This window comes from Salmo salar, chromosome ssa10, assembly GCF_905237065.1.
Source record: "Salmo salar chromosome ssa10, Ssal_v3.1, whole genome shotgun sequence".
Classification (NCBI taxonomy): Eukaryota; Metazoa; Chordata; class Actinopteri; order Salmoniformes; family Salmonidae; genus Salmo; species Salmo salar.
The window spans coordinates 62,608,262-62,680,350 of NC_059451.1; positions in this window are offsets into that span (position 1 = coordinate 62,608,262).

Here is a 72,089-nt window from a genome sequence, read left to right on the forward strand (position 1 = left end):
CTTCCCCGGGAGGAAGAGCAGCTCCGTCTTGCCGAGGTTCAGCTTGAGCTGGTGATCCGTCATCCACACTGATATGTCTGACAGACATGCAGAGATGCGATTCGCCGCCTGGTTATCAGAAGGGGGAAAGGAGAAGATTAATTGTGTGTCGTCTGCATAGCAATGATAGGAGAGACCTATCAATGTATCAATGTTAACCTCTTGGGGCTAGGTGGGACGCTAGCGTGCCACCCGTGGTGCACTCCATCAACAGCAGGTGCATTTCAAGAGCGGCAAATTTGAATCCAAATAAATGTCAAAATTCAAATTTTTCAAAAATACAACTATGTTACACCATTTGAAAGATAAACATCTCCTTAATCTAACCACGTTTTACGATTTCAAAAAGGTTTTACGGCGAAAGCATAAATTTAGAGTATGTTAGGACAGTACATTTACAAGAGTTGTGTGTAATGTTTTGTCAAGTCAAAGACAGGGTCACCAAAACCATAAAACCAGCTAAAATGATGCACTAACCTTTTACAATCTCCATCAGATGACACTCCTAGGACATTATGTTAGACAATGCATGCATTTTTAGTTCTATCAAGTTCATATTTATATCCAAAAACAGCGTTTTACTATGGCATTGATGTTGAGGAAATCGTTTCCCTCCAATAACCGGCAGTCAAGTCAGCGTCACAAATTAAATAATTAAAATTAGAAAACATTGGTAAAATATTATATTGTCATTTAAAGAATTATAGATTTACATCTTTTGAACGCAATCAACTTGCCAGATTTAAAAATAACCTTACTGGGAAATCACACTTTGCAATAATCTGAGCACTGCGCCCAGAAAAATACGGCGTTGCGATACAGACTAGACGTCATGTTGGGGAGATCTAAAATCGAAAATACTATGTAAATAATCCATTACCTTTGATTCTCTTCATCAGATGTCACTTCCAGGTATCACAGGTCCATAACGAATGTAGTTTTGTTCAAAAAAAGCTCATCATTTATGTCCAAAAATCTCTGTCTCGTTAGCACATGATGTAAGCCAGCCGGACTTCTCGTCATGAACGAGGGGAAAAAAATATTTCCGTTCGTTCAAACATGTCAAACGTTGTATAGCATAAATCATTAGGGCCTTTTTTAACCAGAACATGAATAATATTCAAGGTGGACGAATGCATACTCTTTTATAACGTATTGGAACGAGGGTACCCAACATCAACTCGCGCGCAAGGTGTCTAATGGGCCATCATCGTTCCATGGCTCTTGTTCGGTCAGATCTCCCTCCAGAAGACTCAAAACACTTTGTAAAGGCTGGTGACATCTAGTGGAAGCAATAGGAAGTGCCAAAATATTCCTAAACCCCTGTGTTTTTCAATGGGATAGGTTTAAAGTCAATACAACACATCAGGTATCCACTTCCTGTCAGAAAATGTCTCAGGGTTTTGCCTGCCAAATGAGTTCTGTTATACTCACAGACACCATTCAAACAGTTTTGGAAACTTTAGAGTGTTTTCTATCCATATATAATAAGTATATGCATATTGTAGTTACTGGGTAGGATTAGTAACCAGATTAAATCGGGTACATTTTTTTTATCCAGACGTGCAAATGCTGCCCCCTAGACCCAACAGGTTAAGTGTCTCTGTCCCTCTCTCTCCATCTCTTCTTTAACAAGCATCAATGTTGTTGTCATTCCGCTTGAGACCTGATTTCAGTGTATTAAGTCTCCAGTCAATAACCAGTGCATAGTGTGTGTGTTTATCCTGTGTAAGTATGGCTCGGGTTTTTGAAGATGCAAGGAGGTCAAGACTGTTCAGAATGATGATACGAGGTTATGATTAATAAGTTGACTTTTTATAGATGTGATAGGATTTAGGGTTTAATTCGGGAGATGGTAACTCTTTAAAGAACCACTCTTGTGGTGCCCCAGATCCTAATGAGTTAATTGTTACATTATTATTTTAAATCGGGTAACAATTAAACATAGTTAATTAGATAAATAACAGTCTTCAGATTAATGTTAAAGTCAAGTAACGACGGTATGTTACAATCCCTGATGTCTCTTTGGAAGGGTATCCTCGCCCTGAGATCGTCTACTTTTTATTGACCAGGGACAGAAAATTAGCGAGTAACATACTCAGAAGCGGTGAATGGTGTGCACGCCTCCTGAGTCAGACTAGAAGTCCACTCCGAATACCTCTTCTCCACCGGTGGCATCTTGGAGCGGCCTCTGGGATAATTTCAATTGCCTTGGCGGGTACGAACTATCACATTTCAGGAGAAGACCCAGAAGCAGACAGTGTTGAAGTAACAAAAGTGTATTACAAGAACAGGGGGCAGGCAAAACAACAGGTCAACGGCAGGCAGAGGTTAGTAATCCAGATCAGAGTTCAAAAGGTACAGAACGACAGGCAGTCTCAGGGTTGGGTCAGGCAGAAATGGTCAAAACCGGGAACACTAAAAAACAGGAACAAGACAGGAGCAAGGGGAAAATGCTGGTAGACTTGACGAACAAAACGAACTGGCAACAGACAAACAGAGAACACAGGTAAAAATACACTGGGGATAATGGTGAAGATGGGCGACACCAGGAGGGGGTTGAGACAAGCACAAAGAGAGGTGAAACAGATCAGTTGGATTTCTGGTCGGATTGCTGGTGTGTTACTGTGATGTTTAATTTAGTTATTTTATGGGGCCATCCATTGTATCATTTTCTAGGCCTCCTAGGTATTTGCAATTCAATTAATGTGTACTGCCACAAGGGGGAGCTGTGACGTCAAATGGGAGGGTTACTGAGACCATGAGGTCTTGCAAGTTTCTTCTTCAATCTTGTAGAATGCCTACTACTGTACACCACTGTTTCTCCGCCTCACCATTCTATCCTGTTAATTCAGGTGTGTAATGTGCAAAAGTACAAGACGACTCTCAAAATATTGAGGTGTCATGGTTAATTGCATAGGCCATGAGTTTGATGACATTTGAAGGCAGCTGGAGGGAGTTTTAATCAAGTGAAAAACACATTGGTTTGTTCCCCATGGTAAGTCATGGAGGTTGGCTAGGTTGCAAATGGTTTACATCTAAGACAAGAGATTAAGATGGCACTCAAACTTTTTAAAACCTTTTTTTATGTAAAGTAGCCTCTTATGGTACAATTTCATGGTTTTACATGCCAAATAGATTTTGTTGCTAGATGCTAAATACTACTGATTGAATAGCCTCAGATTACATGCACTGTTGATTTGACCATTAGTGAAATGTAATATGTGAATGTGTAGATGTATGCCAATAGTTTTTTACTTGAGATCTTTATTTTTAAAACTGAAATATGGAATGCAATACTACAATGCAATTGTAATGTATAATTGATTTTGACGACAAAAATATAGAAAAAGATTATCAAAAGAAAACAATACCTTAATAAATCTTGTAGATGCCTACTACTGAACACCACTAACGTCTGTCTCATCATTGTATCCTGTTAATTCCGGTTTATTATCTGCTGACCACGTCTCTGTCACACCCTGATCTGTTTCACCTGTCTTGATGATTGTCTCCACCCACCTCCAGGTGTCTCCTTTTTTCCCCTTTAGTCCCCGGTGTATTTATCCCTGTGTTTCCTGTCTCTCTGTGCCAGTTCATCTTGTTTTGCCAAGTCAACCAGCGTTTCTTCTAGCTCCTATTTTTCCCAGTCTCTGTTTTTCCTAGCCCTCCTGGTTTTTACCCTTGCCTGTCCTGATGCTGAATCCACCTGCCTGACCACTCTGCCTGTCCTGACCTCGAGCCTGCCTATCCCCTTGTACTGTTTGGACTCAGACCTGTTCACTGAACCCCTGCCTGTCCTGATCTCAAGCCTGCCTATCCCCTGGTACTGTTTGGACTCTGACCTGGTTTATGAACTCTCGCCTGTCCCCGACCTGCCTTTTGCCTTTTTGGTGTAAAAATATCGGAGCTCAACCATCTGCCTCCTGTGTCTGAATTTGGGTCTCATCTTGTGCCCTCAGTTTCATTCCGAGTGTAACTTTACCGCCGCTATGATATCCCAAAAATTTTCCGGCTGTATGTAATAAAACAAAAAATATTCTGGGCTAATAATGTAAGTACTGCAAAGTTTCTGAGGAGCTAGATGCGGAGATGCCATGTTTGTCAGCACCATGAATACTTATTCACAGGATACAGTTCTACTACAGTGACACGCACAGGCAATGGAATTATGTTTCTGTATCTAGAATCCACTCCAGGAAGAAGCTCAGGCAACACGATATCATCTGTAAGACATTTTGTTTTAAAAATTATACTCTATTGTAGCTTGAACGACAGTTGACCCACTTTTTCACCCTTCTCTTTTGACTGGTCACTGTTCAACTAGTCTTCCCTAATGTTGATGTTACGCTTGCACAGTTCAATGCATATAGCTATTTGGTTAACTGTAATAGTCTTATGGCTTGGGGCTAGAAGCTGTTCCTGTTGGTTCCGGACTTGGAGCATTGGTACCGCTTGCCATGCAGTAGCAGAGAGAACAGTCTATGACTTGGGTGGCTGGAGTCTTTGACCAATTTTTGGCCTTCCTGTGACACCACCTGGTACAGAGGTCCTGGATGGCAGGGAGCTCGGCCCCAATCATGTACTGGGCCGTACTCACTAGCCTTTGTAGCACCTAGCAATCAGATGCCAAGCAGTTGCCATACCAAGCAGTGATGCAGCCAGTCAAGATGCTCTCCATGGTATAACTGTATATCTTTTTGAGGACCTGAACCCCGAGTGAGGTTAAACAACCGCTCTCGTGGTGCCCCAAATTCGGGTAACAATTAAACATAGTCAGTTGATTCGATAAATAACAGTCATCAGATTAATGAAAGTAAAGTAATGACATATTGGAGACCCCGTGTGAGGAATCTAAGACAAAATTAGGCCTTTCTGTTGAATTCAGTCTATATGATTTGTGTGGCAAATTACTTTATACACCAATAGAGTGGTAGGCAGGATTATCATTGAGAGTGAGTGTGTGTGTGTGTGTTTCATTTCGACCCAGATAGAAAGGAAAGATTGCCTCCAGTGTTGTATACATGACCAAAGGTCAGTGTGTATGGTAAATTATTCATTTCTGGAGCTAGGACATACGGGCCATCCAATTTATGGAAATTTGTTTGACCAAAGAGAAGTATTATATCAAATTCAAATTCAAATTCAGGCTGCTTTATTGGCATGAAAAACATTGTGTCAATATTGCCAAAGCAACAATGTATACAATATACATTGTAATACAATTATAAACAATAACAGATAATATAATAATATATCTCTATCACTGCAAATATTTATTTACATTTGAAGTCGGAAGTTTACATACACCTTAGCCAAATACATGAAAACTCAGTTTTTCACAATTCCTGACATTTAATCCTTGTAAAAATTCCCTGTCTTAGGTCAGTTAGGATCACCACTTTATTTTAAGAATGTGAAATGTCAGAATAATAGTAGAGAGAATGATTTATTTCAGCTTTCATTTCTTTCATCACATTCCCAGTGGGTCAGAAGTTTACATACACCCAATTAGTATTTGGGAGCATTGCCTTTAAATTGTTGAACGTGTGTCAAACGTTTCGGGTAGCCTTCCACAAGCTTCCCACAATAAGTTGGGTGAAATTTGGCCCATTACTCCTAGCAGAGCTGGTGTAACTGAAACAGGTTTGTAGGATACTCACACACGCTTTTTCAGTTCTGCCCACAAATGTTCTATAGGATTGAGGTCAGGGCTTTGTGATGGCCACTCCAATACCTTGACTTTGTTGTCCTTAAGCCATTTTTCACAACTTTGGAAGTATGCTTGGGGTCATTGTCCATTTGGAAGACCCATTTGCGACCAAGCTTTAACTTCCTGGCTGATGTTTTAAGATGTTGCTTCAATATATCCACATAATTTTCCTACTTTATGATGTCATCTATTTTGTGAAGTGCACCAGTCCCTCCTGCAGCAAAGCACCCCCACAACATGATGCTGCCACCCCCGTGCTTCACGGTTGGGATGGTGTTCTTCAGCTTGCAAGCGTCCCCTTTTTCCTCCAAACATAATAATGGTCATTATTGCCAAACAGTTCTATTTTTGTTTCATCAGACCAGAGGACATTTCTCCAAAAAGCACGATCTTTGTCCCCATGTGCAGTTGCAAACCATTGTCTGGCTTTTTTATGGCGGATTTGGAGCAGTGGCTTCTTCCTTGCTGAGTGGCCTTTCAGGTTATGTCGATATAGAACTCATTTTACTGTGGATATAGATACTTTTGTAGCTGTTTCCTCCATCTTCACAAGGTCCTTTGCTGTTGTTATGGAATTGATTTGCACTTTTTTGCACCAAAGTACGTTCATGTCTAGGAGACAGAACGCATCTCCTTCCTGAGGAGTATGATGGCTGCGTTGTCCCATGGTGTTTATCCTGTTGCGGAAAGATGTTCCGCTAGCGGAACCCCTCGCCAACAGCCAATAGCAGGGCGCCAAATTCAAAACAACAATCTCATAATTCAAAGTTCTCAAACATACAAGTATTATATCATTTTAAAGATAAACTTCACGTTAATCCAACCACAGTGTCCGATTTCAAAAAGGCGTTATGGCAAAAACATACCATTAGATTATGTTAGGACAGCGCCTAGACAAGAGAAATCACACAGCCATTTTCCAAGCAAGGAGAGGTGTCACAAAAACCAGAAATACAGCTAAAATGAATCACTAACCTTTGACGATCTTCTTCAGATGACACTCCCAGGACTCAATGTTACACAATACATGTATGTTTTGTTCGATAATGTTCATATTTATATCCAAAAACCCCATTTTACAGTGGCGCGTAATGTTCAGAAATGTTTTGGTGAATGAGCACATCAATTTACAGAAATACACATCATAAACTTTGATTAAAGATACAAGTGTTTTACATAGGATTAAAGATAAACTTCTCCTTAATGCAACCGCTTTGTCAGATTTCAAAACAGCTTTACGGCGAAAGTACATTGTTCAATATTCTGAGTACAGCGCTCAGCCATCAAAGCAAGCTATACAGTTACCCGCCAAGTTGTGGAGTCAATAAAAGTCAGAAACAGCATTATAAATCTTCACTTACCTTTGCTGATCTTCGGCAGAATGCACTCTTAAGACTCCCAGTTCCACAAGAAATGTTTGTTTTGTTCGATAAAGTCCATATTTATGCCCGAATACCTCCATTTTCTTCGCATGTTTACTTCAGTTTAGCTCACTAATCGAAATACACAATGCGCGGGCACAAAGGATAGACGGAAAGTCTAAAAGTTCCAATAAAGTTCGTAGAAACATGTCAAACGATGTCCATAATCAATATTTTGGATATTTTTGTCATAAATCTTCAATAATATTCCAACCGGACAATAGCGTATTGACTACAGAAGAAAAAGAAGGAACGGTGCGCTTCACGTGACCGCGCGAGAGTGCACTAATGTCTTTCAGGAAGCCTGTTGTTTTGAGAGCTCTTATTCGATTCCCTGTCAAATTACAAGCCTGAAACAATTTCTAAAGACTGTTGACATCTGCTGGAAGCATTAGGAAGTGCAATTTGACCCCACAGACACAGCATATTAGAAAGGCAATCACTTAAACTACAACCCTCAATCTCCCACTTCCTGGTTGGATTTTCCTCAGGTTTTTGCCTGCCATATGAGTTCTGTTATACTCACAGACATTATTTTAACAGTCTGGGAAACTTTAGAGTTTTCTATCCAAATCTACACATTATATGCATATCATAGCTTCTGGGCTTGAGTAACAGGCAGTTTACTTTGGGCACCTCATTCATCCAAATTTCCAAATACTGCCCCCTAGCCCGAAGAAGTTATACTTGTGTACTACTGTTTGTACAGATGAACGTGGTACCTTCAGACATTTGGAAATTGCTCCCAAGGATGAACCAGACTTGTGGAGGTCTATAATTGTTTATTTCTGAGGTCTTGGTTGATTTCTTTTGATTTTCCCATGATGTCAAGCAAAGAAACACTGAGTGTGAAGGTCGGTCTTGAAATACGTCCACAGGTACACCTCCAATTGACTCAAATTATGTACATTTGCCTATTAGAAGCTTCTAAAGCCATGACATCAATTTCTGGAATTTTCCAAGCTGCTTAAAACCTCTTGGGGCTAGGTGGGACGCTAGCGTGCCACCCGTGGTGCACTCCATCAACAGCAGGTGCATTTCAAGAGCGGCAAATTTGAATCCAAATAAATGTCAAAATTCAAATTTTTCAAAAATACAACTATTTTACACCATTTGAAAGATAAACATCTCCTTAATCTAACCACGTTTTACGATTTCAAAAAGGTTTTACGGCGAAAGCATAAATTTAGAGTATGTTAGGACAGTACATTTACAAGAGTTGTGTGTAATGTTTTGTCAAGTCAAAGACAGGGTCACCAAAACCATAAAACCAGCTAAAATGATGCACTAACCTTTTACAATCTCCATCAGATGACACTCCTAGGACATTATGTTAGACAATGCATGCATTTTTAGTTCTATCAAGTTCATATTTATATCCAAAAACAGCGTTTTACTATGGCATTGATGTTGAGGAAATCGTTTCCCTCCAATAACCGGCAGTCAAGTCAGCGTAGCAAATTAAATAATTAAAATTAGAAAACATTGGTAAAATATTATATTGTCATTTAAAGAATTATAGATTTACATCTCTTGAACGCAATCAACTTGCCAGATTTAAAAATAACCTTACTGGGAAATCACACTTTGCAATAATCTGAGCACTGCGCCCAGAAAAATACGCGTTGCGATACAGACTAGACGTCATGTTGGGGAGATCTAAAATCGAAAATACTATGTAAATAATCCATTACCTTTGATTCTCTTCATCAGATGTCACTTCCAGGTATCACAGGTCCATAACGAATGTAGTTTTGTTCAAAAAAGCTCATCATTTATGTCCAAAAATCTCTGTCTCGTTAGCACATGATGTAAGCCAGCCGGACTTCTCGTCATGAACGAGGGGAAAAAAATATTTCCGTTCGTTCAAACATGTCAAACGTTGTATAGCATAAATCATTAGGGCCTTTTTTAACCAGAACATGAATAATATTCAAGGTGGACGAATGCATACTCTTTTATAACGTATTGGAACGAGGGTACCCAACATGAACTCGCGCGCCAGGTGTCTAATGGGACATCATCGTTCCATGGCTCTTGTTCGGTCAGATCTCCCTCCAGAAGACTCAAAACACTTTGTAAAGGCTGGTGACATCTAGTGGAAGCAATAGGAAGTGCCAAAATATTCCTAAACCCCTGTGTTTTTCAATGGGATAGGTTTAAAGTCAATACAACACATCAGGTATCCACTTCCTGTCAGAAAATGTCTCAGTGTTTTGCCTGCCAAATGAGTTCTGTTATACTCACAGACACCATTCAAACAGTTTTGGAAACTTTAGAGTGTTTTCTATCCATATATAATAAGTATATGCATATTCTAGTTACTGGGTAGGATTAGTAACCAGATTAAATCGGGTACATTTTTTTTATCCAGACGTGCAAATGCTGCCCCCTAGACCCAACAGGTTAAAGGCACAGTCAACTTAGTGTATGTAAACTTCTGACTCACTGGAATTGTGATACCGTGACTTATAACTGAAATAATCTGTCGTAAATAATTGTTGGAAAAATTACTTGTGTCATGCACAAAGTAGATGTCCTAACCGACTTGCCAAAACTATAGTTCGTTAACAACAAATATGTGGAGTGGTTGAAAAACGAGTTTTAATGACACCAACCTAAGTGTATTTAAACTTCCGAAAGAAACGCTGAGTGGGTTGAATGTGAGACGTCGTTAGTAAACCTCGTCCCAAATGATAGGGGACCCTGTTTGTGCTTGACGTTAACATTCTTGTACAAGAATAGCTAACCTTGCATTAGAGGCTAAGCTAACAAAGAGAGAGCAGCCATTTTCCTTTGTTCACAGTGAAATCCTGTGCCTTGTGCAACGGAAGACCCACCTTTGCTGGAATCCCTTGTGAGTTCAGCTTTCTGGGGGTAAGTGATCCCTTGTGGTGAAGAATCGGCGGTCATTTATTTTGTGAAAAAAAACTCCAATTTGAGGGTCAACGTCTTCTCACATTTGTAACAACTGATTAACCTTTATGATATCCAACCAATCTCAACTGATTGGATATAGTTGTCTCATTCAATTTATCAAGGAAGTTAATTTGCAAAACAAACCTTTTTACCAGGTCTATTACTCAGATAAGGACCAAATTAATTTGTCCCAACCAATCGGGTAACAATTAAACATAGTTAGTTGATTCGATAAATAACAGTCATCAGACTAATGAAAGTAAAGTCATGACAACGTTTAGTTTGGCTGCAGGTGTGTAATCAAGAGAATCTGTTTTTAGGACCGTTGCCAAAATGTGTAGTTATCGGTCTGGTTGGTCAATGATAGGTTAACAGGGGCTTACAATTAGAATCCCTTTAACCCCTTAGAACCCATAGCGGGTGTCAACAACATTAAATTACTATAACAGCAGCCAACAAACTCGTTTTTCTAACAATAATATTGTTGTCAATTTTGTAAAATGTACTTGCTAACAACCGGTTGTCATATTCGTGTGGCTGGTGTCATCAACCAGAAACCAGAAACAGGGTAAGCTGTCATTTGACTTTAAAAATAAAACATCTCTTAATTACTCAGAATGACGGCACCGAAGCGGCCACAACTTTTCACTATGGAAGAGGCTATATCTATTTTGTTTGGTGATACGGATTCAGACACGTTGAAAGCAATTATTTGGAGGTGAATTAAATAAGTAAACAGCAGATATGTTTGGTGTTGATGTTTGATGCTGTCAAACTCAGGGAAAAGCTCTCAGATTAGCAAATTCTGTCATGATCACTTGGTTGGTACAGTATAAGGCGTGAAAACGAGCATATCAGCAGTGACTCAGGAGCTCGAATGATTGCCCTCTATCACATGGAAAAAGTTGCAGTATTTAGCTGCTTATAGTCAGCTAGTTAGTTGGTTGTTTTGTCTTGTTTCTTCCAATGTAATTCATATGGAAACAGCCCATGCTGCTTGATATAGCTAGCTAGCAAGCAAGCTAGTCTGTCAGGCAAGAAAAGCTGTGTGTGGTGGTAAATTTGGGCTGCGCTTGTAAAGTGTCAACCTCAGCTGTCACTTACACTAGCTAGACATACAGACAACTAGCCACCGAATTGGAGATTAGAGTCATTTGTGTTTATCTGTTGGGCTTAGGTCAGGGTTTGTCATGTTTGCTAGGTACAGCTATTCATAGGCTATACATTGCCTCGTTTTCCTATTATTTGACAGCTTAGCTGTCGTGTTAGGGTATATGCCCGCACAGTGGAGTTCATATGATATTGAGTTGCAGTGATATGTTTAAATACCCAGCTAACAAATAGCTTGTTTTGTCCTGTTTCTATTCATTTGGAAAATGTCCCAGCTTTGTGACTAATCAGCTAATATTTGCAAACTCTGTAGTTGGTCTGTCAGGCAAGAAAATGAGAGTGGAGGCATCATTGTGCTTCGCTCGCAAGGCTTTCACTTGATTGTCTCACTCCCTCCCTGCAAAGACAACCCATTTACCATGCTCATCAAAATAGATTAAGAATTATTCTAAACCTGTTGTTCTAAATTGCACAGTCACCTATGTAATATTTTACTGAATATTAGGAACATATTCATTAATGTCTTTTTGTGTAATCTATCCTTTCTGATTATCCATCATTCTGACATACATATGCACATCATGAACTGAGAAACAATCTGGCAACTAAGGGCTTCTTTGATTGATTGAAAGTGCCATATAGCATGATGATACTGTTTATTGTGTGTGTGGGGGGGTGGGGATGCGTGTAACTGTATCACACAATTTATTATGGGAATCCTTCAGAGGTGATTATTAGGAAGAGTGTATGTGTATTGTTGAGAAACAGAGAGGAAGGAAGAGAGAGACAGTGTGAGAGGGAGGGGGAGAGAGATGATGTTCCTGACCACAATTGTTAATGAGTAATTATTTTAACCTAAAGCATTTGTGACCGACTGGCTTGATTAGGTCTTATGTAGCAACATTTGAAATTGTGTTTTTTACATTGGATAAAAGTAGAGACTCGAAAATGGTATATCACACACTAAAGTTGAGGAACAATGGGAAAGTCCTTCTGCTTTGAAAGTTGATAAACTTGTAACCTCACTTTTTTTAGAAAATGTCCTTTGAATGTTTTGGTACACCCACTGGAGAGCTCTTCTTTGTTCATACTTTGTTCATACTTCTTTGTTCATACCCTGTTCGGGTCTGTGGGACCCATTTTCAATGTTTAGCCTCTTGACGGTCGCCTAGGATAAGGGGCGCCACAGCGCATTTGGAAAAGAATTCGTGCCCATTTTAAACGGCCTACTACTCAAACACAGAAGCTAGGATATGCATATAATTAATACTTGTGGATAGAAAACACCCTAAAGTTTCTAAAACTGTTTGAATGGTGTCTGTGAGTATAACAGAACTCATATGGCAGTCAAAACCCCGAGACAGATCGAAACAGGAAGTGGAATTCTGAATTGCGGACTCAACTTCATCACGTTGCCTATTAATCACACCATGAGCTATGGTTCATTGAGCACTTCCTATTGCTTCCATTAGATGTCCCCAGTCTTTACAAAGTGTCTCCTACTGTGAAAACTGACAGAATGACACGCTGTGGAACGTGGTCACACGGAGAGGGCCATCACCATTATGACGCCGGCGCCCCTGGCTACCCTCCCCTTTCGAAACGTTTATAAAGACAATGCAATCGTCCCCCTTGAATCTTATTGGAGCTCTGGTTGAAAAAGGCCCTAAAGATTTATGTTATACAACGTTTGACATGTTTGAACGAACCTAAATAAGAAAAAAATGCATTTTGTTGAAAGAGTAGCCCCTGTATTGCTAGCCTATTGTTCTGAGCATTGCATCCCCTTTTATCGCAAAGTGTGATTACCCAGTAAAGTTATTTTTAAATCTGGCATTACAGGTGCTTTCAAGAGATATTCATCTATACATCTTAGAATGACAATATTACATTTTAAAAATGTTTTCGAATAGTAATTTAGTAAATTGTAGCGCTGTTTCATCGGATGCATTTGAGGGAAAATAGTTAGTCAACGTTACGCACCGATGTAAAATGCTGTTTTTCTATATAAATGTGAACTTTATCGAACAAAATAATGCGTGTATTGTGTAACATGATGTCCTAGGTGTGTCATCTGATGAAGATTGTCAAAGGTTAGTGCTGCATTTAGCTGTTTTTTGGTTATTTGTGATGCATGTGGTTGGTCGGAAAATGGCTATGTGGCTACTTTTACGATATACTCCTCTAACATAATCTAATGTTTTGCTTTTGCTGTAAAGCCTTTTTGAAATCGGACAACGTGGTTCGATTCAGGAGAGGTGTATCTATAAAATGATATAATTTAAAAAAAAAATGGAAAAAAAAAAATTATTAAATTTTGTTATGCTAATGGCGATAGGATTTTTCGCTGGATGTCCGTCCCGCATACGGGACGGAGGCCGCACAGGGGTTAGTAAAAGAAAAATTATACAATTCATTATTTTTTCAACATGAGACTCATTGACCTTGGCAAATTTTCTGTGAATAATAAAACATTTTCATTGAGTGCACACTGTGCACCCTCCTTCACATTTATATTACATATGTGGTGCTCGGGGCCACTGGACCAGAGGTTAATGAAAATCTGGAAAGGTGTGTAGATGAAAAAAAGTACAAATGAAGCAAAAAGGTTTGCTGTGTGCCTTCACTCTGTCTTCCTCCTCCCTGGGCCTGCTGTTTCAACATAGCACCAAGAACCTGTCTGTCTCCCACATTTCTCGCACTCTTTACCCTTTGCAGTGTGTGAAACTACACAATGTCTTGCAGGAACCTGCACAATGTTATTACAATACATTATTTTGATACACAGTATTTTCCCACACTACCTCAGCCAGGTGAAAATTGGGGGAGGGACACAACAAATAAATAGCTTTGCATGTGTGGCTCCTTACCACAATCAATCAGTATGGCAAAAATAATCTCTGCTGATAGGGCTTTAGAAATAATTTGTTCAGAGAGAGAAGCTAGTTTGGAAGGAACGTCTTCCACTTTCGAAGATGAAGAATTGTCCAAATATGGTGATCACGTCTCTGTCAATTCTGAGTCTGACAGTGAGTTGGAAGAAGAGGATGAGATTGACCCTCAGCCAGCCCCAGGACCAGCCCGTCAGCAACCAGCCCCAGAACCAGCCCGTCAGCAACCAGCTCATCAGCAGCCTGCAGGAGGAGAAATATGGATGTCAAAAAAATTGAAATTGAATGGTCTTCTTGCCCAAGTAATGAGCCATCCGGCATGGCTACCAATGTGAAAAGGATGCAACCAGGACCGTTGCGGATGGCGGTTACTCATGTGCAGTATTTTGTTATTTGTTGATCCCAGACACCATCCAGAAAATAATTCTGTACTATTCTAATTTGGAGGGAAGGCATGTTTTTGGAGAGAGATGGAAGGAGATGGACCAAAATAATTTACATGCATACTTTGGGGTTCTTATCCTTGCTGGTGTTTTCAGATCCAATGAGGAATCCACGGAATCTTTGTGGGATGCAGAAACTGGCAGAGAACTTTTTTGTGCAACAATGTCTCTGGAAAACTTTATTCCCAGGATTATCCGCTTTGATAACCAAGACACCAGACCAGCTCGGTGGCAGAAAGACAAGCTAGCTGCAATCATGTCAGTGTGGGACAAGTGGATGGACCACCTTCCCCTGTTTTACAACCCTGGGCCCAACGTTACTGTTGATGAGCAGCTTATGCCATTTGGGTGCTGCTACTCCTTCAGGCAGTATATACCGTCTAAACCCGCAAAATATGGAATCAAGATCTGGGCTGCCTGTGATGCTGCTTCATCATATGTGTGGAACTTGCAAGTGTATACGGGGAAGCCAGATGGAGGAGCCCCTGAGAAGAATCCAAGGGATGCGGGTTGTCCTGGACGTGACACAGGGACTCCGTGGCCACAACGTCACATTTTACTTTCCACAAGCTGGGACAGGAGTTCCTCAAGAGGAAGCTGACGATGGTAGGTACTGTACGAAAAAACAAGCCACAGCTCACACCTCAGCTTTTTTATTTAACCTCTATTTATCTAGCTGATGAATACACGGAACAGGCCTATCAATTCCTCTAAGTTTGTGTTCACGGCCGACATGTTCCTAGTGTCCTACATCCCAAAGAAAGGCAAAAATGTGGTACTCATGAGCACGCTTTAAAGGGATGGGATAATCTGTGGCCAGGAACAGCAAAAACCAGAAATCATAATGGATTACAAGGCCACAAAAGGAGGGACAATTTAGAGAAGCCGGTGACTGGCTACAGCTGCAAAAGGAGAACCCTATGTTGGACACTTGAGATATTCTTCAACATCTTGGACATCTGGATGGTTTTAAGACCAGATTGGAACAGAGGGAAGCTCCAGAGAAGACGCTCTTTCTCAAGGAGCTGGGCAAGGCATTGGTAAGACCTTAAATCCAGAGGAGGCAACATATCCCAAGGACCCCAGCTTCTGCAGCCATCGTGAGGAGGATTCAGGAGGAGGATGCTGGTGCCACATCCACCAAACCCACAAAACCAACAACTCCAATACCGTAAGTAAGTGTGAATGATGTTTTTGCATGTGTGTGTGTAATACCCTTGTTTGAACCAAGTATTGAGTTTATTTGTTATAATTAATTGGTATTATATTTAAAAGATGATTGAATTGCTCCTAAACTGTACTGTTGTTAATGCATTATGCTTTTTGAAAAAATATTATTTAACCTGTTGGGGGTAGGGGGCAGTATTGACACGGCCAGATAAAAAACGTACCCGATTTAATCTGGTTACTACTCCTGCCCAGTTTCTAAAACTGTTTGAATGGTGTCTGTGAGTTTAACCTCTCTGGGATAGGTGGCACCAAATCGTCCCACCTACGTAACAGCCAGTTGAATCCTGTGGCGCGATTTTCAAATACCTTAGAAATGCTATTACTTCAATTTCTCAAACATATGACTATTTTAAAGCTATTTAAAGACAAGACTCTCGTTAATCTAACCACACTGTCCGATTTCAAAAAGGCTTTACAACGAAAGCAAAACATTAGATTATGTCAGCAGAGTACCCAGCCAGAAATAATCAGACACCCATTTTTCAAGCTAGCATATAATGTCACATAAACCCAAACCACAGCTAAATGCAGCACTAACCTTTGATGATCTTCATCAGATGACAACCCTAGGACATTATGTTATACAATACATGCATGTTTTGTTCAATCAAGTTCATATTTATATCAAAAAACAGCTTTTTACATTAGCATGTGACGTTCAGAACTAGCATACCCCCCGCAAACTTCCGGGGAATTTACTAACAATTTACTAAATTACTCACGATAAACGTTCACAAAAAGCATAACAATTATTTTAAGAATTATAGATACAGAACTCTATGCACTCGATATGTCCGATTTTAAAATAGCTTTTTGGTGAAAGCACATTTTGCAATATTCTAAGTACATAGCCCAGCCATCACGGGCTAGCTATTTAGACACCCAGCAAGTTTAGCCTTCACCAAAATCAGATTTACTATAACAAAAATGTTATTACCTTTGGTGTTCTTCGTCAGAATGCACTCCCAGGACTTCTACTTCAATAACAAATGTTGGTTTGGTCCCAAATAATCCATCGTTATATCCAAATAGCGGCATTTTGTTCGTGCGTTCTAGACACTATCCGAAATGGTAAATCAGGGTTACGAGCATGGCGCAATTCGTGACAAAAAAAAATCTAAATATTCCATTACCGTACTTCGAAGCATGTCAACCGCTGTTTAAAATCAATTTTTATGCAATGTATCTCGTAAAAAAGCCATAATATTCCGACCGGCAAACTGCGTTTCGGTAAATAGAGGGAAAAAAAGAAAGACGGGGGCGACCAGTGCACGCGCCTAAGCCCACTGTCCCCTGATCGGCACTTGAAAAAGGCGATAATGTGTTTCAGCCTGGGGCTGGAATGACGACATGACACTAAATGAAATGAGAGTTTGACTGTGTGATAATAGGTTGCTTCTTGTGTAAATATTTTCTGTCTGGATTTTAATGATTTTAATGATTCTGAGAGCCTATGGGAGCCGTTTACTCACCCAAGCAGAGCTGGTTAGGCTGTTTTTATGTTATCCAGAGCGTTGGTGACTGCAAATGTGCTGCTGGCACCAATTTAATAATTTTGTTTGCCAACGTTTACTGACACCGGCCATATTCAATACATGTTGAACGTTTGTAAATTTGTCAGTTATATACTACACGTGTAATATTACTACATAGATCATGCACTTAACGTTAGCTAGCCAGCTAACATTAGCTAGCTAGCTAAGAGTACACTTTAACTTTAAATGAAAATGACTTTCTGACAAAATTAGAAACGTGTAATATCTGAATAATGTGCTTGCTAGACTATCTTACCCATATACATGGAAGGATGCTTCTCCCTCTGTCACAGATGCCCTTAGTGTGAAGATGTAATCCGGAGACAGGTGTTTTCCCCATCTTTTTAGCTATCACACTCTAATTCCACTGATTTCATAACTCGATCTCTCGGCATGTCCAGCCCACTCATTATCTCAGCCAATCATGGCTAGCGGGAAGGTTGTTGGCTTTTTCTGTGGCTAAACCAACTAGGCTCGTCATTTAACCATTTTATTCGTAGTTACAGATGGCATACAAGTTTGTTATTAAGGCACATGAAAGTTCCATTGTTCCAGAAGGCGTTTCTGCCCCCAAAAAAACACATTTTGAGTAAAAAGAAAGGTTTATGTTCAATTGGCTCCCGTGACGCGCGACATACGCCTTGTTTCCTGAAACGAATCACATCTAACAAAGACATTTATATTACAATATTATGGGGAATGGGATTGAGAGGGCTACTTACACCATTTGGGAAAGGATCATAGCAGTGAATGAATGAGGGTATGAGGCATGAGTTGAGGTGTTCAGAGGCTTGACTTCAATGCAGGACATGATTTGACTAGGAAGACAAAAAACAATAACCCTATACAGTTAGACAAAAGACCTAAGAATGAGTTAGTCCAAACAAGGAGTAAAATCATTGATGTGCAATAATGTGATTGTGTTTGAGTATGTGATTGACTCTACATACAGTAATGAGAGAAAATTAATAGGGGTACTCACAGTGCTTGGAGGGGAAACATTCTCTTCTCTGCCTCTGACCTCTGCCTGCCCTTGACCTATCGTTTTGCCTGCCCCCTGTTCTAGTAATAAACTTCTGTTATTTCGACACTGTCTGCATCTGGGTCTTCCCTAAAACGTGATACAGGGCTGAGCTTGCTTTATGTATGTTTGCATCATGCAGGCCTACAACTGTAGGCCTTATAAAACAATGACTCACACGTGTCATCCCTATTATGTTGATTGATTCATTCCAGGTAATATTTTGAACTGAATATGTATAGGCAGCCTAGCCAGTCCAAGTTTGAATACAAACCACATTTTATCACATTCACATTTTCTCCCTACACACAAATGGACTATAAATACATAACTTTACCAATTACTTACCCTGACCAAGTTGCCCTTGTTGGTGGAACTTTCCCTCTCGTCGTGTCCTCTAAAAGCCTATTCTTTCAGGCCCCAAAAATGCAGTGGTGTTGATAAGCCGCTTGAAAACATCCCTGTTTCTTCTAACTTTCTCGTTGTGTTGTGCAGTTTGAATATGCAGACCTTTGTCATGAACGATGCAGCTTTGTCCCAGAAGCTTGAATATGATGTGGGCTTCTATATGCTCCCTGCCTTTGTTTAGCTGAACGATCGATGTTCTTCAGGTCACTGTACCCCTCTTTCGCCCAAGGCTCAGACTTTCCAAAAAGCAGGCAAGGCCAGCAATACAGACAGTTTGATAAAAGGCTCCCTGTTAACCAGCTATACTTTTCATACCAATTGGTATTGAACGCCCTCACCTTTTCATCCTTCTTCATGAAACTGATCTCAGGTAGTGGTCGACCCTCGGTTTTAATATGCACCTTTTCTGTTTACCCCAGAGAATGAAAGGGGTTGTTCAACAAAAAGTCCACAACATTTGCGGTAGAGTTGGCGGCCAAAAAACTGCTACTTGCTACTGAAGATAGCATGGCAAATTTAAAAAGATTGCACTAACTGGACACAAAAATAAAGTTTTAAAACGAAGAAAACTGTTTATAATCTACCTCCTCCGTCTCATGTAATATGAAGAAACTGATTTGAATTGAATAATATACCAAAAATGGTCAACTATGACTTCTCAATCTATATCCAATAATATCACCAACTCACCAAGCTACTCAACACATAGAACTCCCCCATAAAGCTCTGTGGCACAACCCCAATATAACACACAAGGTTCATTCTCTGATCCTAATCCTATGATTGGATGGACAACATACTGAAAAAGCTTTGATTGGTGGAGGTCGTCCTCTGGAAGTAGTCATAATTACCATGTAGGTCTATGGAAGAGGGTGAGGCCTACGAGCCTCCTAGGTTTTGTATTAAAGTCAATTTACCCAAGAGGATAGAAGCTAGCTGCATTTGTACATTGTTACAGAATAAAAAATCGTTGTCAATCAAATAGCCTACTGCAACGATGACCCTGGGAGTTAGGAAGCAGGTGGTGAGTTTAATAATAATAAAGAACATAGAGCGATACAAGCATCTGGACATGAACACAGAACCAATACTGCCTGAAGAGTGATGCTAGTGAGTGCTAGCTAAAGGGGGAGTAATGAGGGTAGTGATAGAGTCCAGGTGTGCCTCATGATGGGGCACAGGTGTGTGTAATGTCACTGTCATGGGCAGATAAATCACTGTAGGATGAGTCAGGCGCAGGAGACTGAGTTCCGTTTGAGCAAGACGTATTTAATACTGCCAAGGGGCAAAATCCACATATAAGGCAGGGTGCACAAAAATCTAATGACGAGTGGCAGCTCCACTCTAAAAGTCAGACGGGGCGCAGCCCGGCAACCCTAATGCCTAAACAAATACGTAGTAAAAGCAACTACATTAAATCAATACAACCCCTACCACATGTAACATAGAACAATCCCGCACGAATCCTGACTAAACACAGACAAACTAAATACCCTAATGACAAACAAGACACAGGTGCAACCAAAAAACAGACATGACTAACAGACACTGAAACATAGATCGGTGGCAGCTAGTAGGCCGGCGACAACTACCGCCGAGCACCGCCCGACCGGGGAGGGGCGCCACCTTCTGTGGATGTTGTGACAGTCACGAACCGGCTCGAAGTTCATAACAAAAAGGGAGACAACGTGGAGATAAGGAATAACAAAATATATTTATTAACTAAAGTAAACTAAATAATTAACAATGGTGTGTGTGTGTAGTCAGTAATCAGTAGTGTAAGTGAGTGGTTGCGTGCATAAATGTGATAATGAGGGGTGTTGAAAGGTACCAACGCAAACAACCAAAAACAGCCACAAAAATGCCACAACCAAATATATCAGTGTCTGCATGGAGAGAGTCTCCCCAATGAATGGGAAGAGGTGAATTTATCCTTGTACACACCTGATCCCAGGTGTGTCCCATTTCACTGACGAACATCCCGGCTCCGCCCACCGACATCCTATTAAGGAACACAAGAGCAAAGAGAAAGAATTCGGCAGACAGATTGGGAGGGTCGTCACAGTAATGATGAGTTGCCAGGACCGCTTGTTAGAGCTCGAGAGTGGGGGAGCGGGAGTAGATGTGACAGTACCCTCCCTCCTGCTAGCTGGCGGTGAACTATGTGGCCATTGAGGGCAGCAGTGTCGATCAGTTGGAATAATATCTTATTATACGACTTGGTAGTTTTCTAAACGCATTCCACAAAGCTGTTTATCATGTCCGCCTTATACACTTGCACCCATTTTGACGTTATAGTCAAGCACACAGTGTGGTTTGATCTTTCTCTCTACCGTCAGGTGGTCCTCCTTCCCTGTGGCCGACATGGTTGATGTATGGACAGTGGAGAGGACATGGACGTCTCATTTGTCATGCCACTTTACTGCCAGCTGTTGACCGTTCTCCTTGAACTCCACTTCCCCTCTCTGTATCTTCCTGCATCCAAATACCAGGAAATGGCCTTCCTGTTCGACCTGACTGTGCCACAGGCCCCTGTGCTGTTGGAGAGCAGATGCTGGAAGAGTGTGGGACTGCTGTACCAATTGTCCACATACAAAGTGTGTCCCTTGCCGAGATGAGGAGCCAGCATGGTCATCATCATGGACCCGGGCACCCCAAGCCCCTCATAATGTTGGATGTCAGTGGTGGACCCTGTGTAAACTATAATGTCCTGGACAAATCCTGTCTTCACGTCGCACATGACAAAGAACTTGACTCCAAACCTGTGCCTTTTGGAGGGAATATATTGATGGAACGTCAGCCTACCCTTCCTTAACATCAGGGACTCATCAATGCATAGGTCATTGTATGGCACAAAGACCCAACCAAATGCTGATGTCAGGCTGGTAAGAACATTTCTTATTTTGTGCAACGGGTCATTTAGGTTGGCTGTAGCATTGTTGAGGAAATGCAGGATCTGTGCTCCAGTATTCTCTTAGGGAGTTCTTCACTATTCCCATGAGAAGGACTGTAACCAGGAAGGTATACATTTCACTAATTGTGGTTGTCTCCCATTTAGCGAGTTTCCCCCTCACTCCTGACTCTCTCTTCTCCTGTAGCTCCAAGGCATAGCGATTGGTCTCTACTATGTCTCCCACCAGCTCCTCTGTCAGAAGCAACTTGAAACACTCTGCCTCAGAGGGAAATGGCAAGGGGCTTTGCACTCCAGACTGGGACTCATCAAAGCAAACAGCAGGGCCAGGAGGGGTGAAATGGCTGGTGGCCTTCCAGCTACCACAGAACTCCTGTACTTCATCCACTGTGGGTCTGGGACTTCGTCAGTGGACAAGGGGTCCTCAGATTCAGGGTTCTCATTTACATTTACATTACATTTAAGTCATTTAGCAGACGCTCTTATCCAGAGCGACTTACAAATTGGTGCATTCACCTTATGATATCTAGTGGAACAACCACTTTACAATAGTGCATCTAAATCTTTTAAGGGGGGGGGGTTAGAAGGATTACTTTATCCTATCCTAGGTATTCCTTAAAGAGGTGGGGTTTCAGGTGTCTCCGGAAGGTGGTGATTGACTCCGCTGTCCTGGCGTCGTGAGGGAGCTTGTTCCACCATTGGGGTGCCAGAGCAGCGAACAGTTTTGACTGGGCTGAGCGGGAACTGTGCTTCCTCAAAGGTAGGGGGGCCAGCAGGCCAGAGGTGGATGAACGCAGTGCCCTTGTTTGGGTGTAGGGCCTGATCAGAGCCTGAAGGTATGGAGGTGCCGTTCCCTTCACAGCTCCGTAGGCAATCACCATGGTCTTGTAGCAGATGCGAGCTTCAACTGGAAGCCAGTGGAGAGAGCGGAGGAGCGGGGTGACGTGAGAGAACTTGGGAAGGTTGAACACCAGACGGGCTGCAGCGTTCTGGATGAGTTGTAGGGGTTTAATGGCACAGGCAGGGAGCCCAGCCAACAGCGAGTTGCAGTAATCCAGACGGGATTCTGGTTCTCAATGGCTAGAAGGTTGGGGGGCGGGGGTGGGCAGCTCTTCACTGTCACTGTCAGAATCTGATTCCTGACTTTCATACTCAGACTCACAGCTGCACCATCAAGAGCATCCTGACCGGTTGGATCACCGCCTGGTATGGCAACTGCTCAGCATCTGACCGTAAGGCGCTACAGAGGGTAGTGCATACGGCCTGTACATCACTGGGGCCAAGCTTCCTGCAATCCAGGAGGAAAGCCCAAAAAATCGTCAGAGACTCCAGTCACCCAAGTCATAGACAGTTTTCTCTGCTACCTACGTGTACAAATTACCTTGACTAACCTGTACTCCTGCACATTGTCTCGGTACCGGTACCCCCTGTATATAGCCTCGTTATTGTTATTTTATTGTTACTTTATTATTTTTTACTTTAGTTTATTTGGTAAATATTTTCGGAACTCTTCTTGAACTGCACTGTTTGTTAAGGGCTTGTAAGTAAGCATTCACGGTAAGGTCGGCGCATGTAACAAATAAAGTTTGATTTGATATAATTTGATTTGATAACTCAATTTAAGGTTGCATTACTCTATTGTTTATAACAGGAACATGAACCATGTATAGCTTTAAAAAAGCAAAAGCTGTCAACTACATTGTCTGATTAGGCTTATGTGTTAGGCTAGGTCAAATGTAGGGTTAAGTGGTGGTTTTGTTACCACAGATTACACCTAGTCCTAGAATAGAAATCATTTTGGCAGGAGATTTTTCATTGATCTTGCTTTTTAGTCCAGGACTAGGGTTAATGTGTTTCTGGGAAAACTTCCCCATAATGTTTTAATGAGTAGATCGGGATGATGTTTTACATGAAAAAAACCTGTTTACATTACCAAGTACATTCATGGGGTAAACCAACTCTAAGAGTATGTATTAGGCTGTTTGAGAGAAGGTTTGAATCCTAACCAACCCATCCAATGTGAGTACATCTGTTGTTGAAGAACAGTAGATCAACAAAGGTACAGTACTCTAGCAGTAGTCAAGCTGCTTATGCTGAAAAGCCTTGTTAGTGCATAGGTCAAATTAGATTTACAATTTCCTGTCTTTTTTGGCTTCAGAAAAAATCTATAATTTCACAGAAAATATATTTTTTTGTATGATTTGAAAGAAAATGTACAGAATATGGATGAACAAATACCTAGCCTACTCGTCTGCCTTTTTGGACAATGAAAAATGTACAGTTTTCATGTAGGTACAGATTTACTCTCAAAACAAAAGAGCGATACAAAATGTTGAGTGATACACAATGTTGAAATGATACAAAATGCTTGGTAAATACTGTCCCCCTGACCATGGGGAAGAAATACGGTGTTGCACTGCCTTACTGCATGTGCAACCCTGAAACGATTCCCTCTGGATCCAGACTCTCTGTGATTTTCCTAACCTGCATGGTTTTGAAACGTTAAATATATGGGTCATACATGTAGACAGAGAGAGACACATAGTGAGACAGTCAGAAAGCCATGTCACTGCATCGGGAGTAGTGTAGCTACATGGAACTGCCAGACTGTGTGCCAGACAGGCAGACAGATAGACGGACAATATTGAGCCAGACTCAAGCATCATCATAAAGCCTGGCACTAGCAGCATCCATGTATATCGGGCTCGGGCCGAGCTGAATAAAGCTTCTTCCTATGGGATGACAACAGCTGTGCACCATTGCTCTGGCCTGAAAATTAGTGAATGGGACAAAGGGTGTATGAGGAGAGTAAGGAGAAAGAGAGTGATGCTCTTTTGCAGCAGCAGCGGGGTGAGGCGGGGTGGGGCAGGGTGAGGCAGGGTTCAGACTCTTGGCCAGCCATTTCTTGAGCAGTACGGGGTGTGTGAGGAGTGCTACTCTCCCTATCCCTCTCTGCTAGCTGTAGCTATGTCTCTCACTCTGTGTCTGCTCGGCCCCGGCCCTCAGCCATTTTGGAAAGTCTCGCTCTCTCTCTCTCTGTCTCTGTCTCTCACTACATGGCATGGATTGGACAGGCTGGGGCTGAGGCGTGGTCTGCTGTGTTATGGAGCAGGCGGAGGAGAGGAGACTCACTAGGCAGCTGGCTCGCTGGCGTTTGGGGAGAGATGGGAGGCATGTTAGCAGAGAAAAGTCTACTGCGAAAAGCAGTCCTTTTCAGTCTTCACTTTTCCTAAGAATTTTCTGTCGTTTTTTTCCCCTCAATCTTCTGTTAAGCTTCTATTATTTTTGGTCTTGCACTCTCTCATGCTCTCTCTCACTCTCTCCTTCTCTCCCGCTCTTTTCTTCTCTGACTTTCGCTCTGTTTTTAATGTTTGTGGTTGCATTTTTCCCCCTGCCTGTTCGAGGCAATATATTTTCATCATCCCCTTGTTTGATTTGATTCGGGGAGTTTAAGGCAAAGGGAAACATCCAACATTTTGGCACGGCTCAGGAGAGTCAGAACCGCAGCCAAGGACACTGCTGGTGTCCCAAGATCCCTGGGCAGAACGACACAGCGGCCCCCCCAAAAAACACCACCCTTTAATTTGCATGGTCACAAATTCCCCTTTCTCTGGAGCCAGCCCTGAGCAGCTACAGCAGCTCCTCCTCGACCACATTTCACCGTCTGCGTTCAACCTTACGCCGTCTCTAGCTCGCCGTAGCTTTTTTCAAACCCCATCTTGAGGGTTTTGGGTTTTGTACCCCTGTAAATTAGGATAGGATAGGGCGACAGGAGAGGGAAAGAAGGGGAAAAGAAAGTGTATTTTCTTCGCTTTCTGCCGGTGGCTTGGCAATATTCTCTTATTTAAACAGTGCTGTTGTTATTGGGCTTTTTTCACTAGTAGTTTCAGAACAATTGTGTGTGTTTTGGGGTGTACTGGCATTGGGATGTGTTTGTGACTGTGTGTTTGTGTGTTTTTGTTTGTCTCTCTGGGTGTGTGTGTATCTGGGTCAGACAGACTCTCTGCTCAGTTCAATGTGGTTGTAATGTGTGTATCTGGGTCAGACAGACTCTCTGTTCTGTTCAATGTGGTTGTAATGATTTATGTGTGTGTCGTTCCAGGTCTCTGCCTTATTTTTGCTGAAGGAACCGGCCTACTCTGTCCCTCAAGCCTGACTCCATTTTGATGCCAGATGAGGAGACAAGGACTGACCAGCCATGTGGTCCCCACACCATGCCAGCTCCAGCCCACACCATCGGCTACCTACTACCACACTGGTACGTTGGCATTTCTCTTTTCGTATTTCTCTATTTTCAGATCCATTTTTCTATCCTTGGTCTTGGTTTGTTGTGATAAGTTAATCAGTGTGAAACTTGACCTATGATTCTGTACCTTTCATTACTTCACAGGACCTAGCAATGTATTGTTAACAGAACTTGTGAATTCCTGTATTTCTGGCAGATAACAACGGTAAAATAAATAAAGCAAATTAAATCTCTGCCTCATGTATATTCACTCTTAGCTTGTGAAAAATATTTTACAGCGATTGTTGTGAAAGATAGTGTACTGATGTACATAAACAAAACATTGTATTTTCTAAGACAAAATATCCTACATGTCGAGAATGCTATATTAATATGACCTTTCTTTGCTATTTTCTATTTACTATTCTTTCCATATACTTTGCAGATTTGCATAATGCATCATTTAATGCATCTGCGCCAGGTTTTGTTGTCACAATTTACATTTCACAATGACAATTGAATGACCTTTTCGATTTGTAGCTGAATGTCAAGCGTTCTATAATTTCTGTATTTTAATAAGACATCAGTTGGTAGAGCATGGCGTTTGCGATGCCAATATAGTGGGATCGATTCTCAGAGCCAGCTATACATAAAAAAATGTATGCACTGTAAGTCGCTTTGGATAAAAATGTCTGTTAAATGGTATATATCACATATTGTGTTTCTGTAGGGGGTTAAAGACAGACAAGGTGGCTCTGCAGACCTCACTGAGTACTTTGATTGATTGTCGATTTCATGTGACCTTTCATTTGACATTTGACTGTTGTCTTATTCATAGTTAAATTATACCTTTCTACACTTGTATCTCCTAGCAGTTATTTAATTGTTGTCTTTATATAAGAGCTATGGCCAATATATTCATTTTAACTTGTTTTTTTCTGCAATTCCGCATTGCACTATATTGTCAACTCACTGACACTGTGACAAGTCGTAACAGATATTTTTAGCAAAGTCTGTGTTGGTCCATTTTATATTACAGTTCAGACATCAAGAAGACAGACAGACATATCTGAAATGAAATATTTCTTGTTCGTTCTGGATATTCATGGTGGACACTTATACATCGATTTTTCATAGGCTGCCTCTTGAAAATAATGAATATACGTTAACATAACAATACAATAAGGCATTGTAATAACCAATGTACTGTTCTCTCTCCGCCCTTTCAGAGTTTGATATTGAGAGGCAAAAGCATGAGTCGTATAAGGGTTATACAACTAATGCCATACTACATCAAGGGAAAGGGAAAGGGGGATACCTAGTCAGTTGTACAACTGAATGCATTCAACTGAAATGTGTCTTCCGCATTTAACCCAACCCCTCTGAATCAGAGAGGTGGGGGGGGGATGCCTTAATGGACATCCACGTCTTCGGCGCCCATTAGATCTCCAATATAAAGTGATAAGTGGGTATAGAATACATGTCAGACGGACACTCTTTCAATTGTCATACAGAACAAACATGAAGTAAACATTCAATAAAGAATATGAAATTTAGCTTCAATATATATTTTTCGAGACAAACATTTGATACCTTATTACATACTCAAGGATGGCCCCATGATTTCAATGGTTTTAGTCTGAACCTGCAAGGTTTTAATGCACTTTTCAAAATGTTGATAGAAGGGACTTGAGGGACAATTCCAATTTGTGTATGAATGGTTCTTAAAATTGTCCTTCACTGTACATCTGTTTTGTTACATGCAAAGTGCTGAATAAAGATGAGAAATTAATGACCATCAGATTTTAACATTGTTTTTGGAGTGTACCACAGGAGGCTGCTGAAGGGAGGACGGCTTATAATAATGGCTGGAATGGAGCAATGGAATGGCATAAAATACATTTTTATATATTTTTTATATTTATTTATATTTATATTTAACCAGGTAGGCCAGTTGAGAAGAAGTTCTCATTTACAACTGCGACCTGGCCAAGATAAAGCAAAGCAGTGTGTCAAAAACAACAACACAGAGTTACACATAAACAAACGTACAGTCAATAACACAAAAGAAAAGAAAATTAGAAACATCTATGTACAGTGTGTGCAAATGTAGAAGAGTAGGGAGGTAGGCAATAAATAGGCCCTAGAGGCGAAATAATTAGAATTTAGCATTGACACTGGAGTGATAGATGTGCAGATGATAATGTGCAAGTAGTGATTCTGGGGTGCAAAAGAGCAAAAGGGTAAGTAATAATATGGGGATGAGGTAGTCAGGTGTGCTATTTACAGGTGGTGTGTTTTATGTATTTAATACCATTCCACTTATTCCGTTCCAGCCATTACCTCGAGCCCGTCCTCCCCAATTAAGGTGCCACCAACCTCCTGTGGAGTGTACATTCCTCAACAATGTCTAAAGAATTTGTACTGCTGTTTTGTTAGCAAGGTATTCATAGCTTTTTTTTACTTAATTTTTTGGGACAATTAATTCGAAGGGTTTTGTTGCGGTGAGGTCAAGTAGCTATGTTGTGTTATGTTGTGATGAGTTGCCGTGTCGTGTTGTGTTGTGTGTGCGAAGACTTTGTCCAGCAGATAGCAGTCTATAGAACTATGCAGGAGACAGTTGTATACTACACTGAGTGTACAAAACATTAGGAACTGCTCTTTCCACAAGACTGACCAGGTGAATTGAGGTGAAAGCTATGATCCCTTATTGATGTCACCTTTTAAATCCACTTCAATCAGTGTAGATGAAGGGGAGGAGACACGTTAAATAAGGATCTTTAAGCCTTGAGATAATTGAGGCATGGATTGTGTATGTGTGCCATTCAGAGGGTGAATGGGCAAGACAAACTATTTAAGTGCCTTTGAACGGGGTATGGTAGTAGGTGCCAGACACACCAGTTTGAGAGTGTCAATAACTGCAATGTTGCTGAGTTTTTCATGCTCAACAGTTTCCTGTGTATCAAGAATGGTCCACCACCCAAAGGACATCCAGCCAACTTGACACAACTGTGGGAGGCATTGGAGTCAAAATGTAACAGCATCCCTGTGGAACGCTTTCGACACCTTGTAGAGTCCATGCACACAATTGAGGCTGTTCTGAGAGCAAAAGGGGGTCCACCTCAATATTAGGAAGGTGCTCTTAATGTTTTGTTATAACTACACAGCCAACACATCTTCCCATATTATGCCCCATTTGACCTTTAGGGACATTCTGGTATTCTATATTTCCCTATTGTCGGCCTATGTCAGACACAGCAGGACTCCCAACAATGGATTATAAATTATAATGTTGTCTTTGACATGTTTCTTCGTTTAGACAGGGTATTCTTCATCTCGTTTACTCCCTGAAGAGAACTTGCCAGCCGCCACAAACCCGTAGATCCGAACTTGTGTTGTCTGGCCACACAAGCTTGTGTCTATAGGTATGTGTCTGTGTGGCCATAACAGCACCCCTCTTTCACCTGGGAGTATACAGTATAGGTATGCTGTAGCACCAAGCTGGAATCTTGTGACAGCAATCGTATCAGGATGATAGACGATCATGGCTATGTGATAGTATGAAGAAGCAGGGCTGGCCCTGGCTGGGTCATAGTAGGGAGAGAGGTACCTGAGGTGAAAGGGTATAAAGGTTAAATGGTTAAAGGGTAACTGTCATTGGAGCCCCATGCTTAGGACAGTCTCACACCATCTACCCAGCCGCGTTCTCAACTGCTGCCCTCTCTCCTGTAACCCTACACCTCTGTACCCCTCACCCCTAAACCTGTACCGTGGTACATGCTTTTTTGACAAAACATTTGCTAGGAGACGCTAGAGCACCGTGTTGCACACACATTGTGGCAGTTGTTCAACCAATCTTGCAACTTGAGCTAACTGGGATGTGACCTAACTTAGCTAGTGCCCGCAACGGTAACACCAAACCGTACACCCCCTACTGTACCTTTCAACCTCAGACCGTCGCCCCCTACACCCCTATTGTACACCTCAGCCCTTTACCTCTCGACTCTCACCCCCTCCACACCATCTTCCTCTATGCAGACAGTGTTCCCGCTGGTTGAGGTAGTAGGTTGTATAGTTCAGAGTGACATCACAGGAGATAACTGTACAGCCTCCTAGCTTTCCCTGAGGAAACGCCAATCCCCATGGTTTGCTGGAAACTATTGGAAAATGCGGAATAACTGCTGTCAAAATGTGTATTTGTATGTATGTGCTGGGTGTGGTTTGAATTTTTGCTGAGAATTTTTCTGCACTGGAGGAAATGCAGCTGAGCTTTGTGATTTACATAAATTCACTAAAACCCACAGTAACACACATATTAACAGCATGGCACATTTCATGTACTTTTGGGCAGCTAATAGTCTAACCACCAATCAGGCAATATTACATACAATATAATTATATTTTAACCTCCTCGACACTTTGATTGAGCTGTTGCGCAATCATACTCAATATTTTAATGGGATTTCACTGTTTTTATACCTGTCAAATACAGGATACCTGTCAAATACACATACTGAGAATGATCCTCTTCCCAATAGAGCTTGGAAATTAACAACTGTATCATCCACATTAAGAGCAGTCTAAGAATTCATATTTCATTACATTTAGACAGAGAGAGAGACAGTGAGTGAGAAAACCATCGAATAGATTACACTTGGGCCGCAGGCAGCTAGGGGGAAAAAACGCAACGATCTGTAGCTAATTATGTGCCAAGTTCAGATTCGACATAATGGTCCCTCACTTCATAGCTGTGTGATAAAAACTGTTGCATGCTGGGATCTAAACAACCAGAGAACTTATTACAGGAGAACAATATAATCATAATGCATAATGTCATAAATGATGATTAGCAGATGCTTTTATCCAAATTGACTTACAGTATAGTGAGGGCATACATTTTTTGTGTACAGTATGTGGTCCCAGTGGGAATCGAATCTGCAACTCAGGGATTGCTGGCATAACATTCTTGCCAACTGAGCCACAGAGGACCACAGACCTCCAAACTCACTCAACTGAATAACGTGAACTGTACATTAAATTATCGCTATGATGAATATGATCACTATTATCATTTCTAAAGACCATTTCTCCTTTGCTGTGTTGATCAGAAAGCAGCCAAGGTTTATTACATAATGCAGGAAGGTTCAACAAGTTTGGCCTGTGTCACGGATCCCTCTGGAACTTTCATTACGCACACCTGTTCCCACTGATTAGTACTTGTATGAGTGTGCCCTTGTTTCCATTGGGCTGTCAATAATTGTTACAATGTCCGTTGGTGCGTGTGAGTACCTGTGCTGTGTGTTTTGGCTTTAGTGCCATTGTGAATTGCGCAGATGATTACGGGTCTCGTCCCGTGTGTTAATCATTGTGCGCTTGTGTTATTTATTCGAGGTACTCCTCGCTCTTTTGTTTTGGGTTTCTACCCTGTGTTTTGTTACATGGTTGTTTGGTCTTCGTCCCCGTGCCTTTACACGGCACGCCGTAATTTGGGCTTAATAAAAAACACTATTACGCATTCCTTCGCCTGTCTCTTGAATAATTTATGCCAACGTGACAGCCTGTGTTTGTTTTCTCTCTGTCTTGGGTTACAGTTAGCCTACAGTACAGGTGTTGGAATTCCAGTTATAGGTTTACTCTCCAGATACGAAATATGACAGTAACTGTGTCCCAAATGGCACCCTATTCCCTATGTAGTGCACTACTTTTAACGGGCTCTGGTCAAAAGTAGTGCACTACATAGGGTATAGGGGGCCATTTGGGACGCATTCAGTGTCATCTATCTAACAATAGCTCTTATCACCTGAGTGGGAATGTGACTCTCCTAGACAAGTCATTACCGTGAGTTCACTGACACATACTGGAATGCAATGTTAAGTAGGTGAGTGGTTGATCTTCACTTATCGATGGCACATTTTATACATTTTTGCCACCAGTCAATTGGGCTTCGCTTGATCAAGCACTGATAAGATAAGGGAGACCAGTTAGTAAAGATGAGCATTTGTATCCTTGTTTTAAATGCAACCACCACAGTATGATTGTACAACTTCTCTCTCATTTGAATAAATACAGTTTGATTGTACATTTAAAGCTCTAATTTGACTGAATCTTACAGCTCTGTTTCTTACTCCATTAGTCTGGACTGGCCAGGTTAGTCTTGTCTATAGGTTCCACCACAGTCTGTAGAGTAGTGTAGATATATTGCCTCCTTCCCATTCCTCTGGGCAGTACGCAGCCAGGCCAAAGTGATCCAGCGTTCGCCCCCTGTTGGTGCGACGTGGTAGTGGTATATAGTAGTGTGTGCTGTGGTGGATGGACTGGTGTGACGATCTTGACTCTGTTCCCTGTCCCAAGGCCACCGGGTAAGGTGGGAGGGGGTTGGGAGAGTAAGGGGTGGGGGAGACGGAGGGTAGAGGTGAATAGTTAATGGCTCTTAGAAGGTGGAGGGGGGATGTAGTGAAGTGTAGTGAAGCGGAGGTAGGTAGGAATTTACAGTAAACCCGCTGACTCAATCCGTCACGATTTACAATCGCCTCCTTCGATGCTCCAAACCTGGAGGGAATATGAAGAAGATTTTGTCAGTGAGTGTGTGTGTCTTTTTGCGCGTGTGTATATATGTGTGTGTGTGTCTCTATTTGTTTGTGTTTGCGTGTATCTATGTATCTTTTTGTGTGTTTGTGTTTGCGTGCATGTGTGTGTATGTTTGTTAGTGTTTGCATTTTTTTGTGTGTATCATTAGTCTAGAGCAGAGCAGTTTGTCAGGGTCGAGGTGTAGAGCTCAATGTATCTGACCCTGTCTTCTCTCTGGAGCTAATGTGGCTTCACTATACTTTACATTTCTCTCTCTCTCAATTAAATGTTCAATTTACGGGTCTTTATTGGCATGGGAAACTTATGTCTACATTGCCAAAGCAAGTGACATAGATAATAAACAAAATTGAAATAAGCAATAGAAAATTAACAGTAAACATTACACTCACAAAAGTTCCAAAATAAAGACATTTAAAATGTCATAGTATGTCTATATACAGTGTTGTAATGATGTGCAAATAGTTAAAGTCTAAAAGGGAAAATAAATAAACATAAATATAGGTTCATTTCTCTGTAGGTGATGGCTTTGTTATGGAACGTTTGGGAATCGCTTCCTTTTAGGTGGTTGTAGAATTTAACGACTCTTTTCTGGATTTTGATCATTAGCGGGTATCGGCCTAACTCTGCTCTGCATGCATTATTTGGTGTTTTACGTTGTACACAGAGGATATTTCTGCAGAATTCTGCATGCAGAGTCTCAATTTGGTTTTTGTCCCATTTTCTGAATTCTTGGTTGGTGAGCGGACCCCAAACCTCACAACCATAAAGGGCAATTGGTTATATAACTGATTCAAGTATTTTTAGCCAGAACCTAATTGGTATGTCAAATTTAATGTTCCTTTTGATGGCATAGAAGGCCCTTCTTGCCTTGCTTTGTGGAAGTTACCTGTAGCGCTGATGTTTAGGCCGAGTTATGTATAGTTTTTTTGTGTGCTCTAGGGCAACAGTGTCTAGATAGAATTTGTATTCATGGTCCTGGCAACTGGACCTTTTTTGGAACACCATTATTTTTGTGTTACTGATATTTACTGTCAGGGCCCAGGTCTAATAGAATCTGTGCAGAATATCTAGGTGCTGCTGTAGGCCCTCCTTGGTTGAGGACAAAAGCACCAGATCATCAGCAAACAGTAGACATTTGACTTCAGATTCTAGCAGAGTGTTCTAGTGCCCTCTCCAATTTGTTGATATATATGTTGAAGAGGGTGGGCTTAAGCTGCATCCCTGTCTCACCCTTCGGCCCTGTAGAAAATAAAGGTGTGTTTTATGCCCATTTTAACCGCATACTTGTTGTTTGGGTATATGGATTTTATAATGTCATATGTTTTTCCCCCAACACCACTTTCCATAAATTTGTATAGCAGACCCTCATGCCAAATTGAGTCGAAAGCTTTTTTGAAATCAACGAAGCATGAGAAGACTTAGCCTTTGTTTTTGTTTTGTTTGTTTGTCAGTTAGGGTGTGCAGGGTGAATACGTGGTCTGTCGTACTGTAATTTGGTAAAAAGCCAATTTGACATTTGCTCAGTACGTTGTTTTCTCTGAGGAAATGTACGAGTCTGCTGTTAACGATAATGCAGAGGATTTTCCCAGGTTGCTGTTGACGCATATCCCCCAGTAATTATTAGGGTCAAATTTGTCCCCACTTTTGTGGATTGGTATGATCAGTCCTTAGTTCCAAATATTGGGGAACATGCCAGAGCTGAGGTTGATGTTAAAGTATAGCCAATTGGAATGTGTTGTCTGTATATTTTATAATATCATTGAGGATACCATCAAACCCACAGGCCTTTTTAGGTTGGAGGGTTTGTATTTTGTCCTGTAGTTCATTCAATGTAATTGGAGAATCCAGTGGGTTCTGGTAGTCTTTAATAGTTGATTCTAAGATTTGTAATTGATCATGTATGTGTTTTTGATGTTTTTGATTTTTGTGCTTTGTTAAAGACCCAAAAAGATTGGAGAAGTGGTTTATCCATACATCTCCGTTTTGGATAGATAACTCTTCGTGTTGTTGTTTGTTTAGTGTTTTCCAATTTTCCCAGAAGTGGTTAGATTCTATGGACTTTTCACTTACATTGAGCTGATTTCTGATGTGCTGTTCCTTATTTTTCCGTGTTATATTTCTGTATTGTTTCAGTGATTCACCATAGTGAATATGTAGGCTCAGGTTTTCTGGGTCTCTATTTTTTTGGTTCGATAGGTTTCTCAATTTCATTCTTAGGTTTTTGCATTCTTCATCAAACCATTTGTCATTGTTGTTAATTTTCTTAGGTTGTCTGCTTGATTTTTTGGTTGTTGATTTGATAGGGAAGCTGAGAGGTCAAATATAGTGTTTAGGTTTTCTACTGCCAAGTTTACACCTTCACTATTACAGTGAAACCTTTTTTCCAGGAAATTGTTTAGAAGGGATTGAATTTGTTGTTGCCTAATTGTTATTTGGTAGATTTCTACACTATTTTCCTTCCATCTATAGCATTTCTTAATATTATTTAGTACCTTTGGCTTTGATGCCTCATGATTGAGCAAAGCTCTGTTCAAGTAAAGTGTGATTTTGCTGTGATCTGATAGGGGTGTCAGAGGACTGACTGTGAAAGCTCTGAGAGACTCTGGGTTGAGGTCAGTGATAAAGTAGTCTACAGTACTACTGCCGAGAGATGAGCTATATGTGTACCTACCATAGGAGTCCCCTCAAAGCCTACCACTGACTATGTACATAACCGGCATCTGACAGAGCTGCAGGAGTTGTGACCCGTTTTTTTGGTTATGTTGTCGTAGTTGTTTCTAGGGGGGCATATGGGGGAGGGATTGTTGTCACCTCCAGGTAGGTGTTGTCTCCCCGGTGTTGGGTTCTTGTCCAGTTCTGGCATTTAGGTTGCCACAGACTAGTACATGTCCCTGAGCCTGGAAATTGTTGATCTCCCCCTCTAGAATGGAGAAGCTGTCATCGTTAAAGTATGGGGATTCGATGGGGGGTGGGGGATATAGGTACCACACGAGGACATTTTTCTTTGTTGAGATCATTTCCTGATTTATTTCTAGCCAGGTGTAAAATGTTCCTGTTTTGACTAATTTAAAAGAGTGGGTTAGGTCTGTTCTATACCAAATTAGGATATCCCCTGAGTATCTTCCCTGTTTCACACCTGGTAGTTTGGTGGATGGGACTACCAGCTCTCTGTAACCTAGAGGGCAACCAGTGGGTCCGTCTCCTTTCTACCATGTTTTTTGTAGGATGACAATGTCAGTATTTCCAATTTCTTTGATGAAGTCTGGGTTCTTGTTCTTTAGGCCAAAGGCAGATGACCTCAGACCTTGTATATTCCAGGATGAGATAGTAAAAATCTTTGTGTTCCATAGTGTCTACTGTTGTTTTTGTGTGGTTTAGGCCCGGACTATCACAGTAGGTGTTAGCAGAGCATGTTGAGCATCTGATACATACCTCTTAGGTCGCAGGATGGGGATTGGGTGGGTGTAATAGTGGGGGTTGGGCCTGTTGTTTTGTCTCACAGCCTGGGCATATGTCCTGCTGTCATGTGGAGGTCCTTGCCGCTTGGGCGGGGGGCATGGGGTGGGCAGAAGGGGCATAGGTCTGATATGGGGGGCCTATATATGGTGTGGCCAGGGTTTGCTTAGGGTGGTCTTAACTGGTTGGGATGTGCCTAGTGATGCTGTGGTCTGGGTGTAGGTCCTCTTGGTGTGGGTTCTCTCTGTGCAGGTCTTTCAAGAGGGGATCTTACAGGTCTGGGAGGGTGTCTCGTTGGTCTGGGCGGGGTGTCCATTGCTCTGTTGCTCCTGTGTGAGGTGCTGGGACTACGGTTGAGGGTGACATCCTTCAGGGTCCTGGCAAAAGTAGGGATTGCTGCCAATTAGAGGTGGACCTGGTTGTAAAGGCTGTTCATATCCAGGGTGGAGTGGTGGGACAGGTAGACATTAGGTTTTGAAGCACAGTCTCACAAAAAATGTTTTTATTTTTTTAATTTAACCTTTATTTAACTAGGCAAGTCAGTTAACCTCTTACATCTAGATGTTCCGCTAGCGGAACACCGCTCCAATATCAAATGATAGGGCGTGGCGCGAATGACAAATTCCTCAAAAATCCCAAAATTTTTCAAACATATGACTATTTTACACCATTTTAAAGACAAGACTCTCCTTTATCTAACCACATTGTCCGATTTCAAAAAGGCTTTACAACGAAAGCAAAACATTAGATTATGTCAGGAGAGTACCCAGCCAGAAATAATCACACACCCATTTTTCAAGCTAGCATATAATGTCACAAAGACCAAAACCATAGCTAAATGCAGCACTAACCTTTCATGATCTTCATCAGATGACACTCCTAGGACATTATGTTATACAATACATGCATGTTTTGTTCAATCAAGTTGATATTTATATCAAAAACCAGCTTTTTACATTAGCATGTGACGTTCAGAACTAGCATACCCACCGAAAACTTCCGGTGAATTTACTAAATTACTCACGATAAACGTTCACAAAAAACATAACAATTATTTTAAGAATTATAGATACAGAACTCCTTTATGCAATCGCGGTGTCCGATTTTAAAATAGCTTTTCGGTGAAAGCACATTTTGCAATATTCTGAGTAGATAACCCGGCCATCATGGCTAGCTATTTTGACACCCACCAAGTTTGGCACTCACCAAACTCAGATTTACTATAAGAAAAATTTGATTACCTTTGCTGTTCTTCGTCAGAATGCACTCCCAGGACTTCTACTTCAACAACAAATGTTGGTTTGGTTCCAAATAATCCATAGTTATATCCAAATAGCTGTGTTTGTTCTTGCGTTCAAGACACTATCCGAAGGGTGACGCGCCGGCGCATTTCGTGACAAAAAATTTCAAAATATTCCATTACCGTACTTCGAAGCATGTCAAACGCTGTTTAAAATCAATTTTTATGCGATTTTTCTCGTAAAATAGCGATAATATTCCGACCGGGCGACGTTGTTTTCGTTCAAAGACTGAAAATGTAAAATGGACTCTTCACGTGCACACGCGCACCCGTTTCATTGTTCTCAGATCGACCACTATCCAAATGCGCTACTGTTTTTCAGCCAGGGACTGCAGAGTCCTCATTCAACGTTCTGGCGCCTTCTGAGAGCCTATGGGAGTCTTAGAAAATGTCACGTTACAGCAGAGATCCTCTGTTTTCGATAAAGAGGATATAGAAGGCCAAGAAATGATCAGAGAGGGCACTTCCTGTTTAGAATCTTCTCAGGTTTTGGCCTGCCATATGAGTTCTGTTATACTCACAGACACCATTCAAACAGTTTTAGAAACTTTAGGGTGTTTTCTATCCAAATCAAACAATTATATGCATATTCTAGTTTCTGGGCAGGAGTAATAACCAGATTAAATCAGGTACGTTTTTTATCCGGCCGTGAAAATACTGCCCCCTATCCTAAACAGGTTAAGAACAAATTCTTATTTACAACGACGGCCCTTGTTCAGGGGCAGAATGACAGATTTCTACCTTGTCAGCTCGGGGATTCAATCTAGCAACCTTTTGGTTACTGGCCCAACTCTCTAACCACTAGGCTACCTGCTTGTATTTATCCACTATATGGTGGCAGGGTGAAAGTATTTTCTTGGTAGCAGGGTGGAGATAACCACTTGTGTGTTGGGGAAAGTGGAAGAAGCTTTTTCAATCACTCCCTTGAGTGCTGTTGCCACCGTTTCCTGCTGGGCCCTCAGGTCATTTGTGCCTGTATGAATTATGATGTGGCTGGGGCACCATAGTCTGTCCTCTGACAACAGCTCCAGGGAATGCCTAGTGTATGGGCTATCAGGGGAGCTGACAGGAGGGTTGTTTGGAGAGGATGGGGTCTATTGGGTTGAAGGGTCCTGTGTTGTCTGTCCCATTGTGGTGTTGAGGTTGAGGTCTGGGTCTGAGGTTGGCTGTTCTGCTGGCTTCTCTGGGGGAGTGTCCTGCTCTCTGTCACACCTCAGCGTTCTGACCTCGTCCTTCAGTGCCATATGTGCCTCTTTAAGTTTTCTCACCTCAGTCCGTAAAGCAGCCCACTCTCTCAGACAGCCGTCCATCTCCACCTTCTGCCCTCCGGTCTTGTTGGGGGATGGTCTGGTTAATATAGCACTGTGACATGCCAGGGGATGGTCTGGTTAATATACCACTGTGTCATGCCAGGGGATGGTCTGGTTAATATAGCACTGTGTCATGCCAGGGGATGGTCTGGTTAATATAGCACTGTGTCATGCCAGGGATGGTCTGGTTAATATAGCACTGTGCCATGCCAGGGGATGGTCTGTGTTAATATAGTACTGTGCCATGCCAGGAATGGTCTGTGTTAATATACCACTGTTTCATGCCAGGGGATGGTCTGGTTAATATAGCACTGTGTCATGCCAGGTGATGGTCTGTGTTAAAACAGCACTGTGTCATGCCAGGGGATGGTCTGTGTTAATATAGCACTGTGCCATGCCAGGGGATGGTCTGTGTTAATATAGCACTGTGTCATGCCAGGGGATGGTCTGGTTAATATAGCACTGTGTCATGCCAGGGGATGGTCTGTGTTAATATAGCACTGTGCCATGCCAGGAGATGGTCTGGTTAATATAGCACTGTGTCATGCCAGGGGATGGTCTGGTTAATATAGCACTGTGCCAGGGGATGGTCTGTGTTAATATAGCACTGTGCCAGGGGATGGTCTGGTTAATATAGCACTGTGCCAGGGGATGGTCTGTGTTAATATAGCACTGTGCCAGGGGATGGTCTGGTTAATATTGCACTGTGCCAGGGGATGGTCTGTGTTAATATAGCACTGTGCCAGGGGATGGTCTGGTTAATATAGCACTGGATGCCAGGGGATGGTCTGTGTTAATATAGCACTGTGCCAGGGGATGGTCTGGTTAATATAGCACTGGCTGCCAGGGGATGGTCTGTGTTAATATAGCACTGTGCCAGGGGATGGTCTGGTTAATATTGCACTGTGCCAGGGGATGGTCTGTGTTAATATAGCACTGTGCCAGGGGATGGTCTGGTTAATATTGCACTGTGCCAGGGGATGGTCTGTGTTAATATTGCACTGTGCCAGGGGATGGTCTGGTTAATATAGCACTGTGCCAGGGGATGGTCTGGTTAATATTGCACTGTGCCAGGGGATGGTCTGGTTAATATTGCACTGTGCCAGGGGATGGTCTGGTTAATATAGCACTGTGCCAGGGGATGGTCTGGTTAATATAGCACTGTGCCAGGGGATGGTCTGGTTAATATCGCACTGTGCCACGGGATGGTCTGGTTAATATTGCACTGTGCCAGGGGATGGTCTGGTTAATATTGCACTGTGCCAGGGGATGGTCTGGTTAATATTGCACTGTGCCAGGGGATGGTCTGGTTAATATTGCACTGTGCCAGGGGATGGTCTGTGTGGAAAAATAAGTTGCTTACGTTCCTCTCTTTGTATCAGTCAGCAAATATTGTCTCTGGGTTGTCCTTGATACATTTTTTTGTACTTATTCCATGCATTGTTTTTTGTAATATCCATTCTGTGCACGGATAAGCCATTGGAGATTGAAAGGCCTTTGCATTTGGGCGTGGGGGGGTCGGGGGGCTGTGAATCTCTCCTGCCATTGTTGGGCTCAAGAGTTTTTACACATCTGACTTCACACTTCAGTGCTAATTGTGGTGCCGCCAGGTCCGTTCTGTCCTAGCGGCTTGGTAGCTTAGTATACTTATGTACTTAGTTTATACAACAAAATTACCTAGAGATTATTGTCTTTTACTTTTTAGTTTCAGAAGTAGGTTCAGACTGAATATTACTCACTCAGTTTTGTGTTGGATGGTATTTCCAGGTTCCAATGTGTTTCTTCTGCAGGTTCCGCTGTGTTTCTTCTGCATGTTCCGCTGTGTTTCTTCTGCAGGTTCCACTGTGTTTCTTCTGCAGGTTCCACTGTGTTTCTTCTGCAGGTTCCGCTGTGTTTCTTCTGCAGGTTCCACTGTGTTTCTTCTGCAGGTTCCACTGTGTTTCTTCTGCAGGTTCCACTGTGTTTCTTCTGCAGGTTCCGCTGTGTTTCTTCTGCAGGTTCCACTGTGTTTCTTCTGCAGGTTCCGCTGTGTTTCTTCTGCAGGTTCCACTGTGTTTCTTCTGCAGGTTCGGCTGTGTTTCTTCTGCAGGTTCCACTGTGTTTCTTCTGCAGGTTCCGCTGTGTTTCTTCTGCAGGTTCCACTGTGTTTCTTCTGCAGGTTCCGCTGTGTTTCTTCTGCAGGTTCCGCTGTGTTTCTTCTGCAGGTTCCGCTGTGTTTCTTCTGCAGGTTCCACTGTGTTTCTTCTGCAGGTTCCACTGTGTTTCTTCTGCAGGTTCCACTGTGTTTCTTCTGCAGGTTCCACTGTGTTTCTTCTGCAGGTTCCACTGTGTTTCTTCTGCAGGTTCCACTGTGTTTCTTCTGCAGGTTCCGCTGTGTTTCTTCTGCAGGTTCCGCTGTGTTTCTTCTGCAGGTTCCGCTATGTTTCTTCTGCAGGTTCCACTGTGTTTCTTCTTTTTGTTAGACGTTTTTTTCTTGATAGTCCTTGGTAGTCCATTCAGGGAATTTTGTCCAAAATCAAGGTTTGGAATTTGGATTTGGATTGAAGATTGTAATGTTGAGGTTCGTATCCTGTATAAGTCCTTGTGAAAAAATGCAGGTTTATCTACATTTATTCAACTAATTCTATCCTATTTTGCAGAAGAGCCCATGAGCTCACTTTCTCTTTCTGTCTACTCTCTCATTCTCTTTCACTCTCTCTCTCTCTCTCTCTCTCTCTCTCTCTCTCTCTCTCTCTCTCTCTCTCTCTCTCTCTCTCTCTCTCTCTCTCTCTCTCTCTCTCTCTCTCTCTCTCTCTCTCTCTCTCTCTCTCTCTCTCTCTCTCTCTCATTCTCTCTCTCTCTCTCTCTCTCTCTCTCTCATTCTCTCTCTCTCACACACACTATTTGTCTCTCTGTCTCCTCTCTCATTCTCTCTGTCTCCTCTCTCATTCTCTCTCTCTCTCTCACAAACACACTATTTGTCTCTCTGTCTCCTCTCTCATTCTCTCTCTCTCTCTCTCTCACACACACAATATTTCTCTCTCTCTCTCTCACACACTATTTGTCTCTCTGTCACTCTCTCACTCACCCTTTTTTGACGTCGGTAAATGTCTGTACATGTGTTGTGCCTGCCATGGCATGGAGCGTGTCATGTTATCTGTGTGTGTGTGTGTGTGTTTTTGCGTGTGTGTGCATGTGTGAGTGCATGTGTGTGGACAGAAGCAGGCTGATAGAGTGGCCCAAGGCAATAGTGATAAGGGGTGGTGGGGCATTAGGAAAAGGACAGGGATTTTCTCTCACTGCAATACAAAGATGTTTTGAGCACCAGACCAACTGTTTAATGCTTCAGCTGCATGTGATGTGATGATGGCCACATAGAGCATGTGATGTCTGTTTGTGGCCCAGTAAAGGATTGGCTTAGTATGGAAACACACAGGAATAGACTGATTGGCTTAGTATGGAAACACATAGGAATGGACTGATTGGCTTAGTATGGAAACACATAGGAATAGACTGATTGGATTAGTATGGAAACACATAGGAATAGACTGATTGGCTTAGTATGGAAACACATAGGAATGTTATCTCAAAGGAAGGGTGGACACAGCTATAGGTGTCCTGTGATTCTCTCCACCCCCTCCTCCAGGTGTCGCTGATTTTCCCCAGTGTATTTATCCCTGTGTTTCCTGACTCTCTGTGACAGTTTGTCTTGTATGTTTAGTCAAGTCAACCAGCGTGTTTTTCCTGTACGCCTTTTTGCTATTCTCCTTTTTCTAGTCCTCACGGTTTTGATCCTTGCCTGTTTCTGTACCCGCCTGCCTGACTATTGACCACGAGCCTGTCTGCCACTCTGTACCTCCTGAACTCTGATCTGGTTTTGGCCTTTTGCCTGTCCATGACCATTCTCTTGCCTACCCCTTTGGATTATTAAACATTGTAAGACTCCAACCATCTGCCTCCTGTGTCTGCATCTGGGTCTCGCCTTGTGCCTTGATAATAGGCTCTACCCAATGAATCATATAGTTATCTGCAAGAGACAAAGTGAGAAAGTGAACATGATGTGGTGAGCAAAGAATACTATCAATAGAGTTATTACTGTTTCCATTATCTTCTTACGGATACTGTATTGATAAACATTTCGGCTTAGTTCGAGAGAGAACATTGATTCTGCTGTCGTTGATTTGTGCCCTCTGCATGTCGTTTGTCAGCAGTCCCCTGTCGCTGCTTTGCTCTCTTTCCCGACATCTTTCTCTTTTCCTCTCTTTTCATTTCCTGTTTTAATTTATAATTTGTCCGGTCCTGAGCTCATATTGATAAGGTATTTAGACATGCACATCACATAAAATAGTTTATTTTTCCCCTTTATCTCTCTGTCTCTTGCGCTTTTGAGTCTGCATGAACTCATTCAATGTTCCCTCTCACTCCTGCTCCCTCTCTCCCTCTCTCTTGTTCCCTCCCTCGCTTCGTGAAACACACGCTCTAATACCCAGTTGCAAAGAGAGGGGGAAAGAGACAGGAACAGCGCTAAAAGGGAATGGGAGAGGAGAGAATGCTGGACTTGCTGACCAGAAACGGATTCCGATTATTTTATTTGGACAGAAAAGAAGCATGAAAAGAAGACACTAAGGCGAGAAACGGTTGTCACTCTCTCATTCTCTTCCTTCCCCCCTCTCCTGTACTCTCTCCTTCCCTCTCTCTCTCTCCCTGTCTGTGTATCTCTCCTTCCCTCTCTGGGTAGCGGGCCTCTGGGTCTAACTGATTTCAGCTGTGGGAGGAAATTAATGGATAATATGTATTTCTCTGTCCAGTCCTCTGCTGCTGCTGTCGAATACTGTCTCTAACAGGAAGGAGTGGGGCAGGGAGGGCATACAGTCAGACAGGGAAGGCAGGCAGACAGGGAGGAAGGCAGAACACAGAGTCTTCAGTTTCTCACTCTGTAGACTAAGCAGACTGCCATACAGAGACAGAGGGTGACCGAAAGAGAGAAAGAGAAAGAAAAGGAGCGACAGGGAAAAGGAGACAAGAAGAGGGGGAGAGAGATAAAAACAGAGTGAGAGAAGATGGGTTAATAATGTGTCCCAGAGGAGCAGAGCAAGCTAGCTGAGGAGAGGCTCGTGGGTAGAGAGTCGACAGTAACAGGTGTTGGTTGACACATTCTTTCTTATTATTCCATTCTGTCTCTGTTTATTTTCATTGACCTTTACCGTCTGTCTGTCTGTCTGTCTGTCGCTTGCGTCAGATGACACACAGACTTCTGCTTGTTTTCTCTCTGGGCAAGATTAGGACACATGGGAGAGGGGGAGAGAGTATTTATTTAGTATGTAACTGTCTGAGTTTTTGTGCACCTTTTTCTGGCAGATGTCTGGTATGCTGGCATCACGGCCCTGTCTCTTTCGTTCTCTCTTTCATTTTAGCTCTATCTTTCTTGACCGTCAGCACTGATTGATCGATTTTTACTCAATGCTTGTTCCTTTCTTTCTACGCCTGCATCGGCCTCCTTTTTGCTTCTCATTTCTCCTTTATAGAAGCTTTTTTTAGAATGATCCCTCTTTTTTATTTCACATTTTCATTGTCACTTTCTGACTCTGTCACTTCCTCTCATTCACCCTTTCTGTCTCTCTCTCTTTCTCTTCCCTTTACCCCAGTTTCTGTCTCTCGCTCGCTCTCACTTTCTCTCTCTCTGACTCAAAGCAGACTGTGGCAGCCTCAGCGACCATGACCAGAAGGGTGAGTTTGAGTTCCTTCTTTATTGCTTCCTCTCTTCCTCTCTCCCAACGCCCTCCTCCTCTTTCTGACTGCCCTAATCTGAGATGCTGCCTGTACCGTACTAGGTCTACCATAAGCGTTGTATAACGTAATGTGATGCCTGTCTATGTGTCTGAGGACTGATATAGATGGATTTTCGTGGCCGCTGGATCCTGGTGATCCATTTTAGGTGTGATGGCGCTGGCTTTCTGCCGCAGCATTTCTGCTCTGGCTGCCATTGTGTGTGTGTGTGTGTGTGTGTGTGTGTGTGTGTGTGTGTGTGTGTGTGTGTGTGTGTGTGTGTGTGTGTGTGTGTGTGTGTGTGTGTGTGTGTGTGTGTGTGTGTGTACATGTTAGGGTTGGGCGGTATCCAGATTTTCATACCGTTTCTGTAACATACCGGGGTATACAGTATTAACGAATGTGCACACAAGGGCGCTATTTAAATCAATATATTTATTTCTGACGCACAAAACAATTTAGGCAACAGGGATCTTAGTCCAGAAGGGGATTGAATGTCTCTGCTGTAATCAAGAAGCTTGATCTTGATGTCCAGCCACTTAGCTAGGAAGTAAGCAAACCAAATGCATAGCTGGAGCCCTAAGCTGGATTTAATTTATTTGACACATCTTAGATTTATTATAGTTATACTTAACTTATAGTTAAAAGCAGTGGCAGGGCACGCACCCCCACAGCCCCCACTAGGCGGGGGTGCCCCCAACCCTAAAATATATAAAATATATACTCTGAACAAAAATATAAATGCAACAATTGTAAATATTTTACTGAGTTACAGTTAATTTAAGGAAATCAGTCAATAGAAATAATGGCCCTAATCTATGGATTTCACAAGACTGGGCAGGGGTGCAGCCATGGGTGGGCTTAGGAGGGCATAGGCCCACCCACTTGGGAGCCAGGCCCAGCCAATCAGAATGAGTTTTTCCCCACAAAAGGGATATATTCCAGAAAGCAATACTACTCAGTTTCATCAGCTGTCCAGTTGGTTGGTCTCAGATGATCCCGCAGGTGAAGAAGCCGGATGTGGGCTGACATGGTTACATGTGATCTGCAGTTGTGAGGCCAATTTCACGTACTGCCAAATTCTCTAAGACAACATTGGAGGCGGCTTATGGTAGAGAAATGAATATTCAATTCTCTGGCAATAGTTCTGGTCCCACCGTGAAGCATGGAGGAGAAGGTGTGATGGTGCTTTGCTGGTGACACTGTCTGTGATTTATTTAGAATTCAAGGTACACTTTACCATCATGGCTTCCACAGCACTCTGCAGTGATACACCATCCCATATTGTTTGCGCTTAGTGGGATAATTTGTTTTTCAACTCTGTTGGTTACTACATGATTCCATATGTGTTATTTCATGGTTTGATGAATTCACTATTATTCTGCAATGTAGACATAGTAAAAATAAAGAAAATCCCTTGAATGAGTTGGTGTGTCCAAAATTTTGACTGGTACTGTTTAATATGTGTGTGTATATGTACATGTTTTAAATTATTTTTATACCATCAGTATTTCGAAACACCCCAGTATATTGTATAAACGATATATCGCCCAAGCCCGGTGTGTGTGTGTGTGTGTGTGCGTGCGCTCACGTATTCGCATGTGTGCTGTGTGTGGCATTGTTGTATTTATTTTTATTTTTAGAGGTTTCCATCATCGCCAATCGCTGTGATGGTGATCAGCGATTGGGATTCTAATAGTATGGCTGTCATAGGCTGGAGCGGAACCTGATTGTGTCTCTGTGTGTGTCTTGGTGTGTGTATGGGCATGCGTCTGGTGACAGCAGTTGTGTGACTGTGCGCTTGATCTTGTTTGTTCTTGTGTGTGTGGTCAGTGTGTGTGTGTGCCTGTTCTCTTTTAATGCTTCCATTTGCAGATGTGTGTATATTTGTATGTGCTACATGTGTGTGTTGTGGTGTTTTGTGCATGTGTGTGTAGCCTAGGCCTACCATTGCTACTGCATTATAGGGCTGAATAAGTGTGGAGGAGTGTGTATTTGGTAACTGGATGAAAGGAGCTCTTTGGAGATGGAGATGATACATTGCAGAATAATAGTGAATACATCAAAACTATGAAATAACACATATGGAATCATGTAGTAACCAACAAAGTATATATTGTAATGTGTGATGGACGTATGGGGGAATGGGGCCGTGTGTGTGTGTGTGTGTGTGTGTGTGTGTGTGTGTGTGTGTGTGCCCTGACCGGAGTTTGCACTTGTTGTAGGCCTATGCCACAGCACTGACACTGTAGCACAAAGCTGCGGGGACAGAGCGATAGCTGCCATTGTCTGTGTGTTTCAGCTAAAGCAGTGTGCTGATGTCCTATCTCTCTCTCTCTCTCTCTCTCTCTCTCTCTCTCTCTCTCTCTCTCTCTCTCTCTCTCTCTCTCTCTCTCTCTCTCTCTCTCTCTCTCTCTCTCTCTCTCTCTCTCTCTCTCTCTCTCTCTCTCTCTCTCTCTCTCTCTCTCTCTCTCTCTCTCTCTCTCTCTCTCTCTCTCTCTCTCTCTCTCTCTCTCTCTCTCTCTCACTCTCTCTCTCTCTCTCTCACTTAGGATTGACAAATCATACCGAAAACTGTACCTCTCTCAATCCCTGAGACCCTAACTTGTGACTTTTTCCTGTGATGTGCACGGGTTGGGTTCTCGGGAGCTGCGAGGGGTGCTCACACATCTCCAGAAAATGCATTTCATAAATAAATGAGTTTTTTGGGTGTCAGCGGAGAATAAACGCTGTGCTGGCAACAGAAAGAGAAGGAAAAAAATCTCATGTGAGACAGGAGGGGAAGAAATGCTCGCCTCATCTGACTGAAAAATAAAAGGAGAGGCATAGAATGAGGGAATTGTTACATAAGCGTGGGAATTGTTAGATGCTTAGTTCATATTGAGGTAATTTTCAGTGTGTAGAAGAGACAGAGTGAGTAGAGACATGGGGAGGAGGAGGCACAGAGCGGAGGTAGTAGCCTACTGTAGCACAGTGGAATGTAGGCCTGAAGGACATGTGACTGACTGGGATGGAGGGATAGAGGGAAATAGGAAAATAGGGATGGAGGGAGCAGGAGGACAAGGATGTGCTATGGGTGGGGTGACAGACATGGTGACATGTTAACACATTTTCTACAAAAAAACAGGGAAGAGACCCCACCACAGCGCATCGATGGCCACATGTCCACTCATCCACTCGTCCTAGCTATCCTCCCTATTTCCCTTGCTCTTTTACTCATCCCCCTCATTAATTGATCAATACTATGGGCTTGTGGCCTCAGTTTTGAGAGCAGCACAAAGTACTGGTGAGAGCGTGGTCCTGACTGCTCGGTACACCTGTGTTTGACCTCATGGAAACCTTCGCCAACCCACCTCGGAGCTCAAGCTCACTCGTCTGTGTGTGTGTGTGTGTGTGTGTGTGTGTGTGTGTGTGTGTGTGTGTGTGTGTGTGTGTGTGTGTGTGTGTGTGTGTGTGTGTGTGCTCATATGTGTTGTGCAGTGGTACAGTCAACAAGCTCTTTTTTTATCCACGTTTCTCCAAACGTACATTTTCAAAGTGTTTTCGACACCCTGGGTTGCTCCTGCTGCTCTGTATCGTTCAATTTCTCCAAACATCACATTTCGAAGCTGCTGCTCTGTATCATTCAATTTCTCTGAATGTCAAATTTTGAAGTTAAAGAGTTACGTTTAGGCACTCATTATGAATGGTTAAGGTTTGGGTAAAAAAATGTAAAACTGGTGCACCACTGGGATCGAGCATACAACCTTCTGATCTAGAATCTTGGACTTACACCTATCCGTCATCCCCATCCACAACGCCCTTGCACAACCCAAGTCTTCTTGATGGTAATAGTGCTCACTGTTGTCCCTAGTGGCCGGTTTTGAAGGCATTTCCCGATGTCCTCAGGAAATATATAGATGTCCAATTTCTTGAACAATCCCCCTGGTTACAGTAGTGACTGATTACTTTAGCGTGTTGTGGTGATCTGTGGTATAGCATGATGCCGAATTGCTATTACAGTGGTGTGTGTGTAAGTGAGAGAGAGGGTGCTTATAGTGTATGCATATGTGTTTGAAAATGGATGTGCTTATACACCTGCGTGAAGGCATACATGAATGTACCGGTAACCGGCAAAATAAAGGAAACACTTGAGTAAATACAGTGACTTCGGAAAGTATTCATACCCATTTACTTTTTCCACATTCTGATACATTACAGCCTTATTCTAAAATGGATTAAATAAATAGAAATCCTTAGAAATACTTTATTTACATAAGTATTCAGACCCTTTGCTATGAGACCCGAGCTCCTGAGTTCCTCTGTGGAGATGGGAGAACCTTCTAGAAGGACAACCATCTCTGCAGCACTCCACCAATCAGGCCTTTATGGTAGAGGGACCAGCTGGAAACCACTCCTCAGTAAAAGGCACATGACAGCCTGCTTGGAGCACCTAAATTCTCTCAATCAATGAGAAACAAGATTCTCTGGTCCGAAGAAACCAAGATTGAACTCTTTGGCTTAAATGCCAAGCGTCACGTCTGGAGGAAACCTGGCACCATCTCTACGGTGAAGCATGGTGGTGGCAGCATCATGCTGTGGGGATGTTTTTCCGCGGCAGAGACTGGGAGACTCGTCAGGATCGAGGGAAAGATAAACAGAGCAAAGTACGAGAGATCATTGATGAAAACCTGTTCCAGAGCACTCAGGACCTCAGACTGGGGCGAAGGTTCACCTTCCAACAGGACAACGACCCTAAGCACACAGCCAAGACAACGCCGGAGTGGCTTCGGGACAAGTCTCTCAATGTAGCAGCAAAGGTGGGACCAACTCTGTATTAATGCCCATGATTTTGGAATGAGATGTTCGACGAGCAGGTGTCCACATACTTTTGGTAATGTAGTGTATTTGTGACCCGATTCAGGAAACTAGGTGTATGTCGCAAGTCACGACTTCACAGGAGAGCCGTTTGAAAGTAAAACATTTTTTTTAGCAAAATGCTTTTTTTGGCCGAAATGCCTTCTCGAACATGTGAACTTTCATGTGCCTTAATAACAAACTTGTATGCCATCTGTAAATACGAATCAAATTGTTAAATTATGAGCCTTGTTGGTTAAGCCACAGAAAAATCTATTTTCATGTTATCTCGAGGTAAACAAATCATCTGTCACGTCCTGACCATAGTAAGATGTTATTTTCTATGGTAGAGTAGGTCAGGGCGTGACAGGGGGTGTTTTTGTGTTTTTCCATGTTTTCTATTTCTATGTTTAGTTCTAGTTTTCTATTTCTATGTTGTTGTTTTTTGGGATGATCTCCAATTAGAGGCAGCTGGTCCTCGTTGTCTCTAATTGGAGAGCATACTTAACCTACCTACGCAAGCATCCCACCTACTCAACAGCCAGTGTAATCCCGTGGCGCGTTATTCAAATTCCTCAAAAATGCAAAAACTTCAATTTTTTAAACATATGACTATTTTACACCATTTTAAAGATAAGACTCTCGTTAATCTAACCACACTGTTCGATTTCAAAAAGGCTTTACAATGAAAGCAAAACATTAGATTATGTCAGCAGAGTACTCAGCCAGAAATAATCAGACACCCATTTTTCAAGCTAGCATATAATGTCACAAAAACCCAGAAGACAGCTAAATGCAGTACTAACCTTTGATGATCTTCATCAGATGACACACCTAGGACATTATGTTATACAATACATGCATGTTTTGTTCAATCAAGTTCATATTTATATCAAAAACCAGCTTTTTACATTAGCATGTGAAGTTCAGAACTAGCATACCCCCCGCAAACCTCCGGTGAATTTACTAAATTACTCACGATAAACGTTCACAAAAAACATAACAATTATTTTAAGAATTATAGATACAGAACTCCTTTGTGCAATCGAGGTGTCTGATTTTAAAATAGCTTTTTGGTGAAAGCACATTTTGCAATATTCTGAGTAGATAGCCCAGCCATCACGGCTAGCCATTTAGACACCGACCAAGTTTAGCCCTGACCAAACTCCGATTTACTATTACAAAAGTTTGATTACCTTTGTTGTCTTCGTCAGAATGCACTCCCAGGACTACTACTTCAATAACAAATGTTGGTTTGGTCCAAAATAATCCATCGTTATATCCAAATAGCGGCGTTTTGTTCTTGCGTTCAAGACACTATCCGAAGTGTAAATAAGGGTCACGAGCATGGCGCAATTCGTGACAAAAAATTCTAAATATTCCATTACCGTACTTCGAAGCATGTCAACCGCTGTTTAAAATCAATTTTTATGCCATTTTTCTCGTAAAAAAGCGATAATATTCCGACCGGGAATCTGCGTTTAGGTAAACAGAGGAAAGAAAACAAGGCATTCGGTCGACGCGGGCACGCGCCTGAGTCTCACAGTACTGTAACCAGCCACTACCCAAACGCGCTACTTTTTTTCAACCAGAGCCTGCAAAGCCACGATTCAGCTTTTTGCCGCCTTCTGAGAGTCCATGGGAGCCGTAGGAAGTGTCACGTAACAGCAGAGATCCTCTGTAATGGATAGAGATGGCAAAGAAGGCCAAGAAATGGTCAGACAGGGTACTTCCTGTACCAAATCTTCTCAGGTTTTGACCTGCCATTTGAGTTCTGTTATACTCACAGACACCATTCAAACAGTTTTAGAAACTTTGGAGTGTTTTCTATCCAAAGCAAATAATTATATGCATATTCTAGTTACTGGGCAGGAGTAGTAACCAGATTAAATCGGGTACGTTTTTTATCCAGCCGTGTCAATACTGCCCCCTAGCCCTAACAGGTTAACACGACAGACCAATGCTGGCACTAAGACCGCACTCAACTAACTCTACAAAGCCATAAACAAACAAGAAAATGCTCATCCAGAAGTGACAATACTAGTGGCCGGGGACTTTAATGCAGGCAAACTTAAATCAGTTTTAGCAAATTTCTACCAGCATGTCACATGTGCAACCAGAGGGAAAGAAACTCTAGAACACCTTTACTCCACACACAGAGATGCATACAAAGCTCTCCCCCGCCCTCAATTTCGCAAATCTGAGCATAATTCTATCCTCCTGATTCCTGCTTACAAGAGGAAACTAAAGCAGGATGTACCAGTGACTCGCTCAATACGGAGGTGGTCAGATGACGCGGATGCTACGCTACAGGACTGTTTTGCTAGCACAGACTGGAATATGTTCCGGGATTCATGTAATAGCATTGAGGAGTGTACCACCTCAAGTCATCGGCTTCATCAATAAGTGCATCGACGACGTCATCCCCAATGTGACCGTACATACATATCCCAACCAGAAGCCATGGATTACAGGCAACGTCCGCATCGATCTAAAGGCTAGAGCTGCCGGACTCTTATAAGAAATTCCGCTATGCCCTCAGACGAACCATCAAACAAGCAAAGCATCAACACAGGACTAAGATTGAATCCTACTACACCGGCTCTGATGCTCGTCAGATGTGGCAGGGCTTAAAAACTATTACGGAATACAAAGGGAAACCCAGATGCGAGCTGCCCAGTGACGCGAGCCTACCAGACGAGCTAAATGCCTTTTATGTTCGCTTCGAGGCAAGCAACACTGAAGCATACATGAGAGCACCAGCTGTCCTGGATGACTATGTGATAACGCTCTCAGTGGCCGATGTGAGCAAGACCTTTAAACAGGTTAACATTCACAAAGCCGCGAGGCCAAACAGATTACCAGGACGTGTACTCAAAGCATGCATGCACCAACTGGCAAGTGTCTTCACTGACATGTTCAAGCTGACCACCATAGTCCCTGTGCCCAAGAAAGTGAAGGTAACCTGCCTAAATGATTTCCACCCCGTAGCACTCACGTCGGTAGCCATGAAGTGCATTGAAAGGCTGGTCATGACTCACATCAACAGCATCTTCCCGGATACCCTAGACCCACTCCAATTCGCATACCGCCCAAAGATCCACAGATCCATCCATCCTCAGTCGCACTCCACACTGCCCTTTCCCACCTGGACAAAAGGAACACCTATGTGAAAATGCTGTTCATTGACTACAGCTCAGCGTTCAACACCATAGTGCCCACAAAGCTCATCACTAAGCTAAGGACCCTGGAACTAAACACCTCTCTCTGCAACTGGATCCTGGACTTCCTGTCGGGCCACCCCCAGGTGGTACGGGTAGGCAACAACACGTCTGCCATGCTGATCCTCAACACTAGGGCCCCTCAGGGATATGTACTTTTAGTCCCCTCCTGTACTCCCTGTTCACCCATGACTGCGTGGCCAAACACGACTCCCAACACCGTCATTAAGTTTGCTGATGACACAACAGTGGTAGGCCTGATTACAGACAACAATGAGACAGCCCATCGGGAGGAGGTCAGAGACCTAGCAGTATAGTGCAGGAAAACAACCTTTTACTCAATGTGAGGGAGACAAAGGAGCTGATTGTGGACTACAGGAAAAGGCAGGCCGAACATTCCCCCATTCTCATCGACGGGGCTGTAGTGGAGTGGGTCGAGAGTTTCAAGTTCCTTGGTGTCCACAAACGATCATGGTCCAAACACACCAAGACAGTCATGAAGAGGGCACAGCAACACCTTTTCCCCCCAGGAGACTGAAAATATTTGGCATGGGTCCCCAGATCATCAAAAGGTTCTACAGCTGCACCATCAAGAGCATCCTGACCGGTTGCATCACCGCCTGGTATTGCAACTGCTCGGCATCTGACCATAAGGCGCTACAGAGAGTAATGTGTACGGCCCAGTGCATCACTGTGGCCAAGCTTCCTGCCATCCAAGACCTATATAATAGGCGGTGTCAGAGGAAAGTCCCAAAAATTGTGAGAGACTCCAGTCACCAAGTCATAGACTGTTTTCCAAGCTACCGCACAGCAAGCGTTACCGGAGCGCCAAGTCTAGGATCAAAAGGCTCCTTAACAGCTTCTACCCCCAAGCCGTGAGACTGCTGAACAATTAATCAAATGGCCACCGCAATATTTACATTGACCCCCTCCCCCTGCCCCTCCATTTGTTTTTAACACTGCAGCTTCTCACTGTTTTTTATCCATGCATAGTCACTTCACCCTACATGTACATGTACAAATGACCTCGACTAACCTGTACCCCCGCACATTGACTCGGTACCGTTACCCCCTATATATAGCCTCATTATTGTTATTTTATTTTGATATTTTTTACTTTAGTTTTATTTGGTAAGTATTTTCTGAACTACACTGTTGGTTAAGGGCTTGTAAGTAAGCATTTCACAGTAAGGTCCACACTTGTATTCGGCACGTGACAAATAAACTTTGATTTTGATTACTTTTTTGAGATACGAATAATATTACCACACAAATCATACACGTAATGTTAACTAGCGAGCCAGCCGGCTAACGTTAGCTAGCTAACAGTACGCTTTAACCTCTTATGGCTAGGGGGCAGTATTTTCACGGCTGGATAAAAAACGTACCCGATTTAATCTGGTTACTAATCCTACCCAGTAACTAGAATATGCATATACTTGTTATATATGGATAGAAAACACCCTAAAGTTTCTAAAACTGTTTGAATGGTGTCTGTGAGTATAACAGAGCTCAAATGGCAGGTCAAAACCTGAGAGATTCCTTTACAGGAAGTGGCCTGTCTGACCATTTCTGGAACTTCTTTGCCATCTCTATCTTTTACAAAGGATCTCTGCTCTAACGTGACACTTCCTACGTCGTCCATAGGCGCTCAGAGCCCGGGAAAAAACAGAATGTCGTCATCCCAGCCCCAGGCTGAAACACATTATCGCCTTTCTCAAGTGGCCGATCAAGGGACTGTGGGCTTAGGCGCGTGACCTGGCCGCCCCCGTCTTTGTGATTTTTTCCTCTGTTTGCCGAAAAGGAGATTCCCGGTCAGAATATTATCGCTTTTCTACGAGAAAAATGGCATAAAAATTGATTTTAAACAGCGGTTGACATGCTTCGAAGTCCGGTAATGGAATATTTCGAATTTTTTTGTAACGAATTGCGCCATGCGCGCGACCCTTCTTTACCATTCGGATAGTGTCTGGGATGCACGAACAAAACGCCGCTATTCGGATATAACGATGGATTATTTTGGACCAAACCAACATTTGTTATTGAAGTAGCAGTCCTGGGAGTGCATTCTGACGAAGACAACAAAAGGTAATCAAACTTTTATAATAGTAAATCTGATTATGGTGAGTGCTAAACTTGCCGGGTGTCTAAATAGCTAGCCCGTGATGCCTGGGCTATGTACTTAGAATATTGCAAAATGTGCTTTCACCAAAAAGCTATTTTAAAATCGGACATATCGAGTGCATAGAGGAGGTCTGTATATATAATTCTTAAAATAATTGTTGTGCTTTTTGTGAACGTTTTATCGTGAGTAATTTAGTAAATTGTTAGCGAATTCCCCGGAAGTTTGCTAGTTCTGAACGTCACATGCTAATGTAAAAAGCTGGTTTTTGATATAAATATGAACTTGATTGAACAAAACATGCATGTATTGTATAACATAATGTCCTAGGGTTGTCATCTGATGAAGATCATCAAAGGTTAGTGCTGCATTTAGCTGTCTTCTGGGTTTTTGTGACATTATATGCTAGCTTGAAAAATGGGTGTCTGATTATTTCTGGCTTGGTACTCTGCTGACATAATCTAATGTTTTGCTTTCATTGTAAAGCCTTTTTGAAATCGGACAGTGTGGTTAGATTAACAAGAGTCTTGTCTTTAAATAGCTATAAAATAGTCATATGTTTGAGAAATTGAAGTAATAGCATTTCAAATGTTTTGAAAATCGCGTCACAGGATTCAACTGGCTGTTACGTAGGTGGGACGAATTCGTCCCGCCTAGCCCAGAGAGGATAAACTTACGGACACCAGTCCTCACATCTTATGGAACTGAGGTTGACTTACGTCATCAGGCTTTTGTACAAGGGGGAGAGAAGGGTGTGTTTATAGTCCTCAACCGATGTCTGTTCATCTGGGTGTGGCCACTGAGTGAGCATAGTTTACTTATGAAAACAATTCTCTCATTTAGAAGCTAAAATTACATTTAATCTTTTCACAAATAGTTTAATTTTTAAACATTTAAATTGCACAACAATTCCTTGTGAATCTGATAACTAGAATGTGTAGACTTTCCAAGACACAATTTATGTCGTCCTGTCATCAGATATAATGTTCCAGACAACAACTGATCTGACATCATATTCTTTAAGTACCAACGGACACTTTCAACTGGTTAAGAAAGGGAAATATTGTTCCATTCCCCAACCTGTTGATAATACCATACTTTCTCTATGTTAACAAAGTGCTTTCCAAGACTCCATTCTGTAGAGTGGAAAGAAAAGGGGGAAAGGGCAACGTTATGACAGTTTTATCTTACCAAAAAAGTATTTGGTGATCAAAAACATTCTTATAATTTTTGTGTTATGTTATCATTTTAATGGTAGCGCAAACCTTAAATAGAACTTAATGGGAATGTTAGCTATTGTTCTGGGAATATTCCCTGTTTGATAGGCTGAGCTGAAATAGCAGAATCCACTGATTTGAAGGGGTGTTCACATACTTTTGTATATATAGGAAATGTGAAAAAAGCGTGTTTTCTATGATCTGTGGTTCAAAAGATAAGATCCTAAAAAAATAATTCCCTTTGACACTTTATAAGGTAGAATCTAACGTAAGAAAAACTGTGATTTTCAAAACCTACAATGAGTTTCTAGCCAGAAGAAGAGTATTTTCTTACTCCCCATGTTACCATGAAAAAAAATCACTGTTTTAAAATGTTTTAACTTTTGCTGATGTCATCGGGTATAACTTTTCATGTTATATTTTTTTTCTACAAAACATAAAAATGCGCAATGTAAAAACTGTTCTGGTGCTGGAGATAATGAATATGAAGTTGAAAAGTGTCGGAGTTTCCTTTTAAATTATGATCAAAACTATAATTTTAACATCTACAGTGCCTTCAGAAAGTATTCAGACCCCTTGACTTTTTCCACATGTTGTTACGTTACAGCCTTTTTCTAAAATTGATTAAATTAAACAATTTCCTCATCAATCTACACACAATACCCAATAATGACATAGCGAAAACAGGTTTTTAGATGTTGGCAAATTTATTAAGAACAGAAATACCTTATTTGCATAAGTATTCAGACCCTTTACTATGAGACTCGGAATTGAGCTCAGGTGCATTCTGTTTCCATTGATTATCCTTGAGATGTTTCTACAACTTGATTGGAGTCCACCTGTGACAAATTCAAATGATTGGACACGATTTGGAAAGTCACACGCCTGCCTATATAAGGTTCCACCATTGACAGTGCACGTCAGAGCAAAAACCAAGCCATGAGGTCGAAGGAATTATCTTTAGATCTCCGAGACCAGATTGTGTCAAGGCACAGATCTGAGGAAGGGTACCAAAACATTTCTGTGGCATTGAAGGTCCCCAAGAACACAGTGGCCTTCATCATTCTTAAATGGAAGAAGTTTAGAACTACCAAGACTCTTCCTAGAGCTGGCTACCCGACCAAGCTGAACAATCTGGGGAGAAGGGCCTTGGTCAGGGAGGTGATCAAGAACCCAATGGTCACTCTGACAGAACTCTAGAGTTCTTCTGTGGAAATGGGAGCACCTTCCAGAAGCCCAAACATCTCTGCAGCGAGTCACCAATTAGGCCTTTATGGTAGAGTGGCCAGACGGAAGCCACTCCTCAGTAAAAGGCACATGACAAACCGCTTGGAGTTTGCCAAAAGCACCTAAAGACTCTCAGACCACGAGAAACAAGATTCTCTGGTTTGATGAAACCAAGATTGAACTCTTTGACCTGAATGCCAAGCGTCATGTCTGGAGGAAACCTGGCACCATCCCTACTGTGAAGCATGGTGGTGGCAGCATCATGCTGTGGAGATGTTTTTCAGCAGCAGGGACTGGAAGACTAGTCAGGATAGAGGCAAAGAGAAACGGAGCAAAGTACAGCGACATCCTTGATGAAAACCTGCTCCAGAGTGCTCAGGACCTCAGACTGGGGCAAAGGTTCACCTTCCAACAGGACAACTACCCTAAGCAAACAGCCAAGACAACGCAGAAGTGGCTTCGAGGCAAGTCTCTGAACGCCCTTGAGTGGCCCAGCCACAGCCCGGACTTCAACCCGATCAAATATCTTTGGAGAGACCTGAAAATAGCTGTGCAGCAATGCTCCCATTCAACCTAACAGAGCTTGAGAGGATCTGCAGAAAATAATGGGAGAAACTCCCCAGATACAGGTGTGCCAAGCTTGTAGTGTCATACCCAAGATGACTCGAGGCTGTAATCACTGCCAAAGGTACTTCAACAAAGTACTGAGTAAAGGGTCTGAATACTTAAGTAAATATAATATTTCCGTTTTTTTTATATAAATGAGCAAAAATGAAGGAAAAAAAATAGTTTTTGCTTTGTTATTATGGGGTAGTGTGTGTAGATTGTTGAGAAAAAAAATATTTTATAAATGTTTTATTACGGCTGTAACTAACAAAATGTGGAAAAGGTGAAGGGGTCTGAATACTTTCAAAAGGAAGTTTTTACGGTACACCTCACTGCAATCTGGCAGGCAATAATTTAGAATGATTTCTGAAATGAAGTTTGTAGGGAATTTTAAAGTCATAACATCCCAACTTCACAGTATATAAAGAAGGATTGGTAGGGTAAGAAATAACAGAGGATACTTATTTTTCTAGTTTTAGTTATCCTCTCTTTTGTAAAGACACAGACCACAATCTGTAGATCATAGTAAATGTGTAAATAGTTTTATATTTGTGTTAGTTTCATCCCAGTTGCACAGTGAATTCATTCCAGGGATAACACTCCAAATCTCCTAGGTTTTATCCCCGCTTGAGACTATCATCAAAATAAGTTTGTACAAAATAAGTTGGTACAATAAATGTCTAATAAATTGGAACGTGATAAAAGAAAATGTAATGTGTTTTTACATGGATTGTTGTACAACTAACTTCCTGTAAACACATGAATGAAACTTCCATGGACTGTTCAAAACTTAGTTTTATCATTCTGGGAACATTGGAATAAGATTCTAAGAAGAGTAAGAATGTCATCACAACTGGACAGACTTTGTGTTGTGGGAACCTTTTTCTTGTAATGTCCCCACAATGTTACCACAAACTAAAGAAATATGTTAGGAACTTTTAAAAGAACGTACAAGTGTTCTGGGAATGTTCAAGTGAAGGTTTTTTGCACCCAATAATAAACATTATATAATCATCTAAACAACTGGACAGTTTGTGTTTTGGGAGCTCCAAAAGTATTGGGGCAGTGATAATGTTGTTGTTTTGGCTCTACTCCAACACTTTGGATTTGAAATGATACAATGTGCAGACTGTCAGCTTTAATTTGAGTGTATTGCCACTGTCACTATGTGCCCATCAAGACCACACAGCAGTAGCACAACTGCCAGCACATGTCATTTACTTTCTATTCTCCACTCTACTGATGATGATGACATGGAAAATTACTCGGCCTCTCACACACACACGTACACACATGCACACCTCCAGATTGTTTCTGTTTCTTACACCTCGCATACACTACTGACACTCTGTCACACCCACGCTTGTGTCGTTTCAGATGTCTTAGCTTTCTATAAGCTAAGACAAATACACATGTAGTTGTAAGTCTAGCCTGGTTCCTGATCTGTTTGTGCTGTCTTGCCAAGTCCTATGGTCATTCCTGCACTAAACTTATGACAATGACCAAACGATTTAGCAAGACAGCACAAACAGATCTGGGGCTAGGTTAAGACGATAGGACCTTGCCTTTAGTCAATCAGAGAGAGGGCCTCGTTCCCAGGCACTGAGCTGTGGTCAGTCAATGGTTTAAGGGGGGCTGAACTTCTTGATTCTGCCTCATTTTTTGACTTGGTCATTAAGAAATGCAGCGGCCATGACTGAAGCCAAACAAGAATTGCCTTGGGGGGGTGGTTTAATGTGGGTGTCTCTTGTGTGTGTGTGTGTGTTGGCACGTGGCAATCGTTTGTACATTCACCATGCCAATACAGTACACAGTTACAGCCACTCACCATTGTAGATAACTTGAAACAGTCTAACCACGTCTTGTGTTTTGAAGTCACCTAGGCTCACTAGTGCTAGCCAACTTCTTTTGCAAATTATCTTCAGTGGGCTGGTATGCGACCATAGAAAAATGTGTTTGACGTTGAATAGCCTATCGCTGGGGCTAGTTAGGGACTGTCAATAAATTATACAATGTAAATGGAACAATATTTTCGGGTTGCATATATTTTAGTTGTCAATATTTGTATATGAATTTATACAATTTAGAGTTGGTTTGAAGTTCTAAGTAATTTAAATTTAGAACTAAAATATTGTCCCATGTACATTGTTAAATTAACTGATGGTCCCTAACTAGCCCCATAAGGATATTGAATGTCAAACCAAATTGACCATGGGCATTATGGTCTGGGTTTGATGATTACTTGGGTGCTGTCATGTGGTAATGATTGAAATGAACCCAAGCCGAAGAACAATGTTACGGTACCCTTCATTTCTTGACATGTCATTTTTTTCTATTACCTCGCAAATCTCAGTATTGGACGAGACTGACTTTATGACCCAAATTATCCTATTTACACTTTGCAGTCAGTTTTAACACTAGAATACATGTTTCTGACTCATATTGATGCCACAAAGGCCATTTTCTAAATTAAATGTTGCTTCTTAGGGGCAGTTCCTCTTTAATGTAGTAGAGGTGGAGCGGAACAGAGCCATGAAAGCGAAAAAGGAGCACAAAAGGCATCCTGTTCACCCTCTCTCCCTCTACCTTTTTCCCTATGTTTTCCAGCTGTGAGCACGGGGTGAATGTGCCACCTACTCTCTCCATCCTCCCCATCCCTCTCTCTCGTGCTCTCTCTCTCTCTCTGTCAACTGAAGTCCTTTCATAATGAATGGCAAGGTAGGATAATAGCCTTCACATTGCTATGGAAACCAGACAGGAGCCCCTTTTTCTCAAGCAACCAAATGATGGTGGAATTTGAGGATAAACTCTCTTTTTCTCCCCCTTTTCCCACTGTCACAGCCAGCCAGTCCCAATGACTCTCTCTTACTCCCTCAATCTCATTCTGCTCTCACTGCCTTTTTTGTCTATTTGCGATTCTTATTTTTTGTCTAATACTGTTCTACTTACCTCTCTTCCCTCTTTTCTCACGTGTCCTCCATTTGCCACACAAATAAGATTCAGATTGGAAGAGCAGGAACAAATTGGTAGAACCGCCTTGGAAAAGTACATGTTCTTAAAATAAGAATTTCTTAGGATCCCATCTAATGTTCTTTATCCAAACATCCCTTACACCAACCAGGCAGTGCTCACAAAGGGATCATTGACTTGCCAGCTCTCTGATATTACATCAACCACTTGTGTTTATCCGGACCTACCTTCCTCTCTAAAACCACCTCGTCTTGATGCACCTCAATTATTATTATTATCCAGGATCAGTGTTTATTCTCATCACACACTGGCCTTTTCTATGAGCTGGATCCAGATCATTTCAGTAGGGTCATATATGAATAGTTGTGTCAAATAATAATTGAGGTGCATCAAGACGAGGTGGTTTTAGAGAGGAAGGTAGGTCCGGATAAACAGAAGTGGCTGATGTAATATCAGAGAGCTGGCAAGTCAATGATCCCTTTGTGAGAGATGGTGACCGTGCATCAAAGCTGGGACCGAGAGACTGAAAAAAAGCTTCTATCTCAAGGCCATCAGACTGTTAAACAGCCATCACTAGCACAGTGAGGCTGCTGCCTACATACAGACTTGTAATCACTGGCCACGTTAATACATGAAACACTAGTCACTTTAATAATGCCACTTCAATAACGTTTACATATCTTGCATGTTATTATGTTACTATTAATGGTGCGTGCTAATAGCATTTCAATCGGTGACGTCACTCACTCTGAGACCGTGAAGTAGTTGTTCCCCTTGCTCTATAAGGGCGGCGGCTTTTGTGGAGCAATGGGTAACGATGCTTCGTGGGAGGCAGTTGTTGACGTGTGAAGAGGGTCCCTGGTTTGAGCCCAGGTAGGGGTGAAGAGAGGGACAAAAGCTATACTGTTACATTGATGCTGTTGACCCGGATCACTGGTTGCTGCGGAAAAGGAGGAGGTCAAAAGGGGGGTGAGTGTAACCGATGTGAAATGGCTAGCTAGTTAGGTGGATGCGCGCTAATAGCGTTTCAATCAGTGACGTCACTCGCTCTGAGACCTTGAAGTAGTTGTTCCCCTTGCTCCGCAAGGGCCGTGGCTTTTGTTGAGCGATGGGTAACGATGCTTCGAGGGTGGCTGTTGTCGATGTGTGCAGAGGGTCCCTGGTTTGAGTCCAGGTAGGGGCGAGGAGAGGGACAGAAGCTATACTGTTACATATATACTGTATTCTATGCTCTCTATTGCATCTTAGCCTATGCTGCTCTGACATTGCTCATCCATATATTTCATTTATATATTCTTATTCCAATCCTTACTTTTGTGAGTATTAGGTATTTGCTGTGGAATTGTTAGATATTACTTGTTAGATATTGCTGCACTGGCGGAACTAGAAGCACAAGCATTTCGCTTCACTTGCAATAACGTGTATGTGACCAATACAATTTGATTTGAAAACCTGTTCTCTATGTAGTGCACTACTTTCGACCAGGGCTGGTCAAAAGTAGAGCACTACAGTGCCTTGCAAAAGTATTCATCCCCTTGGCGTTTTTCCTACTTTGTTGCATTTACAACCTGTAATTGAAATGGATTCTTATTTGGATTTCATGTAATGGACATACAAAAAATAGTTCAAATTGGTGAAGTGAAATGAAAAAACAAAAAAGTGGTGTGTGCATATGTACACCTGAAACCCCACCTCTTTAAGGAATACCTGGGATAGGATAAAGTAATCCTTCTAACCCCCCCCCCAAAAAAATATATATAGATGTACTATTGTAAAGTGGTTGTTCCACTGGATATCATAAGGTGAATGCACCAATTTGTAAATCGCTCTGGATAAGAGCGTCTGCTAAATGACGTAAATGTAAAAATGTAAATGTATTCACCCCCTTTGCTATGAATACCATAAATAAGATCTGGTGCAACCAATTACCTTCAAAGTCACATAATTAGTTAAATAAAGTCCACCTGTGTGCAAGCTAAGTGTCACATGATCTGTCACATGATCTCAGTATATATACACCTATTCTGAAAGGCCCCAGAGTCTGCAACACCACTAAGCAAGGGGCACCACCAAGCAAGCGACACCATAAAGACCAATGAGCTCTCCAAACAGGTCAGGGACAAAGTTGTAGAGAAGTACAGATCAGGGTTGGGTTATAAAAAAAATATCAGAAACATCCGACGGAGCACCATTAAATCCATTATTTAAAAAAATGAAAGAATATGGCACCACAACAAACCTGCCAAGAGAGGCCCGCCCACCAAAACTCATGGACCAGCCAAGGAGGTCATTAATCAGAGAGGCAACAAAGAGACCGAAGATAACCCTGAAGGAGCTGCAAAGCTCCACAGCGGAGATTGGAGTATCTGTCCATAGGACCACTAAGCTGTACACGTTTGGTGTTTGACAAAAGTCATGTGGGAGACTCCCCAAACATATGGAAGAAGGTACTCTGGTCAGATGAGACAAAAATGTAATGCAGCTTTTTGGCCATCAAGGAAAACGCTATGTCTGGCGCAAACCCAACACCTCTCATCACCCCGAGAACACCATCCCCACAGTGAAGCATGGTGTGGGGATGTTTTTCATCGTCAGGCCCTGGGAAACTGGTCAGAATTGAAGGAATGATGGATGGCGCTAAATACAGGGAAATTATTGAGGGAAACCTGTTTCAGTCTTCCAGAGATTTGAGACTGGGACGGAGGTTCACCTTCCAGCAGGACAATGACCCTAAGCATACTGCTAAAGCAACACTCAAATAGTTTAAGGCCTAGTCAAAGCCCAGACCTCAATCGAATTGAGAATCTGTGGTATGACTTAAAGATTGCTGTATACCAGCGGAACCCATCCAACTTGAAGGAGCTAGAGCAGTTTTGCCTTGAAGAATGGGCAAAAATCCCAATGGCTAGATGTACCAAACTTATAGAGACATGCCCCAAGAGACTTGCAGCTGTAACTGCTGCGAAAGGTGGCGCTACAAATTATTGGCTTTGGGGGGTGAATAGTTATGCACACTCAAGTTTTCTGTTTTTTGTCTTATTTGTTGTTTGTTTCATGATAAAACAATTTTTCATCTTCAAAGAGGTAGGCATGTTGTGTAAATCAAATTATACAACCCCCCCAGAAATCTATTTTAATTCAAGTTGTAAGGCAACAAAATAGGAAAAATGTGAAGGGAGGTGAATACTTTTGCAAGCCACTGTACATAGGGAATAGCATACAATTTCGTATGAAAATGGTGAGAGTTCAGAGAGCAGATGGGATGGGAGTAGTTTCTTCTGCTACATATGAGAGATCCAATGATGCTGACGCCCATCTCTTGACTGCATGGAGCACCTCGCTGCAGCTGTTGCTGAGCCCATTGTTACTGTGTGTGTGTGTGTGTGTGTGTGTGTGTGTGTGTGTGTGTGTGTGTGTGTGTGTGTGTGTGTGTGTGTGTGTGTGTGTGTCCATTGAGACAGAGCTGCTCTCAAGCCAAACACTATTGATTGTATCTTCTTATCTATCACTCTTCTTTGCCTGGTGTTTGGGTGTGTGTGTGTGTGTGTGTGTGCACGCAGCCAGGTTGCTCAATATCCACTGCAAAATTTGAAGTCCGTCCAGGTAAGCAGGATGTCGGGGGATGGCTTTAAAAAAGTCCACTAGGGGCAAGCCTAATATCAAGTAGGCTTGGGGTTTGCTAGGGCTTTACTCACGGGGAAGGCGAATGGTCGTAAGCCGAGAGCTCCGGCTCCGAGGGTTGTGTGTTCAATCCCAGTGCTAGGCACGATATAACCCTTACGTCAACCATTTGGAATGAATGCCTAAACTTAACCTTTGAAACTGTGAGAGCCGGTTGGTGTGTGTGTGTGTGTGTGTGTGTGTGTGTGTGTGTGTGTGTGTGTGTGTGTGTGTGTATGTGTGTGTGTGTGTGTGTATAATGGACAGACAGGCTCTTGTGAATGGTTTTAAAGCAGAAAGGCTCTGAAACTCATTCCATTGTTGCTGGCTTCCTTTCCCTCTCCTGACTCTCCCTCCCAACTCCCTGATGACTACTGCATTGGTACACACATACACACACACACAGCCATAAGACGTCCAGGGGACCTCTCAATGATTTCCCTTTCACAGCCTCATGTAGCATCAAAGGGCGGATTAGAGGTTGGTAGAGGGACAGCTTTGACCGCTTATAAGATTTAAGCTTATTATCCCCCCCAAAAAACAGGACAGGATGGAAGGTCCAAGAGATGGAAGGGAAGACTGAAATCAAAGATGGTTGGGTTCTGTGTTGGCTGAAACACAAGACCTGGTCTTTGTGTGTGTGTGTGTGTGTGTGTGTGTGTGTGTGTGTGTGTGTGTGTGTGTGTGTGTGTGTGTGTGTGTGTGTGTGTGTGTGTGTGTGTGTGTGTGTGTGTGTGTGTGTGTGTGTGTGTGTGTGTACGAGTGTGTGTGTGTGTACGAGTGGGTGTGTGTACGAGTGTGTGTGGGTGTACGAGTGTGTGCATGCGATATGCTATCTGAAAATATTGTAATCCACAAAGAAAAAACAGAAACTGCTATCTATCAATTTGCCCAGTTAAAAAAAACTTTGAGAAAAATGTAGGAATGAGAACTGTGAATGTACTGTGTATTGGATATCTCTCAACACACACAAACAATACCTTAACATCACACCTTTCTCAAGTATCACTGTATAATTCACCCACACATTGTTCTCACCCCCACCCCTCCTATAGTCCCTGACCTCACGTCCACCTCATCATCTCATCACCGCACACCAGATCATATAACCACGTCATGTCACTAAGACCTCTTGTCTTTTGAAGCCTACAGATTATCAAGCTCCATCATTCTGTTTGGAAGAAGGTCTGGACCCGTCTAGATCAGTGCTCAGTGGCTGTTATAGGAGGAGCTATAGGAGGAACGGCTCATGGTCATGTCTTAAATCGAATAGTATCAAACATATGGAAACAACATGTTAGACTCTGAACCATTTATTCCATTAAAATGAGCCCGTCCTTCTATAGCTTTCCCACCAGCCTCCTTTGGTGGATTGATACTACAGCTTAACCCTTGTGTGGTGTTTTTGTTATTCAACCAATGTTCGCGGGTCTGATGGACCCACAACGTTATTGGGTTTTTAAAACAAAACAGCCATAACAAGTTACGTAAAAAATAATTCCGTCTTCTTACATCAGCTGATATCTCAAAGTGCTGTACAGAAACCCAGCCTAAAACCCCAAACAGCAAGCAATGCAGGTGTAGAAGCACGGTGGCTAGGAAATCTCCCTAGAAAGGCCAGAACCTAGGAAGAAACCTAGAGAGGAACCAGGCTATGGAGGGGTGGCCAGTCCTCTTCTGGCTGTGCCGAGTGGAGATTATAAAAGAACATGGCCAAGATGTTCAAATGTTCATAGGTGACCAGCAGGTTCAAATAACAATAATCACAGTGGATGTCAAGGGTGCAACAGGTCAGCACCTCAGGAGTAAATGTCAGTTGGCTTTTCATAGTCAATCATTCAGAGTACCTCTACAGCTCCTGCTGTCTCTAGAGAGTTGAAAACAGCAGGTCTGGGACAGGTAGCACGTCCGGTGAACAGGCAGAACAGTTGAAACTGGAGCAGTAGCACGGCCAGGTGGCCTGGGGACAGCAAGGAGTCATCAGGCCAGATAGTCCTGAGGCATGGTCCTAGGGCACAGGTCCTCCGAGAGAGAGAGAGAGAGAGAGAGAGAGAAAGAAAGAGAGAAAGAAAGAAAGTTAGAGAGAGCATGCTTAAATTCACACAGGACACCGGATAAGACAGGAGAAATACTCCAGATATAATAGACTGGCCCTAGCCCTAGTGGTCGCGAGACACTGTGGCCCCATCCGATGATACCCCCGGACAGGGCCAAACAGGCAGGATATAACCCCACCCACTTTGCCAAATCACAGCCACCACACCACTGGAGGGATATCTTCAACCACCAACTTACCATCCAGAGACAAGGCCGAGTATAGCCCACAAAGATCTCCGCCACGGCACAACCCAAGGGGGGGGGCGCCAACCCAGACAGGAAGATCACGTCAATGACTCAACCCACTCAAGTGACGCACCCCTCCCAGGGACGGCATGGAAGAGCACCAGTAAGCCAGTGACTCAGCCCCTGTAACAGGGTTTGAGGCAGAGAAGCCCAGTGGAGAGAGGGGAACCGGCCAGGCAGAGACAGCAAGGGCGGTTCGTTGCTCCAGTGCCTTTCCGTTCACCTTCACACTCCTAGGCCAGACTACAGTCAATGAAAGGACCTACTGAAGAGATGAGTCTTCAATAAAGACTTAAAGGTTGAGACCGAGTCTGCGTCTCTCACATGGGTAGGCAGACCATTCCATAAAAATGGAGCTCTATAGGAGAAAGCCCTGCCTCCAGCTGTTTGCTTAGAAATTCTAGGGACAATAAGGAGGCCTGCGTCTTGTGACCGTAGCATACGTGTAGGTATGTATGGCAGGACCAAATCGGAAAGATAGGTAGGAGCAAGCCCATGTAATGCTTTGTAGGTTAGCAGTAAAACCTTGAAATCAGCCCTTGCCTTAACAGGAAGCCAGTGTAGAGAGGCTAGCACTGGAGTAATATGATCAAATTATTTGGTTCTAGTCAAGATTCTAGCAGCCGTATTTAGCACTAACTGAAGTTTATTTTGTGCTTTATCCGGGTAGCCGGGAAAGTAGAGCATTGCAGTAGTCTAACCTAGAAGTGACAAAAGCATGGATTAATTTTTCTGCATCATTTTTGGACAGAAAGTTTCTGATTTCTGAAATGTTACGTAGATGTAAAAAGCTATCCTTCAAACAGTCTTGATATGTTCGTCAAAAGAGAGTTTCACGACTTCCGCCGAAGTCAGTCCCTCTCCTTGTGCGGGCGACGTTCGGCGGTCGACGTCACCGGCCTTCTAGCCATCGCCGATCCACTTTTCATTTTCCATTTGATTTGTCTTTGTTTTACACACCTGGTTTCAATTCCCCAATTACTTGTTCATTATTTAAACCTCTGTTCCCCCATGTTTTTTTGTGAGTGATTGTTTGTATGTATACGGTCCGTTATTGTGGGCTAGTTTATTGTATTGTATTTATTGATTCCTTGAGTAAATTACGTTCCTTACTCATTTCTGCTGTCCTGCACCTGACTCCTCCACACCAGCTACACACAGGCCAATTACAGAATCACTCACCTAAACGATCGGAGTCAGCAGGAGCAGACGCTTTCCCTGTGGCGGTAGAAGAGCGCGTCCAGCAGCACGCAAGCATGTTGCAACATTTGGGCACCGCCACGGATCGCGAGCTGCAGACGATGGATCGTTGGGAGAGAGGAGGAGGATTTCCAGCGCCTCCACCAGCCCCACTACCGTCGACACCACTGTCCACCCCTCCTTCATCCAGTCCCAGCGGGATTCGGCTCGCGCTCCTGAGGGAGTATGATGGGACGGCTGCCGGATAACAGGGATACCTACTACAGCTGGAGCTCTACCTGGCGACCGTCCACCCGGCTCCTTCGGGACGTGAGAGCATGTCCACCCTCGTCTCCTGCCTCTCAGGCAAAGCCCTGGAGTGGGCCAACGCCGCGTCTCCTTCACTCCATACGGCGTTCGTCATTCACCTGGACCATTACGCAGAGTTCACCCGAACGACTGTTCCGTCTGAGGCAGGGTTCAGGTTAATGACTGTTCCACCTGAGGCAGGGGTGGAAGAGCACGCAGGATTTTGCATCGGACTTCCGGACCCCGGCCGCCAGCGTGGGATGGAACGACAGGGCCCTGATCGACCACTACCGGTGCAGTCTGCGCGAGGACGTCCGTCGGGAGTTGGCCTGCCGAGACACCACCCTCACGTTGGACCAGCTGGTGGACCTGTCCATCCGGCATGACAACCTGCTGACTGCCCGCGGACGTCCGGATCAGGGCCTGTCAGTTCCATCCCCCAGCACCTCCGCTCCGACACCCATGGAGCTGGGAGGTGCTGCACTTAGGGTAACCGGAGGAGGGGCCATTCCCTGCACCATCTGAGGCCGCAGAGGGCACACTGCTGGTCAGTGCTGGGGGGGTTCCTCAGGGAGTCGAGGCAGCAGGCAGGGCAGTATCGTGTCACCCCAGGTGAGTCAGCACCAGGCTCGCCCAAAGCCCCCTGTTCCTGACATGTTTGTGTTTATCAAATTTCCTAAGTTTTCTCCGCATGCCCAGCATAAGGCGCTCGTAGATTCAGGCGCAGCTGTGAATTTTGTTGACCGTTCTTTTCCCCATAGTTTAGGAATTCCTCTGGTTCCTGTGGATATGCCCTTCCCTGTGCACGCCCTAGATAGTCAACCATTAGGGTCAGGGCTGATTAGGGAGGCCACCGCTCCACTAGACATGGTTACGCAGGAGGGTCACAAGGAGAGAATCAGTCTCTTCCTTATTGACTCTCCTACATTTCCCATGGTGCTAGGCCTACCCTGGTTAGCTTGTCATGACCCCACTGTTTCATGGCAATGGAGGGCTCTCACGGGGTGGTCGCGAGAGTGCTCGGGGAGGTATTTAGGGGTTTCCGTAGGTGCTACTACGATGGAAAGTCCAGACCAGGTCTCCACCGTGTGCATTCCCCCCGAATATGCCAATTTGGCTCTCGCCTTCTCCAAAAAGAAGGGGGGATTGTGCGATAAATGTCCTGGTAGACGCTGCAGGAGACACGTGTATCCTCTGTCACAGGCGGAGACGGTGGCTATGGAAACATATGTCTCCGAATCCCTGTGTCAGCGGTACATTCGGTCCTCCACTTCCCCCGCCTTCTCGAGTTTATTTTTTGTGAAGAAGGAGGGAGGTCTGCGCCCGTGTATTGACTATCGAGGCCTTAATCAGATAACTGTGAGGTACAGTTACCCACTACCTCTTATCACCACGGCGATTGAGTCAATGCACGCGGCGCGCTTCTTCACCAAACTTGATCTCAGGAGTGCTTACAACCTGGTGCGTATCCGGGAGGGAGACGAGCAGAAGACAGCGTTCAGTACGACCTCAGGGCATTATGAGTACCTCGTGATGCCGTACGGGTTGATGAATGCTCCATCAGTCTTCCAAGCCTTTGTAGACAAGATTTTCACGGACCTGCACGGGCAGGGTGTAGTGGTGTATATTGATGACATTCTGATATACTCCTCTACACGCGCCGAGCATGTGTCCCTGGTGCGCAAGGTGCTTGGTCGACTGTTGGAGCATGACCTGTATGCCAAGGCTGAGAAATGTCTGTTCTTCCAACAGTCCGTCTCCTTCCTAGGGTACCGCATTTCCACCTCAGGGGTGGAGATGGAGAGTGACCGCATCTTAGCCGTGCGTAATTGGCCGACTCCCACCACGGTAAAGGAGGTGCAGTGGTTTCTAGGGTTTGCCAATTAGGTTTATCCGGGGTTTTGGTCAGGTAGCGGCTCCCATTACCTCACTGCTGAAGGGGGGACCGGTACGTTTGCAGTGGTTGGCTGAGGCAGACAGGGCCTTTGGTCACCTGAGGGCTCTGTTTACCTCGGCTCTCGTGCTGGCCCATCCGATCCCTCTTTGGCATTCACAATGTAGGTGGACGCGTCCGAGGCTGGGATAGGAGCCGTGCTCTCTCAGCGCTCGGGTACGCCACCGAAGCTCCGCCCCTGTGCCTTCTTCTCGAGGAAGCTCAGGCCGGCAGAGCGAAACGATGACGTGGGGGACCGGGAGCTGTTGGCTGTCGTCAAGGCGTTGAAGACGTGGAGACATTGGCTTGAGGGAGCCAAACACCCTTTTCTCATCTGGACTGACCACCGCAATCTGGAGTACATCCGGGCGGCGAGGAGCCTGAACCCTCGCCAGGCAAGGTGGGCCATGTTTTTCACCCGTTTTGTTTTAACCCTTTCTTACAGACCAGGTTCCCAGAACATGAATGCAGATGCACTGTCCCGGCTGTATGACACAGAGGAGCGGCCCATGGATCCCACCACTATACTCCTGGCCTCCTGCCTGGTGGCGCCGGTAGTGTGGGAGCTGGACGCAGACATTGAGCAGGCGTTGCGTGCAGAGCCCGCTCCCCTCCAGTGTAAGGCTACTAGGCACCTGCCCAGAGGTAAGCTTACACCCCTTACCCATTCCACAGTGGCCATGGTCACACCTGTCGATCGATTTCCTGACCGATCTCTCTCCATCACAGGGAAACACCACGATCCTGGTTGTTGTGGATCGTTTCTCTAAGTCTTGCCATCTCCTCCCGCTGCCCGGTCTCCCTACGGCCCTACAAACTGTGGAGGCCTTATTTACACACGTCTTCCGGCACTACGGGGTGCCTGAGGACATAGTGTCTGATCTGGTTTTTGATCCTAATCCTATCCTAATGTAAAAAGCTGGTTTTTGATATAAATATGAACTTGATTGAACAAAACATGCATGTATTGTATAACATAATGTCCTAGGGTTGTCATCTGATGAAGATCATCAAAGGTTAGTGCTGCATTTAGCTGTGGTTTGGGTTTATGTGACATTATATGCTAACTTGAAAAATGGGTGTCTGATTATTTCTGGCTGGGTACTCTGCTGACAAATCTAATGTTTTGCTTTCGTTGTAAAGCCTTTTTGAAATCGGACAGTGTGGTTAGATTAACGAGAGTCTTGTCTTTAACCTCTCTGGGCTAGGCGGGACGAAATCGTCCCACCTACGCAACAGCCAGTGTAATCCCATGGCGCGATTTTCAAATACCTTAGAAATGCTATTACTTCAATTTCTCAAACATATGACTATTTTACACCATTTTAAAGACAAGACTCTCGTTAATCTAACCACACTGTCCGATTTCAAAAAGGCTTTACAACGAAAGCAAAACATTAGATTATGTCAGCAGAGTACCCAGCCAGAAATAATCAGACACCCATTTTTCAAGCTAGCATATAATGTCACAAAAACCCAGAAGACAGCTAAATGCAGCACTAACCTTTGATGATCTTCATCAGATGACACACCTAGGACATTATGTTATACAATACATGCATGTTTTGTTCAATCAAGTTCATATTTATATCAAAAACCAGCTTTTTACATTAGCATGTGACGTTCAGAACTAGCATACCCCCCGCAAACTTCCTGTGAATTTACTAAATTACTCACGATAAACGTTCACAAAAACCATAACAATTATTTTAAGAATTATAGATACAGAACTCCTTTGTGCAATCCAGGTGTCCGATTTTAAAATAGCTTTTCGGTGAAAGCACGTTTTGCAATATTCTCAGTAGATAGCCCAGCCATCACGGCTAGCTATTTAGACACCCACCAAGTTTAGCCCTGACCAAAGTCAGATTTACTATTACAAAAGTTTGATTACCTTTGATGTTCTTCGTCAGAATGCACTCCCAGGACTACTACTTCAATAACAAATGTTGGTTTGGTCCAAAATAATCCATCGTTATATCCAAATAGCGGCGTTTTGTTCTTGCGTTCAAGACACTATCCGAAGTGTAAATAAGGGTCACGAGCATGGCGCAATTCGTGACAAAAAAAATCTAAATATTCCATTACCGTACTTCGAAGCATGTTAACCGCTGTTTAAAATCCATTTTTCTGCAATTTTTCTCGTAAAAAAGCGATAATTTTCGGACCGGGAATCTGCGTTTAGGTAAACAGAGGAAAGA